Genomic DNA, 51,054 nt, shown 5'->3' on the forward strand with positions numbered 1-51,054 from the left:
AACGTTTTTACGAAAGCTCATTTCTTAATTAGGGTTGTACTAAATTTAAACCTGAGTTACAGACAGTGCATCTCTGGAAATAGTGCACATGTTTATTTCTATTTCCTCATTTTTCTTCCTGTAATGTGAGAAGTGAAATGGAGGTTTTAGGTCTTACTGCTGGCACCGGGTTAGCCTATAATGCAATGCAAGGCATAACTCAGCGTGCTGCTCGGTATGATGCACTGATTAGTGCTCCCACTAATTGCCCCACAATTCCTAGATAGGAAGAAAAGCCATTTCAGAAGAAAATTCTTGGAAGAGTAACGACCCAGCTGAGACATAAAGCTGATTTATGGAGTTCATCAGAGGATTCATGTGTATGGAAAACAAAGCTGGCACCTGAAGGCAGCACCTGATGCCTGAGCGATGCTGAGAATTCCCACTGGCTTCAAATGCCAGCAGCAGCAATGCTCCTCAGCACTGCACACCTCTTCTAGGGGAAGCACGACTTCAGCTGATGGGGTTTGTATGGTCAAGAAGGGCACCAAAGGGGAAGCACTGGACGTGTGAAGCTCCTCGGGAGAATGGAGTGTCTCCTTCTGTATGGCACTGCACCCACAACCAGCACCAAAGGGCTGTGCTGGACCTCACGTGACACCCAGTCACTGCTGCAGTGAGATCGGGGTGCCGACCTGAGGGTGTCCTACACTGCCTGTAACCAAACTGCTCTTAAGGAGAGCAGAACCAGCTCACGGAGCAGGACAGGCTGTGTGTTCTGACAGATGCTCCTCTGGCACTTCATCAACCGCAGGCATTCTCTGCTGGAAGAAAGAAAACATTCAGAGCTCTGGTAAGGTGTTACAATTGTATTTATTTCCTCATTTATCAGTACAGCCAAGGCTTTTTAAGGCATTATCCCTCAGTGCCCAAAGAGTGGAACACCTCATGTATTACTAGTTCAGAAATGAATCAGATTTTCGTACATGGTCAACACCTTAAAAGTCTGCAGCCTACTATATACATAGATCATTTTCAATATAAAATTGGTATTTGGAAGGTATAAATATCAGTGCAATTACTTTGACAGTTTAATTTATCCCTACTGCTTATCACTCAAAATGCCCGAGACCATCAAAAGAGCCATCAGAAAGAATCGACAGAGCACTGCTGATGTGCACCCCAACACTAATGAGATCTGCCATAGGGATGGACCCAATCCCAGCCTTCAGCATTTCCAGTAAAACCACCATCATCAGTTTTCACTTCACTTTTCCAAGCTCTCATACGCCCAGGGTGTGATGCATTTCCAGGACATCCGCGCCAGGCAGCAGCCTGAACTATTTTTACAGTTCCTTCATTATGATGCCCCGCTCAACTCACGTTAGCACCAACTCCATATGAGCAGCACAGAGCCCTGCTGGGCAGACAAGGCAAGGAGTGCTGCCCTAAGGGCAATGATAGTGAAGGAGGGATGGCCCTCCCTTCTGCCTTCTCGAAAAGGGAAGCTGAAAACGCATGAAAAGCTGTGTTAACTTCATTTCCCCACCCTAAAAACGTCTGGCAGCAATTGTGAAACTGGCTGTCATTCTGTTACAACTTATCCACAGAGGTCCACTGAAGTGAAATATGTCATGGCTATGAGCTGGGAGAGTGCCCACACCACTGAGTCACCAGGTAAAAAAATCCATTGGGCTCACTGCTGTGGGGCTGACACAGGGCAGCACTGCATCCATCACCTGCTGTCAGCACTTTCAAAACGGCTCAGCACAGAGCTATCCCTGCCCCCACTGCCACCGCAATGACAGCCAGATTCTTACAATGCCTCCAAACATCATAAAGCAGGAGCACTAAGACCTACATGGAGCAATCGTGCCAGCACATGAGCTACAGCCCTCTCCCTGCCTTACACCCACAGCATGTGCTGCTCGGAACCTGTCTGCACAGTTCCTCCTGTCGATGTTCCTCAGGACAGACACTACAGCCAACTGCACACAGGTCTTCAAAACTGTCCTTGCAGATGCACCACTCAGAGCTGCTTTCCTTGTCCAAAGGGTGGAACAGGAACTCAGTTCTTCACTGCAGTATCTATGCTGTAGCATATTCTAGCTGCCTACAAAGTTACTGCTGTGTGAACATATATGGACAGTCACAAAAAACCATCAGAAATATCTTTATTTCTTAATGAGGGAATAAGGTCGAGCATTTGTGCATAATGCAGTCATCCCAACCTCCTCGAGCCAGAATTTTACAACTCTCACGGGTTGTGAAACTTCAAGAAATGAATACATGAGACTCTCACATGATGTGGGGCATAAACAGGACTATGGGAGATCTAAGTTCTGAGACATTAGGGCTTACAGCAGCTTGTGATGCAGGATTCTGTAGGTAGCTCTGGATGAACAGCAGGGCATTACCCACAGCCTGCAGGAGAAAATCTCACTCCGTTTTGCCTAAATTAGGGCTGCCAGAGCAGACCCATCATACAAATCCCACGTGATACTCTGATAAAACATGCACTTATTACTTTCAATTAATGGAGCAAACTATAAAAGGATTAAATTTAAAAGGGTTCCTAGTCCACAAACTGATATACTGCCCATCTCATTAGTGCATACTAACAGTCAAGTGAACCAGTTTACCTTTTATTTATGAGAAACATATGAGTTGTGGCAGATGTAGGAAAAATTAGTGCAAATATACACATACCATTGGCCAATCAGCCATGAAAGGAGCAAGAACCAAAAAAAAAAAATCAGTGATCTGTTTTCTCCAAAGTGAAACTAACAAACTGAGCTACTTGCACTGTTTCTTCATTACAGAAGCTGAGATATATTCAGGCACAGTGGAATTCAGCTTCATTGGGAAATGTAGATGGCCTCTGTTAAGTCCCCGTTCGTTTGAATCCTTATCATCTCCCCAGTATTGCTGCAACAAATTCAGTCCTTATCATATATTCCAGAGCAAAACCAGCCATTCCAAACCTGCAGTCATTCTTCACGTTAAGTCAATTCACAGAACTGCTGAAAAAGTAGACATTTCTATCTCAAAGTACAAAAGGGTTTGTACAGAAGGTACTTCTCTCATACAGTTACATCACACAGCTCAGCACAGTCCTGGCAAGCTCTTCTCAGCTCTGGGTGCTTCTGGCTAGACAGAAGTAAAACGAAAGTGAGTTAGTTTCACTGCTGATCTATGACGTGCTACAAATACTTGTGGGCTGCGCTGCTTTGAGTTCTTCAGGCTCAGAATTAAAGACCACATGGAAGGTGAGCACTGCTCTTCATCAGTGGGATTACACGTGTGCTCGAGTGCTTCCTATATCAATTTGATGGAATACTTGCTTTAATACACATTCTTTAGCTAGTCCTTTACAAAGAACACAAGGACCACTGCAGCTCTGGAGCAAGGCCTGCACCATGCCACTGCCACACAGGGATGGAGCAGATGTTACAGAATTACACAAATGCTGTCTGCAAGAGGCTCCAGCCTCGCTCCCAAAGGGCTGCAGCTCACAATAGCTTAGCCCTGGTGCTGACAGATCTTAACATGCACCAAGCAGTGGGTTCTGCCACTTCTCTCTGTGACTTTTATCCTTTTGTCAGAGCCTTGAGATGTGCTGGGAGTGCTTCGCAGGACTAATTTGTGCCTGGGTGCCCACAAAGCTTGTTTCATATCCCAAGGAAAGTGGAAGAGAGTCAGCAAGAGAACAAACCTACATTCTCCAGGTGAAGCTGGGGTGGTCATATATACACAGCCTTCATGTGAGTGTTAGAACTACCAACAACAGATGCATGACATCAGTTAGGCCACATCATGTTCTCCATCAGTCAGTGTTTGTGCTGCACTGACAGAGGGCTCTTTCACCAACCACGTCAGAGCTCTTCACAAACATGATTTCCCTCTGAGGTACGTAATTACCATCACCTATTTTTATTCACAGGCTGTGATACAGCCCAGATCTCCCTTGGAATGACTCCCTCACAAATCTGAACACAGTACACTTTACGTTGTATTCTGGCAAGGTAGTGAAAGCATTCTACACAGAAGAGAATTAAGACAAAACAATTCCAAGTCAAGTGAAGGACTGGCACCTTCTGGCATCCAATCTTCGCCCTCTCCTCCCCCCCCTGCACTGTAAAAGCATTATTCCCTGAGCAGTGCTTACTCCTCCACACGTACTAACTCCAAGAACCACAACGTTCTCTCACCGCAGCAGGGATGAGCTCTACCACGTTGGCTCTGGTTCTTGCTTTATTTGACAACTTTCTTCTGTTTCTGTAACATCTGTTGAAAAAGGACAAATGCAGTGAACAAATGAATGAACTGAATGTCTTCCAAAACCAGCAAACAACATCTGACCACACGCCCTTGTGCTCAAGTCATGCCTTCTGGTTAACAAGTTAACATTCATTGCACAAGCTTGTTTTCTCAGCACTGGCCATTTCTCACACTTTATTTCCATCTGTAAGACCCCTGCTCTCCCCAACCACACACAGACCATTTCTGCATTGTTATATCTCAATCCATGCAAAATAAATTTTGACCTTAGCTAATTTTTCTTCTCCAATGCACAGCATCACACAGGAAGGCATTATTAGATGTTTAAAAAAAGAGAGAAATCTGATCTTGTTGGCTAAAGCATTCATCAACTTTTCATAAATATTTTTCACTTCCAAGAGACTTCGTTGGAAAATCTTTGCTCTTCTTGTTCACAGGGATGCTGGGAGGTAAATCAAAGCAATCTCATGCCTTTATAGCACTGCCTGTATGTCCTGGAGCCTGATTTTGTTCTTTTTATAAACAGAGAGTATGATGTTGAAAGGAAATTGGTTTTTTACTGAAGCTGTTTGCAAGGTTCAGGGCTAGAGTAATTCATCACAGCAAAGCGAGGCTGTCTCAGCACATGATGCTTGATCCCTCCCAGCTTAGTTCTGATGGGACTGTGTGCACTTCAGCAGCAACACGCCTTTCCTCAGCATCATTTCTCTGATAGCTGGACCTGACTGCAGCTTTGGGTGACAAATTCAAAAACACATTTGTCTATTTCTTCAAAAGAATCACTTTAAAAGACTCCCCTTTAAAGATTCAGGAACTGTTCCACTCCAACTAACAGCTTCAGTGATCCCACACCGTTTTGGCAGCACAAAGACATTTGATGTTTCAGCTTTCAGAAACCACGAGCGATGGAAATTAGAAAGGACATCTCCCCAGGAAAGGACACAGAAGAACAGAAGTGCTGCAGTTTGCAGCTCTCTCTTTCAGAGAGTCCAAGCAGGACTAGAGAACAAACTCAAGTTGTGAGCTCTAAGATGCAAAGCAGTGATGCACAGCCACGTCCACCCCAGTGCTGCTGGCCATGTGGCAGCACTGCTCTCCACACTTCTTTTTCTTCCAGAGCTTCACAGCTCCCCTCAACAAACCCTGAGAGTAAACCCAGGCCAATACTGCATTCAAATTCCCTGATGATGGCAATCGTTCACTTGCATAAATTGACTGCGTGGAATAACTAGATGCTCAGATAGATAACTCAGGATGTGAGCAATCCCTCTAAGCCTATATATAGCCATGACTCACCCACCAAAAACAGCAATTCGTAAAACTCTTTTGTACAATTATCTGAATAATAACTTTTGCTGCAGAGTATCTTCCACGTGATGCAGCACAATATTAAAACAGATGTCCTGGGAACCAACAAATGCCTCTTTTTGTTGTTTAGATTGACGTGTCTTTTTCAAAAGAAAGATGCAGCTTTGTTCAAAATGACTTTAGGAGGGAGTTTTTCACAGAGGTTGGTGAGGCACTGGAACAGGCTGCCCAAGGAGGCTGTGGATGCCCCATCCCTGCAGGCATTCGAGGCCAGGCTGGATGTGGCTCTGGGCAGCCTGGGCTGCTGGTTGGTGACCTGCACACAGCAGGGGGTTGGAACTGGATGAGCATTGAGCTCCTTTGCAACCCAGGCCATTCTATGATTTTATGACTTTCAAGTATTTGTTGATACAGCTGAAGACAAACACTCACCTCCTGAAGATACCTCTGTTTGCCTGGGTTCAGCTGGCTCTTAAATGAAAAAAAAAAAAAAAAAGTCAAATGTATATGCATGTCATTTCCAGGGTACGAAACAGGTGAGTGTCTTAGCAAAAGCTAGAAAATTAAGTTTTCTCTGAAATAATAAGAAAAAAAGAGTCCATTTTTTCCCTTCTTAGAATCACATAAATATTTCTGAGACAAAGATCTGTAGCTTGCTATTGACTTCATAACAAAATACACAAAGCACCCAAACATTCATGGTATTACATTAACATTCTCCTCAGTGTGGGGGTCACTGTGGCACACATCACTGAGCTCCAGCAAAACAACGCATTCCTGCACAGAACATATCAGATTTGCATCAGCTTAATTCAAACCACTTCAATATGTCTGGATTTCAAACACACATCACACCACTCCTGGATACCTCTGTTCTCAGTGGTGAGCACGTGTATTTTGCTGGAGAGGGGGAAGCTGCAGAGCAGAAGGCAAAAATCACATTTTATTTCCATAACGCCTTTTCTACAATCTGTGTGGATGGCTTAGAGACTGAGAGCTGTTGGGAAAGTCACAGAACCTTTTTAACAGTGCAGGTGAGTTAAGGACAGAGTTCATCCAACAGAAACAGACCTTTTTCTCCTTGCCACCCCTTCCCAACAGAAGCAGGGGGGAACGGCTCCCTTCCTGTTACCACAGAAGTGCCCCTTACTCTTGAAATGTTTATTAAACGTTTTCTCTCTGTTTCTCTGAGTGACAGTCTGTTCAGTCAATAGCAGAAGGCTATTGGCAACTTGAGATACACACTTCTGAAAGGCCTGTGAGAATTCATGAAATACTGGGTCAAAAGGAAGTTGTTCAACTGCATTTAGTTCAGCAACTCCCAGCATCGAACAAAATTCTCCACTCAGATTAAGAAGGGTCCTGTGAGTGCAGTCCAGATACAATCTAACAGGGCTTTCAGTGCCGTTTAGTGGACAGAAATTCCACCCAGACCCTCTTCTGGGTTCTTACACATTTTGCAGGCAAACTTAACTTGGCTGAACATCGATCTGGCACAGACACACACTCTGAGTTAAGCAGACAGCATTAAACAGACACGGAATTGCCTTTATATATTGCCTCTACTGATCCTTCCTTTCAGCTCACTCATCATCTGCAAAAATGAAATTAAGGAACATGCCAATGACATCGCTTGAAGGAAGCAGTGCTTCTTTCTATTAACGTGTTAATATTTAATGGCTATAAACATCATCATCGCATAGCATCTGTCAAAATCAAACAGCTCATCATAAGCAGTGCATCCCCAGGGCATGACTGCTGACATCATCTGCCAATAGCATCTAGAACTCCATATCCCACCCCTTCTGCAAGGACACGTGTCACACTGCCTCACCTGGTACTGTGGGTGCTGCTGCTGCTGTTGGTGCTGCTTCTGCTTCAGTTTTCTCCATTAGCTCTAAGATCAGACATGATCATCATTAACTTTACAACAGAACCGGTCCCATGTGTAACACAAGGGCAATTTGACCTCTGGTATCTGCAAATCCTGAAACTTGTTGCATTACAAGGTCACTATTTGAGCCACAGTTCACTATTTTTTGTTTCAGAAAAAAGCATTCCCCTGTCTTGCCTGCAAGCACCTACAATTTCCTAGTAATTTCTCATATGTTCCCCAGAGCAGGAATGTTCCATATCTGCAAGTAGGCTCAGAGACAAACAAACAATAATTCACTCCAATATCAATGTCAGTTCTTTCTGATCATAATTAAGTGACACAGATACTGAAGGAAAGTCACACATTCAGTGACCAATTTCCTGCTCTGGTAATGGCAGATGATCCCACATCCGCTGTCCTTCTTCAGTTTGCCAGCATCAGTCCCAACAAACACTGAAAACTATGCTGGAGAGCCAACAGTTTAATAGATTCTTTCATTTCTAATTCAATCCTCTGGCAACATCATCAATGTTCATCTGCCTGAAGTGCTCCCTCCTACAAAGGGATCTCCTGCCCACCTAAGGATCCTGCCCAGGATTGCTAAGCAGCTCACTATGAGCTCCCAACTACAAACCTTCCTGAGAACACTCTGTCCTTGCCATTCAGACCTCAGTACAGAATACTGTACTTGTGGCTTGATGCAGATGGATGAGTACTGGGATGCTAAGGCTGAGTAAGGCCAAACTACTGACAGCAGGTTATTTGGCCACATTGGCTCTGAAAGAATGCAACACAAGGGTCACTTGTAACAACAGTGTTTTGCTGCTTGCTTTTTCTTTAAATAAGATGTTAAAAAATAAGGTCACAATTATTATAAGCAACTGGAAATACTAAGACTTGTTTTTTCAAACCATATTTGAGTAACATGCAATGCAACACACTGATAATTGCATTCTGCCTCTCTCAACCGTTACAGCTTCAGCAGAATGCAGGACTTCTTATTGGGACACAGTGCTGCAGCTGCTCTAAAGTTGTTTATTAACTTAACTCCTGCTAATTAGCTGCTACTATGATGGATTCAAACTGAAAATACAGACACTGCCATGACAGTGTGTTGCTCACTCAGGGTCCTAAATCTCTTTGGGACCCTGCAGCTGAAAAATACAAAATGAGTGTCTTGCATTTTCTTATCAAAGCTAATGCTAATTTTAGGCACTGATCACACTGCTCTCGTGTTCATTTCACATTCCACAAAGTCAACATGGAGAAAACTGATCCTGGTAAGTTACAAAATTACATTTGCTATCAGTGTCACAGAAATTACTTACGGTTGTTCATCACAAGTCCTGGAAATGGTCTGTAAAAAAAAAACAAACAAACAGAAAGAACACACCATGCTGATTGTGAAGCACTGTGTGGGACCTCCCTCTTGAGGCATCCTCACCTAAAAGCTGTGAGCTCTGCTACCAACTGCTAACAGAAAGCAGAACAAAACAGGAGGTTCCATCATAGCACCTCCTGGGTGCTTAATGGTCAAGGGCTGAGAATTTAGACACCTTTAAGTTCTATTTAAACAGTGTCTCTCTCTCCATAGAGACCAAAGCTTTCAAATACCTTTGGAGCAGACTGTCATTTCACGAGTTACAACAACTTTAATATTTGTTTTCAGTTCCTGAAGTCCTCCTGAGTGTGATTCAGTATTTCATCTATTCTGCTGCATGCACACAAACACACTCTGTACAGATGTGTGTGTGCATATACACGTACACAAAAACTTACTTACACTGCAATTGTAAATATTATGTTTTAAAATACTAGAAAAAACATCAAAAAAATTTACCTCCACACAAGAATTTTGATACAAATTTCAAAACCATCAGGAATAACACAAGCACAAACATACTATCTACTGTCAACAAGTTCTGGAGCAGGGAACTGTCTCCAGGCTTGATTTTATAAACAGGACAGCAGAGCCCACAGCACTGCAGCACATAAAATGAGTAAGACAGCATCTCAGAAGACAGCCTGCCTTAAGATTAATAATACAACCTTTGTCACATTGCTGCCAACGTCAGGGCTTCATTTGATCTGACGCTGCTAACCCAAAGAGCCCTGTCTTCCACTACTGAAAGAGGCACTGCAACTTCTCTTCTTGCAACACGAATTTATACAAGCTACAGGGCTGTCCTCACACTCATACAATCTGCTCCACGCAGCTCCATACCGGATGACGGTAAATTTGATGAACTCCGATGATTCCAAAATCTTCCTCATGGAGCTGATCTCCAGGTAACTGGGAGCTTTAAATGACACTCCAGGAGGCATCCCATCCACCACCACGCAGCCGGGGTTGATTGTGATTTTTCTGTATGGGACTTTCACAGGGAAATTCATGCCGATGGCTTCACCTGAATGAGAGAGGTCATGTTTGTTTTCAAGTTCGCATATTTATGATCACACTGAAGAAAGAAAACACAGTTAATTAAGAAACTAAATGCAAATACCAGCTTTCTATCACATCTGTAAACCAAAATCTACTTGATGATTAAATCATTAGTGTTAGAAGTGGGCGTTCTGGATTGCACTCATGAATGTTGCTGCAAGATCATTAGTTTAAAAGCCCGCTCTGACAGCTCCCACATAAAGAGCCCAGATTCCCTTTCTTCTAAAAAATAGGCTGAGGAAGTAACAAAGTGAAGGAAAATAAAGCATTTCCTCCAACACCCACAAAAAAAATATTTCAACAAGGCAATAGCAAAGGAATTTCAGATAAAGAAACTCGGGTGATTATAGTTGTACAGTGCAATTGCACAGTAAAATAAAGAAAGCTGGAAGTTGTATTTTGAAAGTTACTCTAATTTCAAGTACAAATTGCTTGAGACTATGGAGCTGTAAGATGAATCATGGTTTCCAAGCAAAATAAATATTCTGTTCATGTATACACAAAAGAAATGGGATGTGGGAGAACATAAAGCTACGTGTCCTGCTGAGACTTGTTCGAAATACCCAACAACCTACTTGCATTATCAAAGATTATGGAAGTCAGAGCACAACTTCCATATACAATTGTCAAATTTGTTCATTTCATTTCAATGATGATATACACCAGAAATGATGATTCAGTAACATCCACAGGAGCATTATTTCCATTCTCACTTATGTCGAAAGGGGAGGTAAGAAGCACTCACCAAATTTCCTGCTGAAGAGATCGTTCACTTGCTCTCTCAGTTGTCTGGCCTTCTCCACCTTTGAAAGTCTTTCACTTTCATCCTCTGAAATAAATTGTTAGAAAAGCATGAGAATTAAGCAGGCTTTTTTTCCCTGAGGTTTGGAAACACACATTGCCTTTGTTGCTACTCTTGACAGTACCACAGAATTGTATTTACATGAACAACATAAGATCTCCTTCCTAGAGGTGGCTTTGTAAGCTTCATCCAAAAACACAAACTGTATTCATTTGCTTACAGTACTTATAATGGTGGGGGAAACACAAAAGCAAACTGAGATTCAATCAACAGCCATAGCATGCAATGGAGCTCCTTTCTAATGAATGTAACGCATGCTTGAGAAAGCAGTCAGTGTTGTTCAAGAGAAAACAGTTCAGCCTGCATGGCTAATCAGTTAAATCCAAGATCAGATCTCCTGAAGTTGTCAAGAAAGCTGGCAACCAGTATTTAATTTATTCAAAGAGATAAAAAAAAAAAAAAAAAAGGAAAAATAAGGATACTTCTCAACTTGAGGGCTGGATCAAGAATATTCCAGACTCATCACCAAATAGATACTCATATTCATAGAAGTCAGAAAACATTTAACATGGAAAAACAAGATGCTAAATGTTGCTTTTTCTTGGCTGTGCTTGTGTTTCTGTCAACTGTCCAGCTTGTAAGAAAACATCAGATGAAACAAATACTGTGAAGACCGCAATGCAAGGAGTACAAAGTGAAATCAGATTATGCACACCTAGCAAAGTTACTTGAATGATGTTAAGATCTTCAACTCCTGCTGCTGTGTTCACTGCTGTATTTGCTGTGGTGCTTGCTGTACTGGCTGTATTAGATGGATTATTTTTTCCTGAAAGTAAGAGAGTTCATTTAAAAAACAGCTGTGGAGAAACACGCATCTTGAATGTCAGATATAAAGGAAATCTGGCACAACAGCAGAGATTTGCAAAGCTTTCAAAGCACACCGAATCTCGTTTCCAAAACGCATTCACAGAATAATTGCCCTGCAGTTGTATTTTGAGCCACACAGTCCAGACTCGGAATACAAGTTAACAATGACTCAAAACATTTAATCCATTATCTGCCTCAGCTGACATAATTTTCTACCAGCTATCTGCACACCAGCCATGGAGAACTCCCCATTTTGAATGAGCTACATATCAGCAGCAATTAACCTAAGATCTGAATTACTTCTATGGATTGTACATCACTTGTATTTTGATGAAAGGCATGTCTCTATCAGACATGAGTATTTTATTGTGGATAACAGAGTGTTCATACACCCCTGCTAAAGCTATATTCCAAATAGTTTGGAAAGTAGAGAGAGCTGCTATGCATGCAGACCAGTGGCACAGGACTTCAGGCTGGAGTTCAAATTCAGCTTGGATAACAACTTCCCTACATCTTAAGACCAAACTACCAACCACAACATGGAGTGAATCTTTCAGGGATTCATCAACACCGAGCAGCATTCCTCATTTGCATTCAATCCTTGAAACAGACTTATCTAGGGCATTAAGCAGTTGCAAAACTCACTCTGGGGACTTTTAGCAGAACTCTCCTTCACCGCCGCCTCAAACATCTCAGGCCTGCAGAGAGATTAAACATTTATGTGCAACAATACAACCACATTTATTTCAGCAACATTAAAGACCACACCATATCCCAGTGGTTATTTTTTAAAAGACAGGAACTACCTGATATCTTAAATGCCATAATGCTCTAGGCCAGACAGAGACCTCCACACTTCCCTTGCTTGTTTCCACACTGGCACATGGCTATCTGAACCCATGCTAAATGAGTAAAACCAATTCTTGCAACACCATTTTTGCAGCCTTCAGTACTGCTAGTAAGTTTTTGCTCTGGCTAACTCATAAGTGCCCCATGCAATAGGAACTACACAGAATCATAGAATAATTTGGGTTAGAAGGGACTTCTAAGATCATCTCGTTCCAACCCCCTGCTGTCGGCAGGGACACCTCCACTCAGCCTGGCCTTGAATGATTCCACGGAGGGGGCATCCACAACCTCTCTGGACAACCTGCTCCAGTGCCTCACCACCCTCAGTAAAGAATTCCTCCCTAATATCTAGTCTGAAGCTACCCTCTTTCCGTTTAAAACCATTGGTCTTTATCCTGTCGCTACCTGCCCTTATAAAAAGTCCCTCCCCAGCCTTCCTGTAGGCTCCTTCAGGTACTGGAAGGAAAAAAACAAGTGATACAAACACTGAAATGGGCTAAGGAACCTGGATTTGTTCTTCAGCCCTAAACAGGTCGTCAGTCCTCCAGAGCAGAAGAAAATGACTACATCTCACTCCACCTCCCCAAGAGCTTTCTAATCATTTTCTCATCTACTAAGATATCCCAGTGTGTATTTTAGACAGGTGAGAGAGTCATTCAGCAACTCGGCATCACAGAGTTTATTCTTCAGTGTACAGTTCATTTCTGAAGGACTGGATTACCAGGAACGTGTTAGACTCTTACTTTTTAATAACGAATTTTATCTTAGATTTGTTTCTCAGAATCTTCTCTAGCCTCGGAATTCCAAAGGTAGAAGGTCGTCGGAAGGGCACTCCATCTGGTAGGCCTTCCACATAGAAAACCTCTGGGAAGGATTCGAACAACGCAAACGGTACCTTCACTGGCTCACTCAGCCCCAGTGCTTCCCCTGAAACACAACAGAGCCAATAATCCACCAGCTAGAAAGGAGAACGCCTCGGGTATGAACAGGTTAGCACAGCTGACACATACACACTAGGCGAAGTGGAAGCAGCAGGCTTTGCTTTTCTTGGTGATGGCTGTGAGTAGGCAAGAAGAGAAACAATCACCAACCCAACACATCTCCATGCAGCGAGCCAGATTGTAATTAGCAGTTGAAAACATTAGACAGCTTATGACTGGCTTAGGTGCATGCAAGGCTATTAGTTGTACTTCACTTCGTTATACACAACACGTTTGTCTTTGTGTTTGCACCGATGGCAGATGACACTGGTGTTCTTGTTCCAAAAACTGCACTTGCAGGAGTAATGACTGTCTCGCTCCAATTATTGGAGGAGATGGTTCAGTATGGATATGTATGTATGTCTGTATATCTACTCAGATTCTTACAATGACTTCAGAAGAAACAGTGGGAATTGATTGGGCACATGACTCTCTAGAACATACATTATCACGCAGAGGCTCCAGTCATACGAACTCCCATTCATAACCAGAGTGAGAAACGCTTAACAGGAGTGGCAGGATGTGGAATCACCATTTCTCTGGGTCATTAAAGAAGCAGTAATCAAACCACAACTTCTCCATTTCCAAACCAAAATAATGAGAGGAAATGTGACACAGAACTGCAATTACCCTATGAGAGAATGAGCTCAAGTGAGAGAGTGACTACAGCATGCAAGGAGCGTAGGACCTTGGGAAGAAATGTGTGAACGTATCTGTCGTACGTCTAACTGCGTGTTCATTAGAAAGGCATCTCAGTGATAAGGAATCAATGAACTTACCACATTTTTCATTAAAAAGATTCTCAACTTTCTGCTTTAGATCAGTGATTTTGGCATTCCACGCCTCTGTCAGGAGAAAATGGGAATGATTAAATCAATGCTCACACAGTGAATTAATCCTTGAAGAATATTTTTAAAGCCGCCTAATAAGTTATTATGCTTGATAACCAATTTACTGTGACATTAAAAAGAACAAAATGGCTTTCATTCTGCAAATGGCCCCGAAACGTTCTGCTGCAGCCTAAACCTAAAGCCATGAGGATCCTCACATTGCTAAAGCTTTGAAAAACACTGTTACTACATACAGCAAGTGCACTGAAATTGAAATTAATGCAAGAGTGATCCAAATTTATAATATCAGGCAAGAAATTACTCATCTGAGCCAGCTGTCAAATAGTAGCAGAAAGCTCTTATGCATTCAGTGACACATGCCCAACTGTGTCACTTCCAGGCTTACCTCAACTATACTGGTTTTATGGAATTGGTAGCACTGGAGAGGTCCAACACAGAGATCTCACAAAATCAACTCTGTTAGAGCATGGCTTACTAACCATAGTTCAGATCTGCCCCTCTTACGTACCACTCACATACATCTGCACAGAGAGGCTCAACGCTTCAGGTTCACGGAGGGCTTATTAAGCTTATGCACAACATAAGACCTCAGCTCTGCCAAAGCACTCCATGGCACTGTGCACCAGAGAGCAAATCCATCAAGAGTCTGCAGCAGTGTGACATGACAGAGCAGCACAAATCTCAAGGGTTTAATTCTGAAGGTTAATAAGATCTTAATGGACCTGTAATGCATTTGAAGAGCATTCTTCAAACATCATCCAGGGTTTCTCTGATGCATATTACTACTGATGACTGAGAACTGAGTGTATGTGAAAACAAGAAGTTTGTGAATGAATTCAAAATCTCTCTGATATGAAACCACCAGATTTTTCAACACCAATATGAATGGAATGTATTCATGCTAATTCCCATAATATTTACCAAAAGAAAAGTCTCTTCCTCTTAGCTTGAAACTCAGACTGGACCCATTGGTTTGAGAATTGGTTTGAACATCTGCTGTTTGTGCTTTATTAGGACCTGTAAAGAAAGACGTTACTTGTACACATGCAGAGAGCAGAAGCATGCATCATACAGAAGAACAACACATCCAGCTTGATCACCAGAGAAAGATTAACTTCTGAATCAAGACTGGAATTAGAAAGCTTTCAGACTTTCTTCCAGGATCGTAATTAAGCATTTGACAATTGCTCACATCTGTCATTGCTCTGCTCAGGACTACATCAGTTCCCACATCTCTGCTTGGAATAAAAGGCTCAAGCAAACTGTCAAACTCACACATTTTACATAACCATCATGGCACAGAATCCGGTATTATTCAGAAATGAAAAATAAAATCTTCTATACTGAAACGTATCCGCAGCCCTGAAATGATACTGGGTTTGTTACACAAGGTGCAGACAAATCAATTCCACAAAATGAAAACTTAAAAGAACAGGGTAAAACAATTACAAGAATAGAGCAGGAACGTGTAAGAATATTTTATTATATTTCTTCCTTACCTTCTTCAACAGTAACTTCTATCTCTGGAACCTGTAAATTGCTTGCAGGACTCTGTAACCTTTTCGAACTCTTTGGATTTGCTGCTGGAAATCAAGATATTATAAGCTGTAATGCACAAACACTCTATGCTGTGTAGCTTGCACTGCTAGCAAGAAAACCAAACTACATTTTGAAAGTTCTAACAGACTAACCTGTATCTGCACTAAGTACAGCTTACACTGTAAAAACTGAACAATCCAGACAGCAGCAAAATAAAAGCTGTAGAACTTGGGTAAACAGTATATTCTCTACTGGAATAGTCTTAAGTAAAGGAAAAAAAAAGAAGAGAAATATACTTACATTCAAGCAATTTTTCTTAATACTAGTAGATTTAGAGGCTGCCCTGCTAGTTCACCTTCAGTAATGACTTTGTTTGCAACACCGTGTTTTCCTACCATAAAGATCTCTGTCTGCTAAGGATGCAGACAGCAAATGCTTATGAATCTACAGCAGCAAATAATACTTAACTGCTTACCTTTAGTGTTTAATTGACTAGCCAGTCTTGATGGCAAATAGGAGGCGACAAGCTCAGGCCTAAAAATTGAACAGAATATGATTCAATTCCATATGCAAGAAAAATAATACAGAAAAATATCCCAAATTTCACGGAATTCTGTCAGATTTAGATGTATGTAAATTCCCTTTCCACAGTAAGGTTCTGCCAGAAGCATTTGTGACTCTCCATCCATAAGGAGAAAAAGCCAGAAAAGAAAGCTACACATTCTGCTCTAATAAACAAACAAATGAGGAAAAAACAAAACGAAGCTTCCAGGTTCAGTGCCATTTTATTCCCCTAGATCCATGATGCACAAAACACAAACTGTGCATTTAAATTTCCTAAGGAAGTCGCACGCTTTCATGACATCAATTTAGGTGAAAAATCTCCTGCTTCATGGAAACAGCACTTAGCTGGAATTTAAACCCTTAGTTTTCCAAGAAGAAAATCAAGCAACTGCAAAATCAGGAGGGAAGTTACTGAATTACCAACTTACTTCTTAACAACAAATTTGATCTTGTTGCTCCCGCGGACGATTCTTTCCAGGCGTGGAATCCCAAACCACGTGGGACTCCGGAAGGGAATTCCTTCTGGCAAGCCTTCCACATACAAGTACTCGGGGTTTGATTCAAATACAGGATAGGGAACTTTCACTGCCTCTGAAAGCCCCAGAGCTAAAGCTGCAAATGAACATTAACAACAGTTTGTACACTTGAATGGGAGGTATTCTAACTCCAGTGATTTTAAGAAGCTTGGCTTCCAGAAGCTGTTCTGCTCAGAGGTAACAAAGACAACCACCTAACCAAGAGAAATGTGTACCCTGATTTTATATTATCTTATGTAGAATATTTACAAATGAAGCCTTTGTCCATTGTGCCACAGATAACATCTCTTATTTAAGCTCTTATTTATTTGTGCCTAATATTTTCTTCTGGCAACTTCTTACATCCAAAAGCTTTCTGCATGCTTATCCTCTCCATCATACAGTCAGAAAAACTAAGGGCTGGGATGCTGTCATAGAGTCATCAGTGTAAGTTAGTGGGATGGGTCAGTATTGGGATGGGCAGTATGTGAGAGAAGTCAACACCTCCATACATCCCAGCACATTTCTGATGTCTTACATAAGTACAGTAGAATTGAAAACACCTTTTACAGACCAGTTTTAAAATACAGCAGCTTTATAAAAGAGTTAATTTAATTTAATGTTTCACTTACCAAATTTCATATTAAATATCTCTTCTACTTGCTTTCTTAGCTTTGTGATCCTGACATTCCAATCTTCTTTGGCTGAGAACAAGAAACAGAAAGAGCATTACTCAATTCTAGATAAAGAGACATATTTGAACACGTTTTTCTCAACCTGATGAGTAGACAAGCACACGAATAGACAAGGACATGCAGCAAATAATGACTATTAATGGAAGCTTAAATGATACATGGAACTCTCTTTATATAATGGAAAATCTCTTTAAATGTAGTTACAAATCTCAAAATTGTCCAAAGTGGGAGAACTTGTTTTTCAGAGCAGGATGTCTTTCAGATGCAGGAAAGAATTATTCTATTGGTTTCCAAAGATAGAATTAATTCCAGTGTATAACACCCTTTACAACAGAAGACAGGGATTTAAAGAGTGCTTTTCTGAACATTTTTATTAGCTTAAAAAAATCATCTTCAATCCTGTTTTTTTTTTTGTCACAAAGAAGTCAATATAGGAGTGCTGACTATTGGTAGCTTAGATGAACAAAAGATGCCCTTAGCAGCCAGAAAATGCCTATCTTTTCTGGCAAACAGTGCCAGATCCTTCTAGAAGAGACGTTAAGGCACATGTGAGATGAAGGAGTGATCTGAGCAAACCAGCACAGCTTCACTAAGAGCAGACTGTGCCCAACCCATCTAGCAGCCTCCTACGGTGCAGCGACAGCATCAGTGGACAAACAGAAATGCGACACATGTCATGTACCTGCACCTGTGTAAGGTGTTTGATATGGCTCCACACCACGTCCTTACCTCTAAATTGGAGAGATACAGATTTGTAGGCTGGACTATTTGGCGGATAAGGAATGGTTGGATGGTTGCAGCTGTTGTCAACAGCTCTACCTCCAGGTGGAGGCTGCTCAGGAGTGGTGTCCCCCAGCAGTCCATGTGAGGACCAGTATTCGTTAACATCTTTACCAATAGCACAGGTGTTGGAATCAAGTGCACTCACAGCAAGTTTGCTGAGGACACCAGGCTTGGGTCAGGGCAAGCCTAGATATGTGCACAGACTGGGAGGAGAACCTGAGAGAAGCCCTGAAGAAAAGGGCTTGAGGAAAAGCTGACATGAGCCAGTAGTATGCAATCACAGCCTGGAAGGCCTGGAGTGCTCTGGGCTGCATCAACAGAAGGGTGCAAGCAGGCAGTGGGGGGGGGGGGGGGGGAGAAGGTGTCCCAGTACAGGAAAGTTGTTGAATGTTTGGAGAGAGTCCAGAGAAGGACTACAGAGATGATCAGAAGGCTGGAACAACTCTCTTACACAGACAGACTGAGGGAGCTGAGCTTATTGAGCCTGGAGTAGAGAAGGCCTCTTCATGGCATTCCAGTATTTACAGAGAGATCATAAAGAAGAGTGAAATCAACTTCTACTACAGGTAGATAGTGGGAGGAAAAGGGGCAAGAGCTTAAAGCTAGAAGAGCGGAGATTTAGATTAGATGCCAGGGGTAAGTTTTTGACAGAGCGCGCAGATGCCCCATCCCTGGAGGTTCTCAAGGCCAAGCTGGATCGTGCCCTGATCTGGTGCTTGATCCAGCAGTCAGCATCACAAGGAGGGGGGCTGGAATGAGATGCCCCTCGAGGTCCCCTCCAACCCAAGCCATTCTATGATTCTACAAGTCTGATTCCCCCCCCCACCCCCCCCCCGCAGAGAACTCAATACAATTGGTTCTTCAAGTCAGAGCTTGATTATCCAGAGAAATGTGTGGGAAAAAGCCTAGGACCCTCTGGATCTCAGTCTGTGTTATTACTACAAGCAGATTCACACTTAAAAGAAATTAAAAAAAAAAAAATATATCAAGATCTGGATTATACACTTCTGTAGCAAGAAAAGAGCATTCTGCTATCTCAGGCAAACAACAATAAAAACATCACATTAAATTAATCTGGATTCTTTCCCTATTCCAAAAGCACTTCTGCTTTCAAGAAGTCATTAAAATTCCCTAACAACAGAGGCTTGAAGAAAAGCCCAGCTAAATTAGCTGTGAAATGCTGAGGAACTTCAGAGCTTTGCATCAGAGCAGGATAACAACTCCAGCTCTCCAGGGCTGTGCATATGATCCATTTTAGCTACTCAAAGATAGCTGGAATGCACTACAGTTCAGAAAGCCATCTATTTTCATGATGATTCATGTATTCTGCTCAAACCTCCCAAGAAGCACATCATGGCACACATCACAGAAAGACCACTTCTTGAAAAGTGTTGTAACGATCCAAATGAGTTTCCACACCAATCCCTTGAGACCACACCAATGCCCCTTAGAGACAGCACCTGTCTTGCCTGGTGTGTCTGTCCCAGGTTGAGTAACTTCAGGTGAACTGAGAGTTAGCAGCTCTGGCCTGCAAACAGAAAGCAGATCATCTATCCATTCTTCACACAACGTAAGCAATGCATGCTTTCTATAACATTAAGTGAAAAGTTGGGATCTTTCTGTTGAGCATTTCACACTCGTGGACGCGCTACCAAAATATTTTGGAAAACTTGTCAGGGTTGCAAATACTCAGTTTAAAATGCAGAATATTTCACGTGCCTGTTTGGCAAACAAAGACTGAATGCTTTGTGACTGAATGAAAGCAGGTGGTTGATTACATAAACGGTGTTTGTTTGCCCTCTTTAAAAAAAAAAATAAAAGATGAGGCATTAAAACAAATGTTTACCTTTTGATTACAAATTTTATTCTGTTGCCCACTTGAATTATTTTTTCGAGGCGAGGGATCCCATACCAGGATGGACTCCTAAAAGGAATGTTCTCAGGTAGACCTTCAACGTAGAGGTCAGCAGAATGGACCTCGAATTTCTGGTATGGAACAGCTTTAGGCTCAGTGCTCCCCAAGGCCTCAGCTGTTAGAACAGAATAAACCCATTAACTGGACAGCCTGCCATCTCTCTCTGTTAAAAACAAGCTTCATTCAAAGCTACAAAACCTCCACATCACTGCAAGCATGACTTCAGAAGCTGGTACAATGCAGGATATCTGAATCCAACAGACTCCAAGTCTCAGCATATCAAGAACAAACTTCTACCAAACTGCATTACGTTGATATTGGGCAGCCACATTGCCAGACATTATTAAGGGCTTCTTCACTAGGGCACAATACAATGGTTTTATCCAAAGTTTTAAACCTGCTATCACGTCATATTTTAACCCAGATTTATAAAATAAAATGGTCAACTTCATAAAATTCATAAAATCCAGAAATGTTCAAATTTTAATGGTATTGCATTCGACTTCTTTTACTAAGAATTTAACTAGTTGTATACACAGAGTAATACTACTTTTTTTTTCCTCCAATCAGCTGCTAGGATTATGAATAATCAAAGGTGCCACTTATGAAGACATTGACACAAATGACTGAGAGCAACCTTCAAGAAACACAAAACCACAACAGTAAACAACAACGCCGTGCTCACCAAACTTCTGACAGAAGAGCTGATCTACCATCTTTCTCAGTTTGTTGATTTTGGCATACCACTCCTCCTTCACTGCATTTTAGAATGACACAGGCAAAAGAAAAATAAAAATAAAACATTCCCTAATTACTTGGTTATATTTTCAGTTGGACAGCTGAAGCAGCACGCATTCAACAATATAAAAGCAGTGCTTTTATATTCCTTCAATCCACAGTTCCCATTTGGAGGTGGGATCAGTTGTTTGTTTTGGTGTTTTTTCCCCATCACCTTAAAGCCATGCGCACAAATAACTTGTTTTCAGGTTTTCCTTAAGCACCGAACATCCACAAGCAAGCTTTCACAACAGATGAGGTATCATTCTGCTCCTAGTTGTGTACTCATGGTGAGCTTCCTGAATCTATTTCTCTACTGTTTGTGTACAATACCTCTTAGAATCATAGAATGGCTTGCGTTGGGAGGGGCCTCAAAGATCAACCAGCTCCAACCCCCAGTAAATTACATCAAATGATTTGAATTTGATTGCTTAGAATAGTGTCATGCATATGAATAAAGAATAAATGCAGAGGGAAAAATTGCTAGATTTCCAAACTACTTGCAGGTTCTGAAGACTTTATTGGTCAACTGCTATCACTCTGAAGCTAAAGATAATCCAGAACAAGAAGAATTATTTGCAATTATTGCAGTAAAAGCTGGTGGTAGGCATCGCTAAGACCAACAGACAAGGAGGAAACCATATGGCAATCAACCTGCACATCTGAAGACCCACCTCCTGCAGCTGGTTTGTCCACTGGTGCATCTTCTTGAGTTGAATTCAAAAGCTCGTGCCTAGAAGATTTAAGATCCACGCTTCAAAAGTGATACAAACTGGGGTAAACCAGAAGTTACAGCCCTTAGTTACAGCCTCTCTAGCAGATACATCTAGCAAATAGAAGTCACCACTGAAGGATCAAAAACAGTAAAGAGATATTAAGATTCATAATATTACATTCCAATTAACACTGAAATATGATCAGAGCTGGGTGAAACTCTCCTGACAAAAATATTTCTCATTCCTGACACTCATATCCACCATAACAGCCATAACATTTCATAGTATCAGAGATTGAAATCATCTCTGAGGTCTAAGATGCACTTACCAGGCAAAACTATCATCAGAGACAAAGAAGAAAACTGAAAAGTTAACCTTTAAAAACAAATATTTACAGCAGACATTTCTGTTGGACAATCACAGCTGCTTTTATCCATACCAGAACACCACATTTTTTTAACTATGGCATTTCTCACAGAGTTGTGCTGCTCTGGTTACCATACACTGCAAGACTGATAAGCAGTGTCAATGAGTTACTGTTACCCACTAACAGAAATCTGACCAGAGCTGGCTCCTGTACTGTATTAATATTAAAATATCTGCACAGTGGCTGATTTTAAGTGAGACAAGAAGCAGAGCTATGGCTCTCCCTCTTTTCACCTGCAAGGCTGGGGTGACAGAAACAAAACATAAAACCTTTCAAAGGTGGCATGCACAGAGGCAAAGGCTGCCACTTCCACTGATCCTGAGCCTGACCACTGCAATCAGCACATCCCTACCCACTTCAAAAGCTCCTGGATTAGGCCCTACAGCCCTGCACACCAGTACAATGCCATCAATACCCATCTCTGGCGTGAAACATTGCATGTCTGAAGTGAAGCAATAAGTGACAAAAAGCAAATAGCCAGGCACTATCAAATCTGCACATCGGTCTACCAAAGTGGCACGCGTGGCACTGCAGTCTCTCCCAGCATATCCTGAATTCACATTAGGTTCAGGCACCCCAAAATCCCACCTGCCTTTGTAGCAAGTCACATCAGGGTTCTCCTAGAAAAGACACTGAGGCAAGAAATAAGAAAAAGAGAAAGGAGCCCAGAAGATGCCACAGAGTTAAGATGTGAGACTCAGAGACAGATGATATCCTGCCAGGGTGAGAAGGAAGGCACCTGGGCCCTCAAACAGTTCCCATGTACATGTAAGGTCTGTCTTCATGTATGCTACCAGATGTACTTCATGATAACATCAAGGACACTGTATGCGCACACACACACACACACACACACACACACACACAACTAAGTCCTAGGACAGTGACTGCTTCTTAAGAAGTCTCAAACCTGTCCTGGGAGATGCTATCTACAGATACAGACCTTTACACCATTGCAGCAAGAGAAAAATAAAAGCACTGTCTGAAACTGAAACTCAGGCCAGGATCTTCAGAGAGCATTAAATGTGCCTAAGTCAGTGGCTTGCAGTGCATCCTACAGCTGCTGAGACTAAAGTATTACAAAGTGATCTGCCCATGACAAAAAAGCCTTTAAGATTTAAGAGATCCATCCAGACCTAAGCCACCGCTGTGGTGTTCTGCTGATCTGCTAAGCTGAATTTCTCATCTCAGCAAGCTTGAAATAAAAACTACTCATCAATACTGCAAAGCAACGCCTCAGCAGAAATCAGCATGGAAACGCGCGAAGATGACATGAAGCAGCGTGGACTGAAACAAGAAAAAAGAAAAGAAAGTATAAAGCAGGGACAAAACCCACAGGATTCCTTACTTTTTAATCACAAAGCGGATCCGCTCCTTCGCTACGAGAATCCTCTCCAGACGAGGAATGCCGTACGTGGACGGCCGTCTGAAGGGAATGCCCTCCGGCAGGCCTTCCACATACAGGTCTTCCACGTGGGACTGGAACAGGGCGTACGGGACGGACACGGGGCCCTTTGCTTTTATGGCCTGAGCTTTAAGAGAGAAAGAGAATGAAATAATTAGACCAGCTTGCGGCTCTGCTGCTCTGCTGCTATGGGTTTATAAAAGTTAGTCATGTCTTGCTGGGGAGGAGGGGGTCTGTTCTTATTAAAGCTCTGGTGTACTTTAGAAATGCAAGAAATCACTACAGAACTTAATAGTATACTTCTAACATCACCCAGAAAAGTTTTGCCCTGCTAATGAAACCTTTGAAGCCAGTGAAAAAACACAATGGATTCTCATAGCACTGGAAAATAACCTCAGTGTATCTCTTAAAGTTACAAGGACCAGATCACATTGATACACCTACCATCACAGCATCATAGAATGGCCTGGGCTGAAAAGGAGCACAGTGCTCATCCACATCCAACCCCCTGCTGTGTGCAGGTCACCAACCAGCAGCCCAGGCTGCCCAGAGCCACATCCAGCCTGGCCTTGAATGCCTGCAGGGATGGGGCATCCACAGCCTCCTTGGGCAGCCTGTTCCAGTGCCTCACCACCCTCTGTGTAAAAACCTTCCTTCTAATATCCAACCTAAACCTCCCCTGTCTCAGTTTAAAACCATTCCCCCTTATCCTATCACTATCCCTTGTAACAGCCATTCCCCCTCCAAGGTACCCTGTCCAGGTACCACACTGCCACATGTTTTAAGAAAAAGACATGACAGTTTGCAAATACCAAGAGCTCTAATCTCTTTTTACTCACAATGGAACCTTAATTTTGCAGATCACACAACAAGAATTCCCTACCAGCATCTGATTGGTCTGCAAATAGTTTGGAACATCCTGTTGTTTTGCTATGGACATCAGATGTTAGAAATTACGTGAGGAGAAAAATATTAACAGATCAAAGAGGTGCCCTCTTTGATAATGCAACTTGTTGCATGCAGTTATGTTTGTGCTTGCAGCACGGAACTACTGAAGGCACTTTTTCAAGCAATGGGAAACAGACAGCATATTTGCAAGAGTTCACATGAACTCCAAAGTTCTTACATGCAATAAAACAATCTAGTTTTTAAAGGCATATGGATAACATACCCTTTCTACCACTTACAAATGATGAATTCAGGTTTGTTTACGGCACAAAAGGGGAAGCTTTGAGAAAACTGCCTGCATTTTGGTCTTAAATTCTGATGAGCATGAAATACATAAGTTCCAGAAAATCATGAAGAGTTGTGTTTCGACCACAGTTGGCTCCAACTGCTAATAATAAGATGGCCAAAACTACAGCCAGAATGTAGTTCTGCAAAGAGATGGACACACAGACCAAAGAAAACCTACCCAAACACGACTGTCAGAGGAGACGTGGGACAACCACCAAATGAACTGCTGTGTATCATCCCAGCCCCTCACTGAAGCAGCTTCTTACTGCAGTTATGTACCTTTTCTAAGAAATTCAAACAAAACCTGCAGCCCTGGAGGCTGTTGTGGTGAGTTGTAAGGAGCATAACAAACCCAGAGATGAGTTGCAGCTGGAAAGCAACATTCGTGAGTAACAGTTGGCCATGGGGGGGAAAAAAAGCAAGGAAAGCACTAAAATCTAGATCATTCCTTCAAAGGTACAAAAACTTCTTTAAATAGCTACAGCTGAGGAGGTTTTGTCTTTTTAATTATTTGTCCTTTTTAAGCAGGAGTCCTTATTTCACTTCAATCAACAAATGTTTCAGCAAATACTCTTCAATCAACCAAGGCAATCAGTAACGCAGTCTGCAGAGAGGCTCCTTAGATTTGCAAGCTTTTGCAAAGAAATCCCATTGAATACAAGTTTCAATTTAGCCTATATTTGTGAGACACTCTTGTATTTATACTATAAAAAGTATTTTTATTCATTCTACACCTAAACACCAAAATAAATACATTTTCAGACAAGTCAGTAGTAATGTTTGACAGCAGCTGACATTGCTAGAATGCTTTAGAACTCCAAAAGCCAACAAATCTGAAAAGAATTCTGAACATCCATAACTCATTTAAGTAAATAAGATGCAGATAGAAAGAAATGGAACCTGGTATGGAATTGGTTCACGAATCAATGGACTGTCATCTACAGGGGAAAAGGCGATGGCTTAATACCAAGACCTTAGACAGAAAGTCAGGAATAGCTCTCCCAGCAGACTCCACAGGAGATCTTTACACTGGTGCAAACACCAACATGAAATTTAAAGCAATGCACAGAATTCCTGCAGCAAAAGCAACAAACAGAAGCAACAAAACACCTTGAGCTGTTTTCATTCAGTGTGAGCTGCCTCCAATGGGCTGTTCAAGTGTCAGCTGATGGTCACGCCTGAAACATGCAACAACTCTGACAGACCACAAGCTCCACTCAGAGAACACTTCCACTTTTGATGGCAAAAGCACCACTGGGTATTTTGAAATTTGTACTGCTGCTGTCTTACTTGGTGATACGTGGACACAATGATGCCTATGTACAACACCCAAAACCATTCCAAAGTCCAACACGTGCTTCTTTTTTTCCCCAGGATATGCTTCACTGCAAGCGAATCATGATCAGAAAGTAACAATCAATGGTAAGCAATCCCCAAAGGCATTCTCTAAGGTTATTCTACTTAAAGATTCTGTTTAATTACCAAAAAACACTGAGTCTTTCAAATACAGGTGCCCAGAACATTAGCATACTGGAGCTATGCTCTGCACTCCAGTGCCAAACTTCTCTCATCAAAAAGGCTAATGCCCACTGTTTTAAGCCCTCTAGTAACATTTTACTCTTTGGTGCTAGTCTGCTTCAGAGCCACCAACAACACATATACGAAAATGCTGTGATTTCCACTGCCAAAGGAACAGAAGCAGTTGTTTTAAGAGGAATGTGACACATACCATATTTTTTCTCAAACAGTTCTTCAACTTGCCTTCTCAAGTCTGTAATTCGTGCGTTCCATTTATCTGCAAAGAAAAGAGGACAAGTCAGACTGCAGACAAAAACGAGAATCTCTTGTAAGACCTGTTACCACTAACAGAAACATGCAGCGTGCTTTTATTGCTCATCTACATACAGATTCTGGCAATACTAAACCTCAAAATATATGGATAAAATCCGAAAGAATAAAATGTTTAAGATTGCTTCCCAAACTTGTGTAGATCTTAAATCAAGTTTTTGTTTGTTTGTTTTTTAAAGAAAAAAAAAAACAAAAAAGGACAAAACCCACGCTAAACCAAGTCCCAAACTTTTCTTTGATGCCTTAGTCAGCAGCTCTGACCACCATTAGGTGAAAAGTCAGTTTGCAGCTGCCGTTGGTAGCTGTCTGAACCCAGGGCCTGAACAGCTTGATGAAGCTGACAGTGAGCATGTGAACTTGTTTTGGTGTTAATCCATACAACTACATGGATCAGGAAGCACTACGTCTTCCTCTTCCTTAATCCAACACTTCCCCAAGTCCTGATTTTGCAAGACCTCCTCATAAATCCTACTTCTGAAGGAAGATGCAAGTTGCAAGACAGAATTTATCCAATTCCAACTGTGTATTCCCTGGAAAATTGGATTAAACGCCAACACATTAACATCTTATTTTCTGCTCATGACAGAGAGCACACAACAGCATTTTCTGTTGAACTGCAGGACAGTGGATTAACAGCAACTCTACCGTAAGAGTCAGGAAGATACAAGTCAGAATTTATTGGGCTGAAGGGAAAACCCTGTTTCACTGCATAGAGCTGCTGAACACATGGACAGTCCTGAGACAACAGTTTGTGCATCTGTGAGGATGAGAACATGCTACTCAGCACAACAGATTTGCTGGTTGCCTTTACAGCTCACAGTGCATATCAAGGAAGACCATCTGGACACATTCCTGATCTAATGCTTGTCATCCTTCAGTTCAGTAGCACATTCAGTCTGATTTTCTTGCACAGTAAGTCAACCAACAAAAAAAACTGACCAAGCACTGGCATGCCTTACTCCAGCACTGTGAAACTGCCTAATACCTCTTTATGAAACAAATCAGAGGGAAATAAATCTTGAATTTTTTTTCTTACCAAAATTGAACTCTCTCGCTTTTCTTTTCCCAGTACTGGCAGCTTCAGGTGCTGTCTCAGTGTTCTTAGATCTCTTGTTAGGGGGCAAGTAGTCTTCATCATCTGAAAGAAACATGAAAATATCACAGCTTTTCTATCCAGAGAACTGATGTGCAATGTTGGAACTGTTTGAATTTCAACCCTTAATACAAATATTGATCCATGCTTTATGAGAGCTTCACATTTTGCAATAAATTACTTGAGTAATTCTAGAAAGCTGCTGGCGTGTGTGGGAATTTTGTGTGAGAACATTGGCACAAAGCAGAACACAGGAAAAAAAAAGTCAAAGCTTCTTTACATTTCCTAAGGAAAACAATACTGTGCTCTGAAACAGCTGGTCATCTCATGATCACACAATGACTATGTGACAGCAAAAGAAACAGCAAATGAATTGTGCACATACAGACTAGATTTTGTATCCAACTAAAAGTACCCTTCCACCAATAAGCACTGACAAATAATGCTTAAGTTCAATACTGAAGACCTCAAAGGTGCAAAAGTCAATTTAAAATCAATGCAAAACTGATGAACTTTGGTGAAATTCATTAAACAGAAGGTCTATCCTAGCCAAAAAACATACAAGTGGATGCAGACATCTGCGACCCTGAGGTCTTTTTTAAGCAAGGTGTTACTCAGCCAGTCAGCTCCCACCCCACAGCACTGGCTTCTCTACAAACTCACAAGTTGTTGGAAAACTCCAGTCACCAACACTTGCAGTATTTGAATGAGAAAATGGTTAAAGCAGACAGAGAAGTTAATTTCACATGTAGAATAGCACACGCCCAGGTCAGCGTGCATATAGTTTAGTTAGAACCATAGAATCACAGCATGGTTGGGCTGACAGGGACCTCACAGCCCACCCAGGTCCACCCAATGCCATGGGCTGGTTGCCCCCCCCCCCCCCCCCCCCCACCAGATCAGCCTGCATCTCCAGTGATGGGGCACCCACACTTCAATGGGCAGCAGTGCCAGGGCCTCACCACCCTCTGAGTATAAGAATTTCCCCCTAACATCTAACCTAAGCCTCTCCTCTTTTACTTTAAAGCCATTCCCTCTTCCTATCTCTATCTGCCACGTACAAAGTTGCTTTCCTTCCTGTTTGTGAACTCCTTTAAGTACTGGAAGGTTGCAATGACATTTACCCACAGCCTTCTCTTCTCTGAACAAGCCCAGTTGCTTTAGGAAATATATTATCACACATTAGGAAGTACAGTATTACATACTGACCTAGAAGCCCTACAGACAGAAACACAGGAACTGGATAACTTACCTTCCAGGGTGACCTCGACCTCGGGATCCTCACGTGTTTCTGAAGGAGGATGCTGGGAGGAATCTGAAGGGGAGAAAAAACAACTTCTGAACTTCTGTTTGGACACAAACACTTTTAACCAAGCACTCAACGATTTTCTGCTTTAACTGACACCTGTCAAGAAGCTCCCTGGCTCACTGAAATGTTTCACATTCACAGCATGCAACAAAAAAAAAAAAAAAAAAAGGAGCAAAGCTTTCTTACCATAAGCCTTTAAGCAACTCTAGGCAGGGATTATACATGGTAAATCACATGTACAGCAGCACAGAGGGCTGGCATTAATGACAGGAGGAAATTCCTTACTCTTGGCTTAATAGGATTAATAGAATCATAAATATTTTTCTCTTAGCTATCAAGGATTACCAAAAACATAAACAAAGCCTGTGTAGCCCTCCAGATGATGCATTTCTTTATCATTTACACAGATTCAGAGCTGTTGCACTACGATGGTTTCCCACAACAGGTTCCAAAGGCCAACAGTGAAAATGAAAATGCTTGTGTAGGGGCAGCCTGTACCAATACAATAAACAGGATTAGGCCCATCAGCACCTGCTAGCAGAAAGCAATTTGAATTTAATTCCTAGAAAATTCTAAAAAAGCAATGTCAGTCATCTCAGTAACCACTCACAGCTGTGCATGAGGGAAAACATTAACTCTTCTGGCAGAGCAACACTATTTGCACACTTTGAGGACTATCTTAGCTCAGGTTTCTGCAAGCTCTATCACCCCACATCACTTTGTTGGAGGGACCCTTCTCTCCTTTCCATACAATGCCATGTGTGGTAGAGGTCCAGCAATACTGAGATACCTTATCTGGATGACACAAATTATGCCAAACGTATCATCAGGCATAAACACTAAAGGCTTGTGGTTGCTTTTTTTCCCCAACACAGTAAGATCATGGTGAGGTATTTCTTTGATCTTATATCCTTGTATCAGGTAACAAGGTAAATAAACACAGGTGCTAAGCAGCAGCATCCCTTACAGTTCTTAATGTTGTCACTCTCTGGCACTGCCATTCAGTTTAACCTTGACTTTCTGATTACTGAATTTCAACAGTGCTGTGCTCCATACTCACCCAGTCCTACTAAAACTAACAAGCACTTGGCAGCTATAGCTAACCTGGGCCATTCCATGCACGTCGAAGTTTTGTCTCTCCCTCATTCAGGAAAAGAATGTAAGAAAACTCCACTCTGACACAAAGTGCCACACACAGCATCTATAGCAATGAAATGCTACACAGGCAAAAATAAAGCAAAGTCAGATTCTCAGCCATTGGCTATCACTCCCTATAATCAGGCACCAAGGGCTCACAGCACTATGCTTTGGAAAATACAGTGCCTAGACTTCCCTTTCAAATAAGCAGTGCTAGCTGTGCAGCCAGCACGAGAGCAGAGAACTTCATTCTCCTGTATCAAGAGAAATGCTGTTAAATTTCATGTAACGGCACCTTTAAGTGTGGTGATATGCATCTTCAAAGCATGAAATTATGAGACTGGGAAGACTGAATACTGCTGCTAGCATAACTTGGTCTTAACATCCAAAAAATGCTTACAGCTTAGGTTTGAGAGGCAGGAGTTTAGAATGTTGGGCGATAGGCACCTTACAATTATAATTCATTAATTAGAAGCATGGCAACTCCCATCACAACAGTTAGCCACAGAGCACCCTGGTTTGGGGGATTAATAATAATAATAATAAAAAATAAATAAATATAAAAAGGCAACCATGTAGAAAGAATACTTGGAGAAAATGTACAACTTTAATTAAGATGCCAACTTTTCAAGTATTTCTGTAAAAAGAAAAATCCAATTACTTTGCTTTCATGCAAAACACCTTCTACTGTTATTTCCACACGTGCTCTGTCACTGCAACTGGAATCCTAGTGGCTGCCTTTAGACAAACATCTCATAACACAAAAAAGTAACTTTTGGACATCGAATATTCAAAGCAAGGATTTTCATAAGCCATAAGTTCATTCAGAACGATAACGTTCACATGAACACCATAACGAAGGTTCAGTCTCTGAACCTTGAAACCTGATGACAGCACTCTGACCTTATAAAGAAACCCACTGCTTGAAATGTGGATGAGCTTTTCCTAATGTCTGCAAATGGGCAGAATGGTATTTTTAATAAACAAGAAAAAGCTGAAAGAAATGCAATTTATGAATCAATTCATCTCAGATGTTCTTGAGATTCAGTAAGGAACTGCTTCCCCTAAGGATATGCTTTCTGTATACTTTGTTCTGTGTGCTGTTCACATCACACCCAGCTAAATTAAATGTATATCTATATACAGACCTACCTGTGTAACTTTTGGCCAGAGCAATTCTTTCATCCATCTCTGATGTTTCAGAAGGGCCTCCTTGGGAACAAAGAGAACGTTTTTTCAGTTGAGTCTCACCATACACTCATCTTCCCACTCCACAGAGAAAGCTGACAAATAACCCAACTTTAGGCACCACGTGCTCACTTCAGACTTTCTGCAAAGTTGAATTCAGCTGTGAACTATGAACACTTCTATGCCTTCTCTCATTCACTTGAGCAAAATTTGAGGGACTAATGGAAGGCACCAGGAAGCAAGATGGTATTTTCATAGAACGGTCCAGGTTGGAAGGGACCTCAAGGATAATGAATCTCCAACCCCCTGCTACATGCAGGGCCACCAACCTCCACATTTAATACCAGCCCAGGCTGCCCTGGGCCCCATCCAACCTGGCCTTGAACACCTCCAGGGTCAGGGCATCCACAGCCTCTCTGGGCAGCTGTTCCAGCACCTCACCACTCTCTTTTCTCTACATATTCTGTGGAATTTTCAAGTTAGTGCCTATGTGTCAAGTCCTACTTTCCCCAGATTTATATAGCCAAGTTCATGTGGAGACCAGTCTAAGAGCTGAAGAACCCATTCACTCACAGGACAGCTGCTTGCAGCCATTTCCTTCTGCTTCTAGTTCTCTTTGTTTAAACTTCAAGGCATCAATGGTAACAGAAGACTCAAACCTGTAAGTTTCATTGGGCGAAACATGCTTCTTTCAGGAAGTGCCTGGTAATTAGCAAGACTCAATTCTATACAGGCCATGTTTCATTCTATGCTGTTAAAGAGGACAGAAGATGGTACGTACCCCTGAGTAATTCCTTTAACATATTTCTGCTTCTGTGTAAACTGAAAAAACTAAAATACATACAGCCCAATTCTGTTTTGTTCACTGCTTCAGAGCTGTTCTCCTTCTGGCACCAATAGCTTTCCAACCTCATTCCTTCCAAGAAAGATCTTTGAGACAGCCTGCACCTTGTTTGCAGCCTTCTGGCTCAGTGTCCAGGTTTGTTACTGGCCAACACTCCTGAACACAAGGTAGGCATAGGCACAAGGATGTTCTTGTTTCAAGGACACTAAACCAAGAAACAGCATGTTAACTAACATTTCCTATCCTAAGAGCCTTACAAAAGTGGTGCTCATAGATTAGATGCCTACAGCAATGTTAGGTACCTATATGATTTTTGGAACTCACGATTTTATTTAGTCCTGCAGTTTTACTGTCCTTTACCTTATTTAGTCATCAGTCAAATCAGCACCTTCCTTTCAAATAGGTTGTCTCCAGTGTCAGCCAAAGCATTTAACACTGCACTGATCTTCACATTTGTCCGGGATAGAGGAAAAAGTAACCAATAACCTTCCATATTGCCACTGCCCACTGAAGGAAAACTGCCCCTAATGCCCTATCAAAACACTTGGGGAAGTTTTTGAAGGTTAAAAAGTTCTATTTCCTTATCTTCTTGCTTTGTACTTCGAGCACCACCTTCCTACATTCAGTAATTCAGGAGTTAATTCATGGCAAGATCCAAATGCCGCAGCAGATTAGGAGATAATAAGGGATGAAAAGAACGTCCATCTCCAATTCTAATTTCTCCCCCCTTGGATTAACTGGAGAGTTGTGTGTGCCACCAAGGCATGCAGACTCCTGGTCAGCATTACAGACATGTGAGAGAAAACAAATACTCAGAAAAACAATAACTGTGAAATTCCAGCAGTAAATCATCTCTCCAGGAAGCCCCAGGCATGTTGCTGTTCTGTAACATATAAGTTATTTCTTCTCATAAATCAATAAACCCAGCTTTTGCTGTAGGATATTCTTAGTGAGATCCCAGCCATTTTCCTTTTTTCTGCAGTCTGCCTACACAAAAGGAAACGCCTGCATAGACTGATCTCATCTCTCAAAACACACCTTGGTAGAACTGTACTTCTCTAAGGCTCTCCTCTTGGCTCTCCTCCTGTTCCTGTTGAATTTATAGCTTTGTGTATTTTGTACAACCTTTGGCTTGAACCTTGGTGATAGCCACTCAAAGAAACGAAGGGGAAGCTCCTTGACTTCAGGGGAAGGTAACACACTGTGACAGGTAAAATCTCTTCGGCTCACAGCACATCATCCTTCCTCCCAGTAGACTCAAGTGTAGCCTCCCCTTAAATACAAGTTTACTACGCTGGGAGTGGAGGAAAGGAGAGTTGTTACTGGAGCATCTGTTTATCTGAAAAAGGTGCACATTACCTTCCATCCATAAGATTTAAATTTAGAGATCTCTAATGAAAGACAAGAGAAACTCCTTAAGAAAATCCACACTGCCTAGACTTCACTATGGAAGCATGCTGTATAAATTGATTTTCTTTAATTCCAACATGCTTGCATTACAACAAGTTACTGCTTTCTTAGTGATTTCAGTACAGACTCTTTTCAAACAGGGACGGATTGCACTTCAGGCTAGTGGCCAAATTCTGACATTGTGGGGTTATTCTGCATGAAACAGAAAGCCACAAGGGGCTGAAAAGCAAAGAAAGATGACAGCTCCAAAAAAGCAGCTGTTATTACTGCATTATATCCTGCCTGTAAACCCACGGACCCAGAGGCTAAGCAATGAACAAGCAGAAAGAAAAGATGATCATAATCCCAGATAATTCACCTTTCAAATTCTGCACTGAGTAGAGACATTTTGGTTTGCCATGTGGTTATGCTCATTCTGAACGACGTTTGTACATTACAGCATCATAGAACCAACATTCTCTTATTAGTACGTTTTAAGCAATTAAAACAGGTTAGAAAATAATCTAATATAGGAAATAATCTAATAGGAATTTTTGTGTTGAAACACCAACAAAAATCTTGCTTAAATAATATATTATTACAAAATGGAAGGATGGGCTACTTTGCAGCCCACTCTTCAATATATTATTGTCCTTCAGAGATGCATGGCAACTTGCCTGTGTTTTTTTTTTTTTATACTGCTATCCTAATGACAAATGCAAAGAAGCTGAAATAATACATTTAGGGATCTATTCATATTTTTTATATTGCCATTTGTAATTAGGGCTTCTTACTGCTCATTTCAACCTACAGAACATAATTTTCTTACGGATTTCTTTATTTGCTCCTGGTTGAGATTAACTTGCAGTATTTTAATTAGATATGAACAGATGAAACACAACTGAGAAATACTTCAAAATATATTCAGAGCCACAGTCATGGATCTCGCAGATGCTGCTATGCTTTGTCTATAGGAATATAATCTTAACTTTCAAAACAGTTTTGGCATGCACTGGTCTTTCCCTCCAAGGAAAGCGATTGATGCAGCTGAAACTAAAGAAAAGATTCAAGCACTGCTCTGAGCATTGCTATCATCAGGGTTTGCTTCCTGCTTAAAAACATCCATGGAAACATTTTGCATGCAGGAAAAAAAGAAAAAAAAAAATGAGGAGAGGAAGAGGGAGAAACAGGCTTCTCTGTTAAGTCCCAAACACACTCATACGTTACCAATATTACTCTGAAGAATAACAAAAGATGTGAAGTACAACTGAACAGCAGCCAGCATGGAGATGCTGTAATCATAACAGCAGCAAGCAATTTTATGTCTGACAACCACAAGTAGGCAGAAGGAGAGTAGAGGGAGAGCAACTCTTTCAGGAGCCAACCCAGCGAGGAGATAAGCAGATGCAGAAGTTGCTATTTCTACCTTGAATATTGTACTGATAGTAATCAGGATCCTCTGATTCTTCCTTCACTGTCACTGTTGACATTTCCAAAGGAATTCCTGTAGAAGCAATAAAAGAATCAAATAAGTAGATTAAAGATAATCAAGATAGGACAAGGGGGAATGGTTTTAAACTGACACAGGGGAGGTTTAGGTTGGGTATTAGGAGGAAGTTTTTCACACAGAGGGTGGTGAGGCACTGGAACAGGCTGCCCAAGGAGGCTGTGGATGCCCCATCCCTGGATGGATGTGGCTCTGGGCCACCAGGTCTGCTGGTTGGCCACCCTGCACACAGCAGGGGGTTGAAACTAGATGGTCATTGTGGTCCTTTTCACCCCATGCCATTCTATGAAGTTCTTAACAACTAAAAGAGTCAATAACTCAAAAACAAGCAAACAAAAAAACCCCTAATATTCTAGCTAGTATCTAAACAAGAAAAGAAAACAAATTGATTTCCAAGTGCTGAGGCACTAAACAATTGCTGAGGGGAAAAAAAAAAAACAAAACAGTAACCAAGTGACACAGTGACGTTGCAGGTTTCTCATGTCTCAATATGGCTCCCATCAGAGGTGATCCAGCACTAAATGCATCCCTACAAAGCAAACATCCCTGCAAACACCATCTGATTTCTGAAGAATTACAAAGAACGGCTTCCTTCCCCCACAACAAAACACAGTTCTACAAAACACCAAACTGCACAGCCCAACCCAGGGAAGCAGGAAGGCACAACTCATCTCCAAACAAACCTGTTGTCTCCCTGCAATTATTGCTGTGTTAATCACAAAGCATACACCTAAGCACTGCTTTGCTACAGGGAACACAGTGCCTCGCAGCATCCTGTCCCAGCTGCAGGGAATGATTCTATTGATTTTTTTTATTTTTATTTTTAAACAAAATGTAACATTTTCCTATTTGTTTCCATGTCATTATCAACATTCTGGTAGTGCTATTATATAAGCTGATAAGACCCAATCTCCACATTAGGGATAAAATAGTGCTGAGTAAGAATGAAAAGAAGAGCTGAGGGCCTTTCCCTTTTTTCACTTCCAATGATAATAAATAATTTCAGGCTACAAAACATGACAAACCCAGAAGCAGAAACCTCTGGCTAAGGTAAAAAATTTGATAAAAACTGCAATGGAAAAGTGGCCATTTTTAACTAACAAGCAGTTTCTCTCTCGCACGCAGGGTGGATTTATGCTGTTTTTATTGGATCTTCCTATCACCATTTCAATACAGCCTTCTGAACAGAAACTGATGATGCAGTTGTTTGGCAAATAAGGACAAAATTCTGAACGTACCAGGATCCTCACTAGGCTCCGTTTTCACTTGAACAGGAAGGCAACTACAGAAACAAACAGAATGAACACAGTGACATTATAAAACCCCAAAATCCTATTTCTGGAAAGCTCCTCATAGTTTACAAGCTGTCTAGTGAAATCAGCCTCGAGGGGATGGGGATGGATCTCCCAGCCCTGCACTCGATGGATGTGCACAACGCTCCAAGTGAACTTCTCCAACGAGAAGTGCACTCAGCAGAAGCACAGAACGTTTCCCTGCTTTCACATTAAACAGTTTTTTTATTTATTCCAAATATAAGCTCTCAGTTTAGAATCAAATAAATATACAAATATATAAAGTTTTTTTAATTAAGGAAGGGGAAGGGAAGAACATTTCATCTGTTCCCAGTCGCTGCTTTAGCATAAGACGTGGCAAACTTATCACTGATAGACAGACTGTGAATTAACAACACTCACTGGGCTAATTAGACTCAACGGAAACTTCATCAGCTGTTTAATTTGTAATAGTTTCTCCACAAGTAATGGTCAAAAGAAAGAGACTGTCTGTGCTCTTTATAATCCCATGCTATCAAGAAGTTGTTCAGAGGTCAGCTGGTCAGAAAAAGCCCATTAAGATAAATTATATGAAATCATATGAAAACACACTGTTGACACTGACATCAAATCATGCAGCAGAAGTAGATGAAATATTTAAAGACATGCAAAAAACCCTACATTATTTTAAACTCACCTTCCACCTGGAGGTATAATTGATTGTGAAGGATCTGTCACATGAGCTCCTGAAAGTTAAAAGATGTCATGTGAATTTCCTTTAACACCCTTCAATTCAAATTTTGTATACAGAGCCCATGCACATGCAAAGATACGAAGAAGAGAGATTAATTGAATTGGATTATTAAACTGTCAAGTAACACCAATATAAAATTGCTTCAAACTATGCTTTCCACTGCTGTCTTTCCAGATTTAAAAGTTGAAATGTTGGGAAACAAAGCTAAGCAAACCTTTCACCCAAACAAAGGAGATGCTTACACTGAAATTCCAGTTTATTCCTAAATGAAAGTCTGAACAAGCAGGAACTTACCTAACTCTTTCTTCGGCTCTAGAAAAGGCCTGTATGGAAATAAGGAGGAAAAAAAAACACCAAACCATAGCTTTAGCAAAATAGATCAATATGGACTTTGTAGTACAAAACTAAAAAGGCAAGACTTCTGTTTAATAGAAACAGAAACAATTTAAGAAGTGGAATTTGAATTCCAAAAATGAACAAACGAGCAAACTAGAGAGCAATTAACCTTTTGATGATAAATGAGATCCCCGACTTGTTTTCCAAAATCCACTTCAGGGTTGAAACATCGTAATTTTCCGGATGCATGAACGCAAGCCCCTCGGGCAGGCCCTGCACCACCACAGCAGATTGGTCTCTCTGAATCTTCTCATACGGCACTGGGACCACCGTTGACTTTCCTAAAGCTTTACCTAAAGCCAAAAGGAGATTGTCACAAAACCAGCAGCTAGCAAAAGGATGCGTGCCTCATAAATCCCATTACTTCAGAGAGGACTGGAGAGAAAACAAGGCACAGATGCAAACCCCTGCAGGAAACCAAGCACCTCATGCACCAATATTCAGTGGAACCCACTGAGGCACAGATGCTTACTTAAAAGCAAAGGGGCCATACTGCACCACAGTCTCAAACTAAATGCTGCAAAACAAATAGGAAAAAAAAACACCCAGTATATGTGCATGCTGTAGAATCAGCCAGTACAAAATAAGCTCATTACCTAAATTACAGTACAGTTGAAAAGCTAAGATTGATAGTAGGTAGACATTTTGAAGTGTACTAAGGGGAGAATACAGGTAACAAACAATCCTCCCTTGGGAAGAAGAGGGTGTTGTCTGTGCTACATCAACATGGGTGAAGAATCCTTCGATCAAGAGCTGCCTAGATTAAAGCAGAACACCTCAACCTTTTATGTTATCTGATTAATCAGTACCAATTGATCCCCTTGGAAAACTGGCTAGAGGAGAAGTGCCCAGCTCGTTCTTAGGTGGCCATGCAAGTGTAAAAAGAGCAAGGGGAGCACTGCCCAAATGGCCACCAAGGGCCATGTAAGGCCTAGGACACAGCACAGGCACATATGGCCAGGAAAGCAGACAAAAGGGGAGGCAATATTATGATGGCTTAACTTATGGATATATAGGTAGGAGGTGTCCCTTCTCTATCAGATAGGTGGAATATGGAACACTTGAGAATTTCGTGTATAAATACAAAGAAGAAAATTGCATTATTATGCTTGATTTGTGTAAACTTCCCCCAGCACTCAGGTCCAAATAAGAAGTATCTCTCCAGAGCGTGTGGGAATTGGCTCACTGCACACTGGGTAACGGATCTGCTTTTCAGACAACGAGATCATAAAGCACCCTTCTTCCAACTGGAATAAAAATTTAGAAATCCAAAGCAGGTATTCTGAAGACCCTGAAGCACCCACCATAGCAAAAGCAGAAGTAGTCCTCTACAGACTTCCTGAGAGCTTCCAGTTCCACGGCATCCACTGTCAGCCTGTTGGCAGGCGGTACATACTTCGTTTCCTGCAGCTCTGCAGCCCTCTCCCCTTCTACAACACCTAAAAACGAGGCAAAATCAAACAAGTTATTAAAACCCTCACGACCAAGCTCCTCTAGTTTAGACTACAGAGGGGTTAGAAGGATTCCTGCTCAAAAGTTCTTCAACCTAGAGGCAAATGTATGTGGGCAGTGGGTAAATATTATTATGCTCTCCATACAGCCTTTGTAAATATCCCCCTCTGAGCGTAAGAACGATTAATTAAGAGACACAGCCAAGCTGACTTCTCTTTGCATGCAGATGTAGAAAACACCACTAATCCCAGTAGAGAAAGATACAGTAGAAATTAAATGCCAAAGGCAAAAGGAAGAAAGGGTAGGAATACTACACAGGAAAATACTAAAACCTCTGTCTGGCACTACACCTGATGTCTCATTCAGCAGATGCTGTATCCTGTTACAGGACACAGCTCCTACCTTGCATGGCTTCTTCACCTTTTAAAAGACACTGAAGTACATCTGTTGCTGAACAGGGGGAGCTGCTAACAACAGAACAAATGAAAAGAGTATTTCAGTCCTAAACCTTATTCTATTTCGATCATAAGCAGCGAACAGAAGTGATCTATTTTCAGGAGCAGCCTTTTCTTTCTGTTACTGTAGTTTTACTGAGAATCACCCATGAAAAAAAATGGGGGAAAACAATATTTTTTTTTTTTCTACAGATGAAAGAAAACACAAGAAAGAACTACATTCCTATGAGTAACAGGACAATCAGTGTCAAAACCGCATCGTGATTTCACTGTGAACAAGAACATAAACACTGCAATTCACACCAATACTGCTAGAGTGGTAACGTGGCTAACACAAGAAAGCAAACATCAGATTGAACAACTGCTTATAGATGGCTGTGAAACAAGCTGAGAAGAAACACTCACACTAAAAAAAGGCATTTGTCACCTAAAAAAAGCCCTCATTAGGCCCAGTAAGGGTGGGAAGGTGGGGTGGTGGAAGAGCTGTGTTCTCTACAGCTGGGAGCACACAGCAAGATTAGCACAGATACTCTGCTAAAGCCAACCTGTGTTCAGCAGGGTTACAAGCAAGCTACCTTCAGCAACTCTCACCTTCCACTGAGCATCTGTATGGTCAAGCATCCTTTATCTTCCTGCCTTACCTAGCTGTTTTGGTTACTCAGAACCACCTTCTTGCCCTGAGCACAGTGGGAGGCAAAGCAATCACCCAAGCAGCACACTGCTGTCTCCATCCTCATGATGAAAACAATCATCTTTCTATACGGGCTGAACAGGTTGCTTTGAAAGAAAAGCCCTCCTCTGGTTGTTTGTGACTCAGAATGATGGAATTTCAGTTTGGTAGTTTTTTTTTTCTTGTTGCTTCAGAGCAGCTCAGCATCTACAGCCTGGTCTCTGTGCAGGTCAACACTGCAGCTTCCTTCCCTAAACAAGAGCTGTGATGCTTATAAACTGATGAGCAGCACAGCTCAGCAGTGTTACACAACATCTGCTCTGAAGGTCCACTAAAGCATGTTCTCTGATTGCAGACAAAAATAGGCCACAAAGCACATCTGCATTCAAACACCAGACTGCAAGGAAGGGAACACTGCTGCAGGCTGCAGTTCTTTACCGAGCAGAGCTGTGCTGCAGCCAAGTAACAGAGAGCGCTGCCTACAATCCACCTAAAAAAGAAAAATCAAGCTTTAGCAGATCAACAATTTAACTGAAGTCAAACAGGAGATGGTGTGCAAACAACGAGAGAGAAGGAGGTGGGATCCACTATTTGACACTCCTCTAGCAAAAGGGGCATTGGGCCCATGGTAGGCAAGGCATCCTGCAACAAAATGTTGGCATTCCCCCAGGTACAGTAAATCAGGAAATGACTGTAGGAGTACCAATGTCACCATGTGCAGACACTGAGAGGCACAGTAAGGCCAGCAACTCCATTGCAGCAACATGGGACACGCATTTCATCCTTTGTGCTTAAGGAAAACTATTATCCAAAAGTGACTACAATCAATCAGAGGGAAAGCGTTCACACTGTTGCTTGGCTTTGCCCATCTAATTCAGCCCTAAGCTTTTCTATTCGACAACAGCTCTAAAGAAAAATAATGTAATGATTGTCAAAGAGAAGATCACCTGAGGCAGACACTGAGGAGGTGGGTGTTTGAAGTGCTACTGACGGCAACTCTGCAACCACAGGGAAGAAAACGGGTAGGCTGCAGTGAGATGAGGCTTAACTCTCTGAGCAGGTGTTTTTTTTCTTTCTTTAATTTTACTTTTCGTTGTTGTTATTGGCATTCTTTTTTGTTGAAGTACTCATTAGCTTAATAAACCTTAACTGGTGAGGCAGAGACAGAAGAACAAAAGGTTCCTGCCAAGGAAACCAGCCCTAATAAGGATTCAAAAGAGCTCACCACATCCTAAACAAACCCGGAACAGTGCAGGCTGGCTAACATCGGCAGTGCTGCAAAAAAAAGGTGCCTGGGCTGGCACAAAGCCTGCAAGAGCCTCTGTTCCCAACACATCCACATATTCAGGGCGGAGAGCAGTGGAAGCAAAAGAACCATCCCTGAGGAAGGCAGGCAGAAAATTCTGAGAGATCTTTCAAAATTCTTATATAATCACACACACATTGCATTTTCAGAAGTTCTTTTAAAAGGTGTTTTTTTTTTTTTTCTTTCCATTTTGAGAAGTTGTAAAAAGGCATCAACTAATTCTTAAATCTAAGTGAACTGACTGAGAAGTAAAACTCAGCAAAAACAGAGTAACTCACCCCTGATGCTGTGTGTGTGTGAAAAGGCTACAAAGGAGATACAGAAAAAGGCATGGCTAGCCAGGACAGACCCTCAACCACTTCAGCAGGAGCCCCTGTACCAACTTGTGAAGTCGGAGGGGAAAAAAATGAGGGGGAAGAGAATCACAGTTAAGGACAAAAGTAAAAGGATCTAACAGGCCACGAGGTAAGGCTGAAACAGCATGACATGGATTATTAATGTGGAGTTCACCTAGCGAACACATCAGTGATTAAGAAAAGTGCAGCATAAGACAGCCCAAGAACTGCACTGTGTGTTTCACAAGGTGAGACAGAAGGGGACTGGTAAACCAAACCCATTAAGTGATCTCAAATGGAGAGAACAATGGCAGGAAAGCAGCACTCAGTTGATGATTGCTTTGGATTTTATTGTTATTATTTATTGTTTATTGTTATTTGTTATTATTTATTTTGTTATTGTTTATTGTTATTTATTGTTATTATTATTATTTATTGTTATTGCAACTGTTCAGTAAGCGCTAGAAAGGAATATTATCTTTATTTAAACTCAACTGTAACCATGATTTATTGTGAATATACTGATCAAGTCTTTAAAGGGAGATGCTTTAACTCACACCACAGGCTAAATACAGACTTGGAAGTGATGGAATTCCAAAGACTTAGTTCAAAGAACGAACGCAGTTCTGCTTGTTCTGTCAAGCAGTTATAACTGCCCAAAAATAGGGTGGGAGTAAAAACAAGTGCACAATGCAAACTAGTGCTTCTGATAAACAGAGTATGATGTAATCACCAGAGACAGGAACTGCAGAAGCTCAGGGTGCTGGAAGCAGCAAGAGAATGGAAGAGCAAGAAAGCAGGTAAGACAAAGCAAACAGTTACCATGCCCACACCTTTTGTACAAAACAATTATGAAACTATTCCCTAATTAACTCCAGGCAGAGCCAGCCAGGTTAGCATAATACACCACTAACGAGGCATGATACAACCTGGCTCACATAACATGAAATGGACAAGGAAGTGTTCATGTGATCCCTTCCACCAGCAGGGCACCAAGGCCCTAACTCCCCAGTGACAGGAGTAAATATGTGATGGCAACCAGCATGCTTGGTCTGGGAAATGGTGACAGGCTACTGTCAGCACAGCCACGAACAGCTGTCAGCCTCTTCTCATCTTGCCATTTGCAGAAATGCCAATTATTCCAAGTCATCTGCTGCAAGGAGGGAAGAAAAAAAAAAAAAAAAACCAAAACATTGAAAACTCAAGGATATAACCAAGAGCCACAACTGAGGAAGCTCCCATTACGACTGACTGGAGATTGCCTGTTCCAACACATACTTAAACAGAACAAGCCTTCAGCAAAGGCCATTCCCAGACAGTGAAAAGGGAATCTGGAATGAAAAAAAAACAAACAAACAAACAAACAAAAAAAACAACAAACAAGAGGTTGAGACCTACAGAGGTTCAACAGCTCAGGCTTGGCAGTCGGAAAGCATCCCGCTAATTACAGATTGAAGAATGCAACCAATCCAATCGTGCTCTGCTTCTATGTGTTCTTCAGAGTGCGCCAAATCTAAGGTGAGAATTGTAGTAGACATGGCCCAAAAATATGCATTTATAATAGGGAATGGATTAGAGATGGCACGTATGCACCTCCACAAGTGTGCTGTCAGGGTTAATCCTCCACCTGTCTCTCACTGTTTCTCTTTCCCTTACTTATTTAAGCCTACAATTTAACAAATCCCCTCTCTGCTTAAACATTCTGTATCTTCAAGAGCAGCAAAAGCCACGGAAGTCACAGCTGACCACAGAACAGCTCAGGGCCAAAGAAAATGACTGTGGGAAACCAGTTTTCCCATTGACACATCACCATCAAAGAAGTGGCATTTTTCAACTAGCTGCATTAGTGTCAAGGGATCACCCTGCCAGCAACACAAAGATGTCAGCTAGTTACAGAGTGGTATCCTCACATTTGCCCTGGCACAAAGAGGAAGTCTGCCCTTTAGATATTGTAACTAAGACAAATGGAATATGATCAGGAGCAGCTAGAGCCACTAGTAATCTCTCTTGTTAGAGTAAGGCTGAAAAATGTATTCAGCTCTTACCATATGTGCCAGGGAATGCAGCGTGCACTTCAGATCAGATACATTCTGCTTAGTGGCTGAAGAGCAAACCATCCCATTTAGAAGCTATTTCTGAATTCACACAAGCATGAAAAGCAAGAAATACACAGTAAGAATACAGTCAGAAGTGATCAGGATCATAAGGAAGCAGCAAGGCTGCTGTATTAATACTTGGTTTACACCATAGCTGAAGCATCCACACCAAGCACTACAGAAGGCACGTGCCCAGAGTAGCAGTACAGCAAGTTGCTGTACCAGGAACCCTCTGGAGATTTAAAGATTTTTAAGCACAAGACTGAAATTAACCCAGAGCTACTGAGTTAAGAAGATATCCACACTGCTATTGACTCCAACCTGTCATCCTCTAAACACAAGAGCATGATGCTCTCAGGCCTGCAAAAGTACAGTCTATCCAGCACAGCACACATATAATACAAATGGATCAAACATGTAAATAGCTTCATCCGTTAGAAAGTGAAAGAAAGCTGCAAAACAGGGCTTCAACACGTTAGGATCTTGTATTTATATGCTATATACTTGACTGAGCTTGATTTAAAAACAAACAAACAAACAAAAAAAATTTGTCATTTATTTCTAGGTTGTCTTTTTTGAATATCATCAGCTACAAAGAAAAAAAAAAAAAAACACTGATATAAGGGCTATTTGGAGGCCTCCAGGTAGATGGCACAGAGGCTCTCAAAAGCACCACTCCAGATTTTCTAGGCAGTTAAGCTGCTTTGTAAATCTGACTCTGCTGCCAGCACTGCTTTTTTACTGCCAGTATCAGGAATAGCTGCAATTGCTGTGACGCAACAAACAATGTCACACAGAACTGCAAGAGTAAAATTTACTGAGAACTCTTAGAAACAGGTTGGGAAATTGAGAAAAGAGGGGAAAACTGAGAAGAGTCACAAAACCTTCCATTTCTGGTGTCCAGTACAGGCAGCGCCCAGCCTAGCCAAGTCCTGCTGCTTAAACACACAGGGCAGACAGATGAAATGAGCTGCATCTCTTTATATAGTTAGGAAGACACTGCAAGGAAGGCAAGGTCAAAGTAAAATAGATTTGCTTTCATCTTACGCAGGTATCCTCCAGCCCACGGGGATGAACAATTAGGGATGAAGTAGACTCATGCTCTCCAGTGTAGGTGTTGTATGCAAACTGACACTCAGAATCCAGCCTGCAATCCTTGAAGATGAAAGGATGCCCAGGATCAAAACATCAGTGTTTTTGTGCACTAGACACAAAGTCAAAGCACTCATTCTCTATGGAGGAGAGATCCTGCACAGCAAACAGCAGCTCCTGTGGAAGCCAAACTCAGTACTGAGAACAGTCACTGCATACTTAAAGTTGCTGTTACAAACTAGGAAGCCAGCATCTATCACTGTAAGACCCAAGGCATCGTTTAACTTAAGCCATGGATGCTTAATTCCCCATAGAATACAGAGCTTACTATATGGCCCAGAAACGTTAAATTCAGTTACTCAGATGGAAATTACAGCCAATACCACAAAGTCCAACAGCTGGAGACTTGAAAGTACTTCTTCCTTTTTTTGCGAAGAGATGGTAAGATGCAGCCTCTCATGGTTCCTGTTTACCTTATTTTTCCTTATTGCTGACAAGAGGAAAAAACTCCCTGCAAAGCCTAACACGTTCTCAGAGACCAGAGGGGTGCAATGAGGCAGACACGCGGCCACAGATCTTCAGGCTGCTCCACAATAACTTTATTTATGGGACAAGTCATTTTACTTGCCTACAGAATTAGGAGGATATTGAAGATATTCAACAGTAATCCACATACCAAAGATACTGGTGAGTCAAAGCTGAGCTATCTTTCTTGTGAAGTCTCTGGAACATTGCGTGACATTCATTCATTACAAGTAGGAGGAACAGCAGTACTCATTTAAAACAGAAATACTGATCACTCTTGAAGCTACAAGGAGCCCTTGCAACCCATGGCTAGATGAACATGGAAGCACAGGTAAGAAGAGTGAAAGAGTCTCAGCCAAAGTCCCTCCAGGACTTAAAGCAGAACTCTGGCTAGATGTATTTCTAAGATCAGCAGAGAATCCTGAGGCCACTAGAAGGAAAAAGAAGGCTTCTAAGAATCCAGTGCTTACCATTCAGGATGAGCAGTCCACAGATGCAATCCCAAAGCCCTAGCACCAAAGAAAGAACAAGTGGCAACACTGAGAGCTGACAGAAAGCCACAGAAGTAGCAGGATTGTACTTCCACACAGCCCACGTACTGCAGGTGCCACAGCTGGCACCAGTGGATGTTCAAGGACAGGTCACCAGGACTCTTGGCAAACACTCAGCATCTAGGTGAGGGCTGGATACATGGTGCTTTCTAATCCTGCTCAAAGTACAGAGCAGGTGATCAAAAAGGCACTTCCGAGCCAACAAGCTCTTCTGAAAGTTTACTTCTGACTGGCAAAGTCAGCTCAGGGATGAGCTGAGGCCTCTTCTACTGCCCTTTTGTGTGTGCACGAGGATGAATTCCTCAGAATCAATAGCAAACCTCAAGGCAAACTGTCAAGATAGCTAGATGAAGGGAACGTCATCCTCAAGACATCCCAGCCTTCCATCTCCCGTTCAGAATGGCTGATAACCCAGAGAGCAAGGAGGCATTTCATCTCACCACAGGCCATCCATGAGGAACTGTGCAATTCATTTCAGTAGGGAACAGCTAGAGGTACTGGTAGGATAAGAAGTAGATGATCTGCATTGTTTCCATACCCATGGCTTGCCCATACTCTGTATGATATTTGAGTGCCTCTCATACGCTCCTTTTTACGTAGAGCAGAAACTCACACAGGCTTGGAAGAACTGATGATGCACGTTACCTGAGTTGCAGATCATGTATGGAAGCACAGAGTTCCACACTACAAGGCATAACAAACCATTTCACTGTAACAAAGAGCTTGCAGCCATCTTAATTAAGCACAGTTCAGAAGAGTCTATTATCTGACTCCATTTTAAATAATTAATGCCTTTTCAACATTCAGCACACAACACATATCGACATTAAAAAAGCAATGCTATAACCTGTTCCCATCAAACTTTTCTTAAGGTAACAAGGTACAACAAGATCCTTATGGAGCTTCTTCCTTCCTTCACACCTAACCCATGAATACAGACTGAGATTTGGGTGGCTTCATTCATACAGATCTACCCCATGGTAGAAGCATAAGCAAAGAAGCATAAGGAAAATACTGTTTTCAATGTAGATATTGTTTAATCATATCTGACAGTATAAAAAAGATATTCATAGACAGTATAATTTATAACTGGAACAAAACAAAGGGTCAGGATTAAGAGAACTGACATAAGATTTGAATAAACATATGCATATCTACAGAAATCTTAACTGATACAGTTCAACCAGCACGGAAGGAAAACCAGTGCTTGCCATGGTCCAGAACCAAAAGCACAGACCTAGCCAGGGAGATCAAACAGACCCAGTTACTGTAGATCCCATACCAACACACACTGCAGACAAAGCCCACAGCATTCTATCTAGGCATGCAATAACACTGTTCTGCCTGTACCACTGGCTTAGCAAACAAAGTATTTGGGTTCACAGGGAAATCCTTTAACAGCAGGTCAGGTGAAAAGCTGAACATCCTCCCATAGTTCAGCTAATAGTCTTCATAAATACCAGTATAAAAATCCTGCCCCTATAGAAATTATGAAGAGGAGGAACGGATTTATCTTATCCTCAATTCCTCACTGAGGTCATCACTCTGCATTTTGATATCATGTTATAGCCCCACATTACAGTGGTTTTCTTAGAGTAAATACACTTATGCCTGCAGAAAGTCACTGTCCCACAGCACAGCAGTGGACAAATCCAGACTCTTACCAGATAATCTGGATCTTCAGAGTTTTAACTAGCAGCAAAAGCATTTTTAGGAGCGAATCTTTCTGTTACAGATTAAACATGGCTGCCCTGCACACAGTGTTTAATTGGTCAAGCCAGCATATCTTACAGCTGTTGTTTTAAAATTCCTGCAGACTGGTTTTTCTCTCACATCCTGCTCTTGACCTTCATCTTCTCCCTCCCTCAGGCAGATAAAGGCACTCTGCATTATTGGCTAAGCACTGACCATCAGCAGTGTTTTCCTATACACGCATGTAAATCCTCCACAAAGAATCACTGCATCTTTGAGAGCCCACTCTTAAAACACTGCTCTGTACACAATGAATCACGTTTTATAATCACACAAGTTCCACTGTGAAAATTAATAGAAACAAAAAACACTCCCACAGATGTGAAGGGGTACAAAAGTAATGCAGCTATAACTTCAGAGCAGCATACAGAATGCAGCCACGATATATAGGACTTTGCTCTCAAAGGATACTAGTATTTTGCAATATACACTAAGCAGCTTGAGTGAAATACAAAAAGAAAAAAAGAATGTTGAAACTTACAGTACTTAACAAAATCCTTCTGAAAATCTTTCCTGGAATCAACAAAGGCTCTTCCCCTCTCAGTTCCAACTACAAAGACGTCTGTTTCATAGACAGCGATGCAGGCAACTTCTGCCTTGGACTTGGCAAGTTCTTTACACTATGAAAAGAAACAGAAAAGCATTTATTGTCCTTCTTAAATGTATATTCTATATAAATGTATGCAGAATCACTTAAAGCAGTTACTGCTTCTGCTGCCAGCATCCACTCCTTGAAAGACATCGTGAGTTACATAATGTCAGTCAGTAGCAAAGGATAGTTTATGTATCTGGAATTCTTTTGATGAGAAACCTTAAAAGCACTATAGATGCATTAGTGAAATTGAGGTCTCATCTAGACTGAGAAGTTGAACTGCTTTTTAATTAAAATGATTTATTCAATCTATCCTTTGGAAATTATCATTTCAATTAGATTTCAATTAGATAATGGTGTTGTCCTAGCGAGAATTTTGCCCTTCCACAGCACATTTAACACAAATAGTGCTGTTTGGAAAAGTGTGGCTGGAAGCAGGAAGGCTTCCTGTAGCCTGCCCTGTCCTGACAGCTGTGCTCTGTGTGGATCTGTGTGGATTCCTCTTGAGAAGGGGAAGGATCGCAGCCTCCCTGTGAAGGTGTAGGTGTGCTCTGCTGGGAGCAATTCCAGGCAAGGGAGTCAAAAAAAAAAAAAAAAAAAAGAAAACTTGCAGAGTATGGAGACAGGAAGCTCCCAAGTCAGTGAGATCATCTAGAAGAGACCACAAAAGGATAACTATCCTTAGCAAGTCAGGAGACCAGGGTGACATAAATAGTTGCTGCATAACATGAAGCAACAAAGCCCTTAGGAACCGAACACAACCCTTGGCTTTGAAACCAATTACCTTATAATCATTATATTCAAAACTTCATTGCTAACACCACCACAGAGCAAAAAGGAAGGCTGTTAGCATGAATTTCCATAAGCACACAGTCACAGTAGTTGGAGAGCACACACCAAGGTACAGACAGCACAGCACACACCAGCTCCCTGGAGGGAGGCAAGGTATTGCTGTAGCACTGCATGTGCCCAGAGAGCTTTGACAGCCACTCACCATGGACTCCAGTGCTGACACGAGGAACGTGACCACCATCCTGCTTTCAGATGGGTCTTCATCATGCACGGACGTTGCTGCTACCGTAGCTTGGGCCATTCTCTTCCTTGGAAAATCAAATATAAAGCCTGTTCAGCTACATGCAACAGTGCAGGAATATCTACCTACAGATACATGTACTCAAAAATCCTGAATAACCCCACGTGAGCAAATATGCAGGTGCAGCAACAGAATAAATTGTTCACTGTTTTGTTCCTGCATACCTCCTGCTGCTTGAAAGTTAAAATGCTGTTCCATGTCTAGACAAAACACCCAGAGAGATGCATATTAATTGATTAGCTGCATTTATACTGATTTTTCTTTTTGTGCATGCTTGTATCTGCAGTAGCCTGAAGAGGCACAGCAGAAAAAGGCAAGCATTAACAGAATGACAAAACTCTCTTGACACTGGTGTTAGAGCAACATGCCCTATAATTCTCAGTACAAGTTCATTAGGGTATCACTCAAATAAACACCACCACTACAGCCATCCCAAATCGTGGCCTGAGACTCCGGTGTCAGCAACCAGAGCCCGACATTCTTATCTGCATATTAAACAGCTGCAGGATTAATTTCCAAGCTAAGAATTGCCAATTAAGGTGCTCAAATTAAAAGCTGCATTTCAGAAGTGACAACAATAGGATTAAACCCTATTTTATGTGCATCGTAACCGACTTCCAACTTAAAGACATAATAACCAGGAGTTGTTCACGCTTATGTTGGCAGAACTGCCAACAGAGAAGGATGACTATACCAAGAACAGCTGGCAAGAGCACATTTTTTTGCTGGATGTTGCAACTGATGTTATGTTCACACAAACCTAATGCAACAACCTGACATGCCTGCAGGTGGGGAGAGCTATTACAGCTCCACATGTGAGTCTTCAAAAAATCACCCCCCAAAACCTCCAAACACAGAGTGAGGTGGGGAAAACAAACTTGCAGCATCGACAGTGCAAACACAACAGACACCCAGACGCATTCTGATGGTCCAGGCAGGTCTGCAAGGTTTGAACAGCTTTAAAGCTGCTATGGGTAAATTGGCAGTGACAGTCTGCAGCTACCTGAGGGTATCTGAAATGAAAGGCAGAAATGCCAGCAGCTCAGGTTCTGTGACAACACCACTGCTCTGCACAGTCCCCTCATGCAAAGCTTCGGGGAACATCCCAACTTGTCACCAGTGTGCTGAACAAAAAGGCCCATCTAGAAGCCATTCTTCCAACAGTTAGTAGCTAGCTGCCAGAGTACCACTATTCATCTAACTACTTCAAGGCAAAATTAGACAGATTTCCAACAACTAATAAGCATTCAGGATAAAGAGTACTTAAGCACATGTATTCCTATCAACTACTTTAAGAGAAATGTAAGCAACAGCTACTAAAGAAAGACATGTAAAAAAAGGTCAAGAGAAAACAGATGAAGGGAAAGAGCCAAAGACAGAAAACAGACATTGCACCACGCTCTGGTCCAGCACTGTCCTGAGTCTGGGGTGGTGATCTGTGGGTGGAGGGCTGATCAAGGTAAACACATGTGCTCACTTTCCTATTGTCCAGGAGGTCCAAAACTGTCCTTGGGAAGGCAGCTCTGCAGCCAGAAGATCTGGAGTTTCCAATAAGGGTCTCTGGAGTGATGGACCCTTCGTCCTCAAACCG

At 41.7% G+C, this 51,054-nt stretch overlaps 1 protein-coding gene across 1 annotated transcript; it reads right to left on the reverse strand.

Moving 5' to 3' along the window:
- Positions 1–4,207: 4,207 nt before the first annotated feature.
- On the reverse strand, positions 4,208–49,463 carry GTF2I (general transcription factor IIi; the record flags this gene model as incomplete). The annotated part of the gene is made up of 32 exons (XM_079545041.1): positions 4,208–4,266; positions 6,001–6,039; positions 7,403–7,465; positions 8,773–8,801; positions 9,669–9,852; positions 10,633–10,716; positions 11,405–11,515; positions 12,202–12,254; positions 13,149–13,332; positions 14,165–14,230; positions 15,158–15,253; positions 15,736–15,819; positions 16,251–16,309; positions 16,768–16,951; positions 17,487–17,558; positions 19,793–19,860; positions 20,179–20,362; positions 20,933–21,004; positions 21,699–21,757; positions 23,516–23,699; positions 26,538–26,603; positions 27,693–27,794; positions 29,002–29,064; positions 31,348–31,407; positions 35,043–35,120; positions 36,362–36,405; positions 37,092–37,140; positions 37,443–37,471; positions 37,654–37,837; positions 38,849–38,983; positions 48,260–48,398; positions 49,365–49,463. 32 exons carry the CDS (start codon positions 49,461–49,463, stop codon positions 4,208–4,210), a joined length of 2,982 nt encoding a protein of 993 aa, XP_079401167.1.
- Positions 49,464–51,054: the final 1,591 nt, after the last annotated feature.

This window comes from Tetrao urogallus, assembly GCF_951394365.1.
Source record: "Tetrao urogallus genome assembly, chromosome: 20".
NCBI lineage: Eukaryota > Metazoa > Chordata > Aves > Galliformes > Phasianidae > Tetrao > Tetrao urogallus.